General features: G+C 38.1%; 2 protein-coding genes and 1 non-coding gene across 5 annotated transcripts; 1 reads left to right on the top strand and 2 right to left on the bottom strand.

The window, feature by feature from the left end:
• Nucleotides 1-22,767: 22,767 nt before the first annotated feature.
• LOC133789188 (G-type lectin S-receptor-like serine/threonine-protein kinase SD1-1) lies at nt 22,768-43,282 on the bottom strand. 3 transcript variants are annotated; one of them, XM_062226949.1, is made up of 7 exons: nt 42,325-43,280; nt 25,112-25,237; nt 24,339-24,508; nt 24,015-24,225; nt 23,690-23,927; nt 23,461-23,548; nt 22,768-23,386 (listed from the first exon to the last, which is right to left on the bottom strand). In XM_062226949.1, exons 1-7 carry the CDS (start codon nt 43,160-43,162, stop codon nt 23,192-23,194), a joined length of 1,866 nt encoding a protein of 621 aa, XP_062082933.1. In that variant the 5' UTR covers nt 43,163-43,280; the 3' UTR covers nt 22,768-23,191. The 3 variants fall into 3 exon arrangements, 2 of the variants coding, with proteins under 2 accessions (XP_062082933.1, XP_062082932.1); XM_062226948.1 differs by having other exon boundaries at nt 23,461-23,611; nt 42,325-43,278; XR_009873508.1 differs by having other exon boundaries at nt 23,329-23,386; nt 23,461-23,526; nt 42,325-43,282.
• Nucleotides 43,283-53,717: 10,435 nt separating this feature from the next.
• LOC133792630 (uncharacterized) lies at nt 53,718-55,620 on the top strand. Its single transcript, XM_062230537.1, has 4 exons — nt 53,718-54,985; nt 55,135-55,312; nt 55,388-55,517; nt 55,607-55,620. The coding sequence occupies exons 1-4, from the start codon at nt 53,718-53,720 to the stop codon at nt 55,618-55,620; spliced, it is 1,590 nt and encodes a 529-aa protein (XP_062086521.1).
• LOC133793359 (small nucleolar RNA R71) lies at nt 54,252-54,358 on the bottom strand. The gene has a single exon (XR_009874804.1). It is a non-coding gene; the product is annotated as a small nucleolar RNA R71 (small nucleolar RNA).
• Nucleotides 55,621-72,089: the final 16,469 nt, after the last annotated feature.

The raw sequence follows: 72,089 nt of genomic DNA, 5'->3' as shown, positions 1-72,089 counted from the left end.
GTTCTCAAGGGTCATTCTTTTACTCATTTTAGCTCGAATCTGAGGTAAGAAAACAGAGTAAGAAACTGCACCCCAAATGAGACATGCATGGTTATATTTTGATGCGTGTTGGATGGTTAAATGTGTACATGGATAGCATATTGAATGCTTTGCAAGCTTGCTCATTTGCATAAAGATATCTTTAGGGCATGCCATGAATATTGACTATGAAACTGTTCAGAGCTTGAGTCTCTGTGTTTGTGCATGATCATTATTATGCTAGCAACTGTTAAGTAAGCATGATGAATGCCCATGTTTATATATTTGACCCATGATATATGCTTGGTAGCATTGCTTACTTGTGAATGGCATTGACTCATTAATCAGGGCATTGACTCATAAGTCAAGGATGGTTTTTGCATGCTTAATGCAAGCCAACAAAGATTAGATCTAATCGACATCTGCATTGAATAACACACATGAGCATTAATGCCAGACCGACCTCAAGTTCGATGAATATTAATAAGCGCTTATCTAGCCCAAGGCTAGAGATCTAGAGCCAGAGCCGGAAAAGGCTAAGGTGGCCCACAGGTCACATGGCTAGGAGGGTATGGGACCTCCAGAGCGTGGCTCATTAGTCACAAATCCAGAGTGTGGCTCATTAGTCACCTATCTTGAGCGTGGCTCATTAGTCACCTAACCAAAGTGTGTGGCTCATCAGTCACCTGTCCAAAGTGTGTGGCTCATCAGTCACCTGTTCAAGGTGTGACTCATTAATCACCTGTTCATCTGATAACTAGAGACTTACCCAACAGTCACTCATCAGCTTAGAGCTGTAAGCTCTATGTGATCTAATTACATCATATGATATTATTTACTTACAATATGTGATTTCTTGCTGGGCTTTGGCTCATGGGTGCTATGTGGTGCAGGTAAAGGGAAAGAAAAGCTCACCCAGCCTTGAGTGGAGAGCTGAGGCGACGCTGTGTACATATGCGACCGCTTGACCACCACGGCCAAGAAGTTCTCAGAGGAACTAGGGGGTTTACCCTAATTTTGCCGTTAGGTCGGCGGGTTGTAAATTTTAAATAGTAATGGCCATTTTGAGATGTAAATAACTTGTAAATGTTCTGGTGGGCCCATGAATAGTTTTTAATAAAATATATCCTTTCTTCTTTATTGATTTTCTCCTTAACCTAATAATGACACTAGAAGCACATTTTTAACCAAAGGACTCAGGCAATGAGTCAAATTTTCGGTTCACCGATCACCGTTGAGTGTCCCGGGGCAGCCGGGGCGTGACAATGCAGCGGAATGCGTTCTTTCAAAAAAAATTATTAATATCAATCAGGATCATACATATATAGATATATTAAATCACATACAAATAGACAAAATATTACCTATTGAAGCCTATCAAGTGTCCTTGAATCTTTTTGTATAAATCAACGATCTTCCTATCCTTATTTTCAAAGCTCACACCTTGATCTTCCAGATCAATCCTCAAACATACAAGGATGTGTGTGGGCACGTAGGATTCAAATGTTGATTTAGACTCTCTAGATGTACTTAATACATGAGATCTAGAGATGAATGAGAAGAGAGAGGCTATAGAAATTTCTAGAATTTCAAGTTTAGAAATTTCTAGAATTTCAAATTTAGAAAATTCTATCGTTTCTTTTATTGAGAGAGTATGATAGTCAAAAACAATTTCTTAAAACTTATTATAAGAGTATCGCTTCTTTCATGTGTTATAAAGATAATTAACTAATTTAATTAATCTTTATTTGGTTTGAAATAAAACTGATTAGTTGCTACTTATTTATATATTTAATTTAAATCATATTTAAAAAGAATAATTAAATAAAAAATAAGTTTGAAATTCAAAATTCAAATCTCAAGGATACTTCTATCTTTGGATGGCGCCACACAAACTCATTGTACACTAAGTGTGTCGTGAGCCACATATAGGGATTTCCTTGATTTTCTCATTTGTTTATTTAATTAATATTTAAGATAATATATTTATCCCAAAATAAATATAAGTTAATTCAAAATTAACTTCATCTTAAAATATTAATTTAAATAAATAAATATCTTATAATAAGATAATTATTAATCTCTCTCTAAATTAATACAAACATGATTGATATATATTTTAACATGTAATTTTTCAAAATAAAAACTATACAATTAAATCATAAATTAATAGCCCATAGCTATCACATAAATATTTTCTTGCCCCAAAAAATTAATTCATTTGCAATTTAGTAATTCTCTCTACAAATCTTCCTTATGAGATCCTTACCCTTGACAGTGTAGGACAAAAGTGACCTGGGGACCATAGACCTATAATACGAAGCTCCAACAATCCAGATTATTAATTAAACTATTTAATCTAATAATCATATTTATTAATTCCATGATTGCTCCACTATAAATATAGAATTGCACTCTAAGTATTTATAGAATTATATTTACAGAGATTTCTTTATAGTCCATTGATATAATCAATAAATGTATTTTGTCCTCCAACTATTAGTTCGTTAATTAGAGCTGATCAAAATTATTGTTTTACCCTTCTAATTACCTCTTGTTTCTTAAGTACCATTAATTCACTAGTGAATAATTAATCTATAATCAAATTCTAGATTTGAGCTCAATAACTATTTAGTTCCAGAATTAACCCTTAAGGAAACCAATATTCGATCTATTAGGAAAGTGTGGATTCCATTATTGTAAATGTAACGCCCCCAACTCCTGGGACCGTTACGGCGTGCCTTGTAAACGGTGCTAAAGTCGCTAATCGAGTCATTTGGCCAAAATCGTGCAACTAAGTATGATTAGCGGTTTAGGGATTAAACATTTTGGTTAGGGTGTAACGTTTCACTAAAACGTTTAATATATACATTGGGATCCCGAAAATATAAATTTCAGGGTTTATTACAGAAAATATTTACAACAGGCCGTTCTAAGCGGCAAAACAGGGTTCAACCCTAGTTCCACTTTAAACCTCGGCCGTGGCGGTCGAGCAGCTGCATATGTACACATCATCACCTAAGCCCTCCAACTCAAGGATGGTCTAGCTTCCTCTTGCCTTTACCTGCACCACATAGCACCCGTGAGCCAAAGCCCAGCAAGAAAACATAACACTATACATAAGCATTATCAAATGATTATCATTATAATCACACGGAGCATAAAGCTTCCAAACCAATGAGTGAACATCACATGATTCAAGAGGGAGAGTGGCTACTAGGTAAGCCACTAGCCTCCAAGTGCTTATTTCATTCATCGACCCTCGAGGTCGGTCTTGCATTAATGCTCTTTGAGCCATTCAATGTTAATGGTCGATTAGATCTAATCTCCGTTGGCTTGCGTGAACCACGCTAAGACCGTTCTGACTAATAAATCAGCGCTATGTGACCAGTGTCCAGTATCACTGCTGAACTTTACTAGTAAGTCACAGCTTCACAGTTGATACTAACACCTTTGCCAATTCTGACTGACAAGTCAGTGCAACGTGATCAGTGCCCAGTACCACTGCCGAACCTGACTCATAAGTCACAGCTTCACAGCTGATACCAACACCTTTGCCAAATCTGACTAATTAGTCAGTACCAAGCACAAGTAAGCAATGCTATCAATAGGTATCATATGCCAATTATCCAAGAATAGGGCATTCAGCACGCTTACTAAATAGTCGCTAGCATAATCATGATCATGCACAAACTCAGAGACTTAGCTCTGGCCAATCTCATATTCATCACTCATGGCATGCCCTAATCACATTTTTCTCGTGCATCACATGCATCACACTTAATCATCCAGCATGCCTCAATAATAATCATATGCAAATGGGAAAACCCGCCAAGCATTCATTATGCTATCAATGTTTACATTTAAACATCCAACATGCACCAATCATAGCCATGCATGTCACACTCAATAGCCAACCAACATGCGTCATAATAACCATGCATGTCATGCTCAATAATCAACCAACATGCATCCATAATAGCCATGCATGTCACATATACACGGGGTGCAGTTTTCTTACCTTGGGTTCGAGCGAGAATTAATAAAAGAAACAACCTTTGAGAACGATCAACTATTAGTCCTTTAGCGGTCACCTAGTCATAACCAAATATAAGGTATCATCAATAAAAATGATCAACATAAGTTCCCAAATCAATATCTAGCCTCCGAGACATCAATCCCCACTTAACCGGGTACTAGGTTCAACCCCGAGGCCTATGACTTGAATCCCCAAGCTAAAAACATGTTTTTGGTCAAAATAGCCTTAAGGGCCGCGGTCCTCCCCTGCTGCGCCGCGGCGCGCCCTTCAGACAGAAGGGCTCCCTCCTGACAGACACCAAGGGCCGCGGCGCACCCCTGCTGCGCCGCGGCGCCCAGCCCAGACCAGCTAGAACGCCCTTAACAAACCAGTTTTTCCCCTGTGCGATTTCCTCTCAAACCAGTCCTTCAAACCTTCTCTAAACCTCCTCCAAACATATAATTAAACCCCCAAATAACACCCTTAGCTTACCCTCATCAAACCCCAATCAAAACAACACAAGAACCTCCTTTGATTCACACTTTCCACATCAAAGTTCTAAGGTTGAAACTAACAACCAAAACAGAGCATATATAAAAACCAGTGGCTAAAAGCTTACCTTAAGTTCAGGTTATGGTGCTCTTCAATAGTGGAACACTCTCCCAAAGTATCAAGGCTTAGCTCCCAAGCTCAAATCCTCAAGAAGCTCACAAAATCACACAAGGAAGATGAGGGAAAGAGAAGGTACGGGAAGAAGAAGGGGATTGCCTCTGTTTTACTCTGTTCAATCTACAGCCTTCCAAGCTTAACATATATCCCAGCCAAAAGACTAAAATACCCCTAGGTCTTCTAAAGCTTCTAAAGCCACCTCAAGGGTAATTTTGGCACATTCCACTAATCCCGTTAATCATAATTAACGCTTCCCAATTCCTGCTAATCTCAATATTCTCAAATACCAATAAATCACATCCCATTAACCTTTAATTCCCAGTAATGCTCTAATCACATATATCATCCCGAGACTCACCCCGAGCCCCGAACTTAATCAAGTTATGACTAGACCGAAAACTTGCTTCACATGATCATCTCATATCGAAAAGCTCGAACCAATCTACCCTATAATGTGGCTATATTAATTAATCTCAACCATGCACCCAAAATATACATTTACGCCCACTGTGGCCAAATTACCAAAATGCCCTTGCATTTAAAATATAAGCCCATATGCATGCATTCACCATCATATAATAATATAATTCACATAAACATGCATATACTCATTAAATATCATAGTAAATCAATTATGGCCCTCCCAGCCTCCTAATCAAGGTCCTAAACCTTATTAGGAAATTTGGGGCATTACAGTAAATTATGTTCCCAACCATTCATGATATTGAATATCCAAAACAAAAGTCACTAGTCTCATTATACTAAGAAACCTTAACGAGTGAATTAAAAGATCCAATAAGCACAAATATGATTTCATGACTATTCAAGATTTAGACTAATCTACAAATGATCATCTATTATGATAAGAATTAAATCTTTATGGAAAATAGTAAGTTTATAAAGATAATTAATTCATATCAGTCTTGTCATATATAATGTAACACCCCGGTTACCCCAAGACCGTTACGGTGAACGTTGAACCGTGAATTTAACTCGCTAATCGAGTTCTTTGGTTAAAAACGTGCTTCTAGGTGTTATTAAGAGGTTAAGATGGAAAACCAATCAAAATGGAATAATATATTTGATTTAAACAATAAAACTATTCATGGGCCCATAAAAATGTTTACAAGTTATTTACGATACAAAATGGTCATTACAGTTTGAAATTTACAACCCGCCGATCTAAGCGGCAAAAATAGGGTAAACCCCCTAGTTCCTCTGAGAACTCCTTGGCCGTGGTGGTCAAGCGGCCGCATATGTACACATCGCCCCCTAAGCTCTCCACTCAAGACTGGGTGAGCTTTTCTTTCCCTTTACCTGCACCACATAGCACCCATGAGCCAAAGCCCAGCAAAAAAACTCAATACTGCAAGAATATAGTATCAAACGATGATCATAATAACCATCGAGGACTTTTAGTCCAAAAGAGAGGAGTGACAGTTGTAAAGTCACTAAGGTGGGTTCCTATAACGACCTAAACTTCAGGGACCGTTACGGTGTGCATTATAAACAGTGCTAAACTCTCTAATCGAGTCATTTGGTCATAAACGTGTAACTAAGTATGATTAGCGGTTTAGGGATTAAAATTTTTGGTTAAGGTATAACGTTTCACTAGAACGTTTACTGTATACATTGGGATCCCAAAAATATAATTTAAAGGTCTATTACTGTAATGCCCCGAATTTCCTAATAAGGGTTAGGACCTTGAATAGGAGGACGGGAGGGCCATAATTGATTTATTATGCTACTCAATGATTATATGCATGTTTATGTGAATTATATTATGATATGATGTTATATACATGCATGTGGGTCCACAACTGTTTATTAAACTGTTTTGGCAATTTCGGTCGTTTAGAGCATAATTGTGAATTTGGGTGCATTTTGTGATTCGTGAATGAGATCCCATCATTATGGAGATACGTTCGAGCCTTTCGGCATCAGACGATCATGAAATGCAAGTGTTCGGTCTAGTCATAACAGATTTAAGTTCGGGGCTCGGGGTGAGTCTCGGGGTGGTTTTAATGATTAGAGCATTACTGGGAATTAAAGAGTAATGGGATATGGATTATTGGTGTTCAAGAATATTGAGAATAGCGGGAATTGGAGAGTGTTAATTGTGATTAATGAAATAGGTGCGAAATGACGGTTTTGCCCTTGGTGGCTGTTAAGGGTATATTTTAGACTTAAGGGCATTTAGTTCTTTTCCCCCTAAAGGATTTATATAAGACATTAAGGCTGTAGAAGAGAAGCAAAAACAGAGTATCCTTTCTCTTTCTCTCCCGATAGGTTTTCTCCTTCATCTCTCTCTGGATTTTCAAGCTTTGTTTGAGGAATCAAGCCAAGGAACCAAGCCGGGATAAGCTAGGGTTATGCTCCACCATTGAAGAGGGTGTGTTGCTATGATTGAGGTGAGTTTTTAGCCATTAGAACTATAGCTTTTGCTTTGTTTTCTGAGTTAAGTTCCAGCTGGTTTTTGAGTTGGAAAGTAGGGTTTCAATGGGTGTTTTGGCTAAGGTTCTTGGGGTTGTGATGCTTGGGGGCATGTGAGGATGGTTTTTAGGTTCATTTGGGACTGAGTTTGATGTTTGGAAGCTTTTGATTTGGGTTGGAAATGGTAGAATCGAAGGAGGAAATTTCTGGGCTGAAGCTGGCTGAAGGTAGCGCTACAGCGCCCAGTGTAGGGCGCTACAGCGCTACCTACAGGGAGTGAAGGGCGGTTTATGGTTCTGAGTAGAGCGCTGGGGCGCTAGGAGGGCAGCGCTACCATGTTTCTTCAGAACCCTGTTTTAAGTGTTTTTAAGGGTTTTTGGCTCGGGGTTTCAATCCTTAAGGCCCGGGATCGAATCTACTCACCGTGTGGGCATGTTTCGAAGTCCCGAGAGTGGGGTTTAGACCAAGACCCTATCATTGTTGATTTTCATTAATTGGAGATTGTATTTGGTTATGACTAGGTGACCGCTAAGGGATTAAAGGATGGATCGTTCTCAAGGGTCATTGTTGTTCTAATTCTCGCTCGAACCAAAGGTAAGAAAACTGCACCCCATGTGTGTGACATGCATGGTCACTCTTGATGCATGTTGGATGTTTAAATGTAAACATTGATAGCATATTGAATGCTTAGCAATCTTGCTCATTCGCATATGGTTATTGTTGAGGCATGCTGGATGATTAAGTGCGATGCATGTGATGCACGAGAAACATGTGATTAGGGCATGCCATGAATATTGACTGTGAGATTGATCAGAGCTTGAGTCTCTGTGTTTGTGCGTGATCATAATTATGCTAGCAACTGTTAGGTAAGTATGCTGAATGTCCTACACTTGGATAAGTGACCTATGATACATATTGATAGCATTGTTTACTTGTGCATGGTACTGACTCATTAGTCAGAATTGGCAAAGGTGTTAATATCAACTGTGAAGCTTTGACTCATTAGTCAGGTTCGACAGTGGTACTGGGCACTGGTCACATGGTGCTGACTCATAAGTCAGGACAGCCTTAGCGTGTTTAACGCAAGCCAACAAAGATTAGATCTAATTGACAATCTACATTGAATGACTCAAAGAGCATTAATGCCGGACCGACCTCAAGTTCGATGAATATTATAAGCGCTTGTGTGACTTACCCATCAGTCACTCATCTATTAAGTTAGAGACTTACCCACCAGTCTCTCATCTGTTTAAGGCTAGTGGCTTACCCAGCAGCCACTCTTCTGTTTAAGCTAGTGACTACCCATCAGCCACTCATCTGGTTAGAGCCATTGCAGGAAAGCCCAGGTAACGGTTCCGTTACACGGCTATGGGCACTGAGCCCCATAGTGACTGGTTTGACAGTCACTCATTATGGTTTAACAGAACCTCAAAGTGATATTCACTCATCTGATCAGAGCTATAAGCTCTGTATGATCATTTTGATCATCATATGCATGGCTTTGGGTGTTGTGCCCCGTAGTGACGTGCTTGTTGGTCACTCAGTATGGTTTACCAGAACCTCAAGTGTTGAAACACTCACCTGATTAGGATTGACTTGATAGTCATCCATTCAAAAGGGCAGGATTTCTTATCCTGGATACCCCAGCATTGCTTGAACTCATTTGCATGCCTGAATATAATTATGTTTGTTAGGCATGCCAGATATGATTTGATATCATGATATGACTGTTTATGAGCATAGGAGTTTTTTTGCTGGGCTTCGGCTCACGGGTGCTTTGTGGTGCAAGTAAAGGCAAAAGGAAGCTGAACCATCCTTGAGTTGAAGGGCTTAGGTGATGACGTGTACATATGCGGCTACTCGACCAATACTTGGACGAGGTTTGAAAGAGGAACTAGGGTTAAACCCTGTTTTGCCGCTTAGAATGGCCTGTTGTAAATATTTTCTTGTAATAGACCTTTAAATTATATTTTGGGATCCCAATGTATATAGTAAACGTTCTAATGAAACGTTATATCTTAACTGAAATTTTTAATCCCTAAATCGCTAATCATACTTAGTTACACATTTATGGCCAAATGACTCGATTAGCGAGTTTAGCACTGTTTGCAATGTGCACTGTAACGGTTCCTGGAGTTGGGGCGTTACAATTACAAGAAAATATTTACAATCAGCCGAACTAAGCGGCAAAACAGGGTTTAACCCTAATTCCTCTTTCAACCCTCAGCCGTGGCGGTCGAGCAGCTGCATATGTACACATTGTCACCTAAGCTCTCCAACTCAAGGATGGTCCAACTTTCTTTTTCCTTTACCTGCACCACATAGCACCCGTGAGCTGAAGCCAGCAAGAAAACTCAATATGCTCGTGAACAGTCATATCATGACATCAAATCATATCTGGCATGCCTAGCAAATGTAGCTCTATTCAGGGATGCAAATAAATTCAAATAATGCTGGGGAATCGAGGATAAGAAATCTTGCCCTACTAATTGGATGACTATCAAGTTAATCCTAATCAGATGAGTGATTTAACACTAGAGGTTCTGGTAAACCATACTTTGTGACTAACAAGCAAGTCACCACAAGGCTCACCACCCAAAGCCATGCAAATGATGATCAGAACGATCATACAGAGCTTATAGCCCTGAACAGATGAGTGAATATCACTTTGAGGTTCTGTTACACCATAATGAGTGACTGATAAGTAAGTCACTACGGGGCTCGGCACCCATAGCTGTGTGACGAAACCGTCACCTGGGCTTTCCTGAAATGGCTCTAATAAGATGAGTGACTGATGGGTAAGTCACTTCTTAAATAGATGAGTGACTGATGGATAAGTCACTACGGGGCTCGGCACCCATAGCCATGTGACTAAACAATCACCGGGCTCGCTGGCCCTAGCTCTAAATGACTAGCCTTTGGCTAAACAAGCACTTTTAGTTTTCATCGAACTTGAGGTCGGTCTGGCATTAATGCTCATTTGAGTCATTCAATGCAGATGTCAATTAGATCTAATCTTTTATCGGCTTGCATTAAACACGCTAAGACCGTCCTTGACTTTTTAGTCAATACCAGGTGACCAGTGCTCAGTACTACTGTGAACTTGACAAGTAGGTCACAGCTTCACAGCTATTACTGACACCATTGCCAATTCTGACTAGTTAGTCAGAGTCACACACAAGTAAGCAATGCTACCAGGCATATATCATATGTCAAATATCCAAAAGTAGGGCATTCAACATGCTTATTTAACAGTTGCTAGCACAATTATGGTCATGCATAAACACAGAGACTCAAGCTCTGATCAGTCTCATATTCAATATTCATGGCATGCCCTAAACACATGTTTCTCGTGCATCACATGCATCATATTTAAACACCCGACATACCTCAATAATAACCATACAAAAATGAGCAAGATTGCTAAGCATTCAAAATGCTATCTATGTCCACATTTAAACATCCAACATGCATCAAGAATAACCATGCATGTCACATATGGGGTGCAGTTTTCTTACCTCGGGTTCGAGCAAGAATTAGTAAAAGAATGACCTTTGAGAACGATCGATCCTTTAATCCTTTAGCAATCACCTAGTCATAACCAAATATGGAATCCCATCAATAAAATAAATCATAAAAAGGTTTATAATCTAAAACTTCACTCCCGGGATCCATCCCGCACTATCGGGACTCCCAAACACCCAAACGGGGTAGTGGAACCATCCCCCGAACCCCAAAAATCATCCAAACCCCCAAAAATAGGTTTGCTGGAAAGTGGACTAGCGCTGGGGTGCTGCTTGGTAGCGTTGGGGCGCTGCCCCAAGTCAGAGAGGCCCAGCTCCCTGCCCTGCCTAGCGCTGGGGCGCCACCTACAGACCAGAAACTTTTCTGGTCTTCTCCCCTGCGATTTCTCTTGAAAACCAAATCGCCAAACCAATCCCAAACATCACCCAAACATCAAATTCAACCCCTAAACTTCATTCATATCACATCCTCTTCAAAACCCAATCAAACTCACTCAAAAACCTCATTGAATCCCCAACTATCCACTTCAAAATTCTCAGCTGAAACTAATAGAAAAACAGGGTATAAACCAAAGATTTTCATGGCTGAATTTCTTACCTCAAGCTTGATTTAGATCCTCTTCAATGGTTGAACCAAGGTCCTAAGCCCTCAAGCCTTGCTCTCCTAGCTTGGATCCTCAAAGGAAGTTTTAAAAATAAAAAGGAAGAAGAGGAAGGATGATGATCGAGAAGAGAGAGAGAGAGGATGATAATGATGCTCTGTTTTTTTTAAGGTTACCTTCAGCTGAGGCGAAAGGTGACTAAGTCACTGATTTTGGTCCAAAATGACCACTATGCCCCTAGGGTCAAAACACTCTCCCAAAACCCACTAAGGGCAAAATAGTCCTTTCACCACTTATCCCACTAATCATAATTAATGTCCTCCAATTTTCATTATTCTCAATATTCTCAAATACCAATAATTCATATCCCGTTACCCTTTAATTCCCGGCAACGTTCTAATCACCAAATTACCCCGAGACTCACCCCGAGTCCCGAAACTAACCCCGTTATGACTAGACCGGTAACTTACATTCAAAGATCGTCTCATGCCGAATGGCTTGAAAAAATCCACATATAATGTGGTATTATTTATAACTCACCCACATGCGTGAAAATACAAAATCATGCCCTCAACGGGCCAAATTACCAAAATGCCCTTATAATTAAATGTGGACCCATAGACATGCATTTATCATCATATAATAATATAATTCACATAAACATGCATATAATCATTTGATTACATAATAAACCAATTATGGCGCTCCCGGCCTCCTAATCAAGGTCCTAAACCTCATTAGGGAATTTGAGGCATTACACTTCCGTTCCCTTTTCATATAAGTGATCATTTCACTAGCTTAAACAAGATAGGTATCTGATGAAATAGTCACCAACATAACCCTATCAAGTGACCATAGAGTCACAACGGTGGGATTCTGTTCCGTTAGCCATGTGACTAACAGTCACCTAGGCCTTTGGCCCTGGCTCTGAGTAACTAGTCATAGACTAGTCAAGCGCTTATAATTTTCATCGACCCTAGGGTCGGTCTAGCATTAATGCTCATTGAGTCATTCAACGCTGATATCGATTAGATCTAATCTTTTGCCGGCTCTGCGTTCATGACGCTTATGACGTTCCTGACTCTTAGGTCAGTAATACGCGACCAGTGCCGATTCTGAATAGTCAGTGCCATACACAAGTAAGCAAGATTTGCTAAACATTTAATGTGCAGTCAATGTCTACATTTAACAATCAACATGCCTCAATAATATCCATGCATGTCATAAATGGGGTGCAGTTTTCTTACCTCTGGTTCGAGCGAGAATTAGTATAAGAACGACCCTTGAGAACGATCAACATTTTGGTTCCTTGACGGTCACCTGGTCATAACCAATTATAGGATTCCATCAATAAATTAAATCAATAAGAGATTCACAATCTAAAACCTCACTTCCGGGATCAATCCCGCACTCTCAGGACTCCCAATCCACCCAAACGGGGTAAAAGAACCCATCCCCGAGCCTTAAAAGTCATTCCGAGCCCTAAAATAGGCTTGCTGGAAAATGGACCAGCACAGGGGCACGGCTAAGTGGCACTGGGGCGCTGTCCTAAGTCAGAGAGGCCCTGCTCTCTGCCCTGCCTAGCGCTGGGGCAGCAGGAATGGCGCTGGGGTGCCATCTGCAGACCAGAATTTCTTCTGGTTTCCTTCCTTGCGACTTCCCCTAAAAACAACCCTTCAAAACAGCCCCAAACATCACCCAAACATCAAATTCAACCCCTAAACTTCATTCATGCCACATCCTCATCAAAACCCAATCAACCTCACTCAAAAACTTCCATTGATTCCCAACTACACACCTCAAAGTCTTCAACTGAAAAACCATAAGAAAAATAGGGTAAAGCTTAAGTTCATGGATGAATTCTTACCTCAAGTGGGATTTGAGTCCTCTTCAATGGATGAACCAAGTTCCTAAGCTCCCACCTTTGATTTCCTAACTTGTTTCTTCAAATTGGGATCAAAACTCCAAAGGAGGAGAAAGGAAGGTGATGAACGTGAGAAGGGGAGACTTACACTATTTTGCTTCAGTTCTTTCTACAACATACTAGAATCCCATATATCCCTTGCCAAATGACCATATTACCTCTGGGTTAAATGAAACTCTATAAAGGCTAGTAAGGGAAAAAATGTCATTTATCCTCTAAACTTGCTAATCATAACTAACGTTCTCCAATTCTCGTTATTCTTGATATTCTCAAATACCAATAATTCATATCCCGTTATGTAACGCCCTAATTTCTCATAGATTACCGAGAACACAACATTGGGTCATAATCGTAAATATTGCTCTTTTATTTAATAAAAACTTCAAAATAAATACATGGATCCATGGTTTTATAAAAATAAAATACTTGTCTTTAACATAAAAATGAGCAACATTTAAATAAAAGAAACTTTAAAATAAGCTTTTAAAAAAAATAAATAAATAATATGGTCCTCAACGAATACATCACGAAGCTCTTAGGTCCCACTCGCCACCGGCCTTTCTATCCTTAATTTCCTGAAATAACAACATCATAAGGAGTGAGCTTCTAAGCCCAGTAAGGAAAATACAAACAAGGATTAGTCATATAATCAAACATAACATATATTCACCAAAGTCGTACAAACACAACATCTAGATCATATCATATCTTAAGTCATAATTCTAAACCATAATCTAAGCCATAAATCATAAATCATACTCTAAGTCATAAGTCATAGGACATAAATCATAACTATAGGTCATATATCATAATCATAACTAAAAATAACAAATCAAATATAATAAAAAGATAAGTGTTTATACAGGGGTGGCAATTAAGCCCCGGACAAAAGTACGTCATACACCGGACATAGGTCCGTCATAAAGTTTTGGCAACCGAGCCTACCGGACATAGTCCGTCATACATCGTTGGACACCTTAGGTCCAGACCCACTTACCCATTTATTGTACCTGAAATGTTAGGTCATACAAACATAAACTATATCATACATTACATAAACTAGATCATAATACTAAACTATCTAATTTTCCTTACCAACACCAGGATAATTGAGAACAAATGCGGAACTTGGAACACTCCTAAAACCAGTAATAAAAATAGTGAGTATTTCTAAAGGACAGAGATGAAAGGAATAGAACTAAACCACCAAGAGGAAACTTACCGAAAAGACACCTTAAGTTCAAAGAACTTAAAATCCTAACCACAAAACTATAACAAAAGTTAGAACCTGAATGAAAACTAAAGAAACTAAGGAATCAAACAGAATGAAACTTAAGAATAAGGGTACATCAGTTGACCTTATAAATTAGTCTAACTCCAATACCGAAACACTTTAACCTCACTTCCCAAAGTGTTTTCTAAAGCTTAAGAATAGAAAAGCTTTTTCCCAACCCAAGTGTTTATCACTCTTATGGTCTCACTAGCACCTTGGAGTCTGATCACGGCTGAAGAGTAAGTGAAAGGACTGGGTCCTAAGTCCTATTTATAGAGTTCTAGGAATAAAAATCTTCTTTTTGGCTTGAATAAAAATAATGAATTTTATTGAAGATATTTGAATATTCATCAATCAGAGGAAGAAGACTCGGTCAAAACTATCAGAGGTTGGTCTAAGGAGTCAAAGTTGGTTTTTAAAAATAAAAAAATAATAGAATCCTAACTTCTAACTTCCTAAATCTCGTAACTCTAAAATCACCTACAGTAAAATCAACATAACTAGAGATATAGGACTCCAATTTAGAATATCTTTATACCATTAGAAAGCTAATTCAATTATATACAACTTTCTAGAAATACTATTTTTCAAAATTTATAACATAACTAGGTCAAAAATAGGTCGGAAGTTACAGTACCTTAAAGTTACGAAAAATCTATTTAATTATCTAAATAACAACCTAATCTACAAATAAATAAAATCGTGACAAATGTCATGCTCCTAACAGATTCTGGTGAATAATAAGTCTTATATTTCTCTTATTTTATCATTAAAATAATAATTCATTAATAATCATGCATATGACAAGTGTCATAATCCTATTGGCTTTATCTAAACCTTATGAATAACCATGCTCATGACAAGTGTCATATTCTTATTGGCTCTATCTAAACCTTAGGATATAATAATTATCATATTAATAACCTGCAATATTAATCAAACCTTATGTTATAATTAATATTCTTAAACTATAGGTTAAACTTATAAAATCCATAACTATTGCTAGGAGTTTCCAACTAAGTCCCGGTTTGAACCAAAATCCACGGAATCTAAAATACTACAACTACTACTATCTAGCTAACTAAGTAAAATTCTGGGACGCTACAAGTTACCCTTTAATTCCCGGCAACGCCCTTGTTGACTGCGTTTTTAGCCAACGACGTGAGAACGTCAAATACGACAAACCTTCAAGAGAAATAAAACGACACAGACGGTATATACAAGAAAAGTAAATAACACAGGAGATTTTTATAGTGGTTCAGCCCCGATTGTCGGTAATAGCCTAATCCACTTAGAGTTGTGATTTATAGATCCGTACTCAAGATCAGATGGACTGAGCCAACTGAGTTTCTTCAGTACAGATTGCAAAAATACAAGAATTCTCTCTTATTTCAGCACTTTCTCTCTCTAGAATACTCAGACCCAAATTTCTCTCTCTAGAAAGAAGAAGCAGAAAAAAGCCCCTTTACGATCCCACCAACCCACTATTTATAGGCCTGGGATCCTCAACTGATATCCCCTTTAGATTGAGATATTTTATTATTCATCTCATATTTATATTACAAGAAATATTTAAAATACAACTGATTCCTCAATTTGAGTGAGGAGTGAGAGATTCACGGGTGCCTAGACCAATTCTTGCTGAAGTCGTTCCAGGGATTTTGACGTAGTCTCCTGGTCCAACACATGCATGTTGACTACATGCAAGTATTGGTCAGATATACTCCTCCAAGCTTTCCTCGGCTCAAGGTGATGCATGCTTGGCTCTCCTCGGACCAAGGTGGTCCGAGCCAAGTACCTCTTGCCTTCTCCTCGGACCAAAGTGGTCCGAGGCATTTTCCTCTTGCTTCTCACCTCGGACAAGTCCGAGCATACCTCCTCCAATCAAGGTCTGATCGGACCTTGTGGCCTTCTCCTCGGACCAAGGTGGTCCGAGGCATCCTCCTCTTGCCTTCTCCTCGGACCAAGGTGGTCCGAGCCATCCTCATTGGCATCTCACCTCGGATAACTTTGAGGCAACCTCCTCCATGACATGTCCGATCGGACATGATGGCCTTCTCCTCGGATCAAGGTGGTCTGAGGCATCCTCCTCTTGCCTTCTCCTCGGACCAAGGTGGTCCGAGCCATCCTCATTGGCATCTCACCTCGGACAACTTTGAGGCAACCTCCTCCATGACATGTCCGATCGGACATGATGGCTTTCTCCTCGGACCAAGGTGGTCCGAGGCATCCTTCACATGCTCTCTCCTCGGACAAGTCCGAGGCACCTCTCCCCTTGGCCTCCTCAACCATGTCCGATCGGACATTGTGTAGGCTTTCCTTGTAGAAATCTAAGTCCCAATCCTTGGCTTGCATGGGACTTCTTTTCCTTAGCCTCCTAGGATGCATTTTCCTTAGCCTCCTAGAATGCACTCTCCTTAGCTTTCCTAGGATGCATTCTCCTTAGCCTCCTAGGATGCACTCTCCTTAGCTCTCCTAGGACCAAGGTGCACTTGGCTTGGTTATGACATCTTTCAAGCAATCCAAATTCCTCGCCAGTCTACCGGGTCACTTTATCACAACTCTGAAGAGTCAATGTATTTATTGACTATTAATGTGTCTTTTATTGATCATGCACTGCCACTTGTCACCTTTATTGCCACGTTATTGATCTCCAATTTTTGGGTATAATAGCCCTAATCATTTAATCACCCCGAGCCTCGACCTTAATCCTGTTATGACTAAACTGCTAATTTGCACTCAAAGATCATCTCATGCCGAATAGCTCGAACAAATCCACATTATAATGTGGCCTCAACAATAAATCATCGACATGCATACGAATATACAATTACGCCCTCAACGGGCCAAATTACCAAAGTACCCTTGTTATGAAATGTAGACCCACATGCATCCATTTAACATCATATTATAATATAATTCACATAAACATGCATATAATAGTTTAATGGCATAATAAATCAATTATGTCCCTCCTGACCTACTAATACGACCATTAAACCACATTAGGGATTTTGGGGCATTACATATAATCTCTATTATATACAGTACATTTGCCAATATGACTATCCACATCAATAATCTGAATCTAGATTACTTACATTCCGTATGCTTAGTATGTACTAGTAACCATTCATTAAAGATTTCTTACTTTAATATGTTATTGATTATTTTATTTATTGTATAGGATCTTAATTCTCTCGTACTAATACAAGATCATATCCTCATAAATAAATATGAAATTTTCTTGATATTAATATAAATTATTCAAATAATATTTATAATATTCAAATATTATAAAGTTGCACTTTTAAATCAATTAAATGCCTTTACATGCTTTTAAGGAATAAATCATAACACACATCAAGTCTTTAACACACATCAAGTCTTTAAGCAATAAAGATGAAGAGTCGTTATGGTATTGTAATACACTACTCCCATATTGAACCATATTAAGAGGTTGATCGTTACCTATAAGAAGATATGTACGGCAGATTTTGATTGTATAAGACGCGATGATTGGGAACTCTGCCTATATACCATACACATAACTCTGTTTGTGCCACGCTTTTTTGTGGCGCAAAAACCCTCACTGGGCCTAAGTGAAGCAGTCTGTTCCGTAAGGCCCAAAAGATCATTATTAAGTCCAGATTTATTTTTTACATCATGGAATTGGTGGCGCAAAAAGAATTTTAGGAAATTACATTTTATATGGGATTCTTAATAGGGTGTGCAAAAATATGGTTTTTTAAAAAAAAAATTAATCTACTTTTTTTTAAGAATTTTTCACTTTTATGAGGTTATTTTTCCATATTTTTTGTATAAAAGTTGGTTTATGCCATAGTTTTACCCTTAGTCAAGTTTTATTATTTTGGAAGGATATTTTTGTAATTTGATTATTATTTTTTTAGCTTAATTGATTTTTTTTATATTACTAATTTTATATTAAGTTTTCTTAGGTTGTTTTGCAATTTTTTTTGTAATATGAATTGTGTTTAAAATTATTTTTTATTTATTATAAACATTTTTTCTTTTTTTTTTGGATTTTACGTTTTTTTTAAGTACTCGGTAAGGTAACCAATTACTTGAAAAAATCCTAGAGCTAAGTTAAATAATATGTACCAGGAGGGGTAACTAGTTATCCTGAGAAGAGTAACTTTCTACCATAAGAGGGGTAACCAGTAACCATAAGAGGGGTGACGAGTTACTCATATTAAATATGAAAAAAAACATCAAATTTGGAGGAAAAAGAGAAAGAATACTTCATTAAAAAAGGAAGAAGAAGTAATTATGATTTTAGTAACTTAGGTAACCAGTTACCATAAAGAACTCAGAAATATACACACACATCAAAACGTGAAGGTAACAAGTTATCTTTAGAAATATACACACAAAGAACTTGAAGGTAACTAGTTACCCCATAATTATACACACAAAGAACGTGAAGGTAACCAGTTACCACAGATCTGAAGATAAAAAAAAAATCATATCCACCCCCTTTCCCTTCTCTCCCATCTTCTTCATATAATTTTTTATAGATTTGAATGTTCCCATCAGGGTAACTGGTTACCCATTCACATTTTCATATTTTTATTAGTTTTCTTTCTAAATTTTGGTGTTCCTATAAGGGTTACAGTAAAAAGAAAATGTTGAAAAAATTGATTTGAATTTTTTACATATAGTGGAAAAAACTATAAAAAACATTACAATAATAAAAGATAATAAATAAAAAAATAGTAAAATAATTATGTAATGTTAAAATATGTGTGAAAAAAAAGAAAGAAAAATAAAATGGAATGAAGAAGTAACTTTCTGCCATAAGAGGGGTAACCAGTAACCATAAGAGGGGTGACGAGTTACTCATATTAAATATGAAAAAAAACATCAAATTTGGAGGAAAAATAGAAAGAATACTTCATTAAAAAAGGAAGAAGAAGTAATTATGATTTTAGTAACTTAGGTAACCAGTTACCATAAAGAACTCAGAAATATACACACACATCAAAACGTGAAGGTAACAAGTTATCTTTAGAAATATACACACAAAGAACTTGAAGGTAACTAGTTACCCCATAATTATACACACAAAGAACGTGAAGGTAACCAGTTACCACAGATCTGAAGATAAAAAAAAAATCATATCCACCCCCTTTCCCTTCTCTCCCATCTTCTTCATATAGTTTTTTATAGATTTGAATGTTCCCATCAGGGTAACTAGTTACCCATTCACATTTTCATATTTTTATTAGTTTTCTTTCTAAATTTTGGTGTTCCTATAAGGGTTACAGTAAAAAGAAAATGTTGAAAAAATTGATTTGAATTTTTTACATATAGTGGAAAAAACTATAAAAAACATTACAATAATAAAAGATAATAAATAAAAAAATAGTAAAATAATTATGTAATGTTAAACTATGTGTGAAAAAAAAGAAAGAAAAATAAAATGGAATGAGAAAATAATAAGTATAAAAAATGAAGAAAAAAGAAGGAAAAAAACTTAGGAAAGAAAACTAAAAAATATGAAAAAAAAAAAACAAAAGAAATAATGAAGGAAAAAAAATAGAGGAATGAATAAAAATGAAAAGAAGAAGAAAAAATAATGGAAAAATGGAAAGAAAAAAATATGAATGAAAAAATTGGTAGAAAAAAATGGAAGAAGAAAAAAATGGAAGGAGAAAATAATAAATACAAAAATGAAGTAAAAATAGAAGGAAAAAATGAAAAAAAAAAAAAAAGGAAAGAAAACTGAAAAAATATAAAGAAAAAAACAATACATATAAAGTAAAAAAAATAGATAAATGAATAAAAATGAGAAGAAGAAGAAGAAGATAATGGAAAAATGGAAAGAAAAAAAGATGAAGGAAAAAGTTGGTAGAAAAAAAAAAGAAAAAGGAAAAAATGGAAGAAAAAATAAGTAAGGAAAAAAAAAATAAAAAATAACTGACAAAATAATTAAAAAATGAAGGAAAAAATAAAAAATTGAAAAAAATAAAATAAAATTACTTTTAAAATAAAAGAAAACATAACTATGATAAAAATGTGGCATTTTTCATATTTTAATTAGCTACTAATTGTGTTTTTCATACTTTAATTTTTTCTTTAATGAATTTTCCCATACAAATTACGAAAAGTATACTTCCCATATTTTTGTACACTAATGGAACAAAAGCTATATTTAAAAAAAATTCCCAAAGAATTAAGAGGAAATTACACTTTATATGAGATTTTTAATAGAGTGTGTAAAAATATGGTTTTTTTTCAAAAAAATTTAATCTATGGTTTTTTTTTAAGAATGTTCACTTTTATGAGTTTATTTTCCCATATTTTGTATAAAAGTTAGTTTATGCCATAATTTTACTATTAATCAAGTTTTATATATTTGAAAGGGTATGTTTGTAATTTGATTATTATTTTTTTAGTTTATTTGTTTTTTTATATTATTTTTATATTACTAATTTTATATTAAAATTTTCTTTGGTTGTTTTGCAATTTTTTTTTCTTTCCTTTACAATATGAATCGTGTTTAAAATTATTTTTTATTTATTATAAACATATATTTTTTTTTTTAAATTGTACGTTTCTTTTTTCAAATTCTGGGTAAGGTAACGAGTTATTTGATTGATTTTTGATAGTTATGTAAAAAAAAATCCTAGAGTTAGGATAAATAACATGTACCAGGAGGGGTCACCAGTTATCCTGAAATGAGTAACTTATTGCCATAAGAGGGGTAACCAGTTACCATAAGAGGGGTGATGGGTTACTCATATTAAATATGAAAATAAACATCAAATTTGAAAGAAGAAGAGGAATAACACTTCATTAAAAAAGGAAGAAGAAGTAACTATAATTTTAGTAGCATAAGTAACCAGTTACCATAAAGAACCCAGAAATATACACACACATCAGAATGTGAAGGTAAATAGTTACCCCCAGAAATATATACACAAAGAACGTGAAGGTAATTGGTTACCCATTCACGTTTTCATATCCATTTTTTTTCTTTCCGAATTTGGATGTTTCTACCAGGGTTACTAGTTACCCATTCAAGTTTTCATATTTTTTTTTTCATATTTGGATGTTGCCACTAGGATAACTGGTTATCCATTCACATTTTCATATAAATTTTTTTCTAGATTTGAATGTTTCCATCATGGTAATTGGTTACCCATATATGTTTAAATATTTTTATTAGTTTTCTTTCCAAATTTGGATGTTCCTATACGATTTATAATAAAAAAATGCTGAAAAAATTGATTTGATTTTTTTTACATATAGTGGAAAAAACTATAAAAAATTACGATAGTAAAAGATAATAAATAAAAAAAATAGTAAAGTAATTATGTAATGTTAAAATATATGTGTGAAAAAAGTAAAAAAAAAATGGAATGAGAAAAGAATAAGTACAAAAAATGAAAAAAAAAATAAGGAAAAATTGAGGAAATAAAACTAAAAAAATATGAAAAAAACAAAAGAAATGATGCATGATGATGAGCCATTTATACTAGCTTCTCAAGCGGAACATATAATGTATGTGGAAGACCTCAAACACAATGGATAGCATGTTTTTTTAAAAATAAATCATAGAGATTATTATAATGTAACTGTGCAATCACACGATGAGAATATGGAGTCTTATTGCAAACTGAGGTTTGTAGCACAATTGATATTGGGGATGGAGATAATAATTTGGTTAGGGGAGATATGCAATACATAACCATTGACACATCAATGTCGTTTGATACAATTAAACATTATTATTAGTGAATACTTGTATAGTACCATAAAATTTTCTAACAAAGAAAGATGATGGATTAATAGAACAATATATAGATTATTAATATATATAATACATGCATGTCATGCTCATATGCTTCTGACAAAGTAATAAAAACAATATAACTAATGAAATACCAAGCCGGGTGTCAATAAATAAAGCTAGTATGTATGATACTGTGTTCAAGAATATAATATTGTTTTGATTACTAGATTTGTGTTATTAATTTATTTAGTAGTTTTGTAGGATTTTATTCAAGAATATAATATTATATTTTTAATACGTATGTCAATCAAATCTTCTCTTGCAAAAAACTATATCAAATTTTCTTACATTTTTATGAAGTTATACATCTCTTTCAAGATTTGTATCTAGATCCCAAACTTATCTGCAAAAAACATACATTTGTATTTCAAAAGAAAAACTAAGATAATAAACAAATAGCTGGTATTCTAGTATACAATCCATCATATATATATATATATATATATTATGAAATCAATGCTTATTTCTTTGTTATATCAAACAAATATGTTCCTGATAAAAGGGTGTTATTTCAACTTCAAAATGAGACAGATTGATATTAAACAAGATGTATAAGTTTCTTATGCTATGTTGCCTCACCACTAGGCAAATGGCTTATAATAAATTTCTCAATCCAAAAAATGTCCAAGAACATATTCTAGGAATTCAAGAACTACCTAAAAAATTCTGGCTTAGATTCATATACTACATAGACTAATAATACCAATGATCATTACAACTATGAACCAAATAATAAAAAATTGTAATAATTAAAAGGTCTCAAAAATTACATGGCAAACTCTAATTTGTTGTATGAATTCTCATCGTGCCTCGACAGTTGTTATGCTTGTATTACATGATGAGGGCTTAACAGAGAAGAACTGATCTCTTTCCCCCAAATCTGCGTTAATAAAATAGCCCGGTAGCTTGGGCTAAGGCAACACTCTCTCACCACTCAACATTAGAATAACATAAGACATATCAGGCCTATCAGTAGGCTTTTGTTGCACACATAAGAGACCAATGTGGATGCAGTGCAATGCTTCTTCCATGTTGTTGTGTGGATCTCTTAACAAGCACTTGTCAATAAGCTTAAATGCATTGCCTTCATTCATCAAAGTCCATGCCTAAGAAATAAGAAAAGACTTTAGTGTCGCTCTAAATGCAACATTTAAGAATTTTTTTTTGTACGTACACTTACCAATCCAATAAGATTAAGACCGCTATTTTCATCGTCGAAGCTTTTGCTTTTCTTTCCACTTACTATCTCTAGCATCAATACGCCAAAGCTAAATACATCAGATTTTATTGAGAATAAGCCATTGAAAGCATATTCTGGCGCCATATAACCACTACATTTGCATAATATTATTAATTAATACAAATAATTATATTAAAGTTACTAAAAGAGGTTTTTAAAGATGACTTACTAAGTTCCTACTACTTTGTTTGTGTTTCCTTCCATTTGATCTCCACCAAAACTTTTAGCTAAGCCAAAATCTGAAATTTTAGGATTCATCTCTTTATCAAGTAACACATTACTAGCTTTCAGATCTCGATGTATAATTCTCAACCTAGAATCGTGATGTAGATAGAGAATCCCTTTAGCAATTCCATTTACAATTTGGAAATGCTTATGCCATTCCAACAACATGCTTTGCCTTTCATCTGCAAATGTTGGTTTCTTCTTTAACAACAAAATTGGCAAATCATATAGAACATCACATGTATTAAAGAAGGTGAGAAAATTGTTACCAAATATGAAATAGTCAAGGCTTTTGTTGGGCATGTACTCATAAATCAATAGCTTCTCTTCACTATGAATGCAATAACCACTTACTTTTATCAAATTCCGATGTTGAAGCTTAGCAATTAGTTTAATTTCATTTTTGATTTCACTAATTCCTTGTCTAGACCACATTGATAGCCTCTTCACAGCAATTTCTTGTCCTCCTTCCAGCACACCCTAATATACCACAACGAAAAAATTCTTTACTTGTGTCAATCTTTAACTACCTCTCCATGTTTGGTATAAATAATAGAGAATGTTCTGAAGCAGGTAAATGAGGGAGAACTTACTTTGTATACAGGTCCAAAACCACCCTCTCCAAGCTTGTTGCTTTCAGAAAAATTATTAGTGGCAGTGTTAATAGTATGTAGATCGAACAATGGAAGCTCCAAGTCTTCATCTTCGCTTTCGTTTCTCTTGAAAAAATTATTAGTGGTAGTACTAATAATTACATTTCTGTCTGTTTTTTTTTTCCAATATATATATATATATATATAATAGAAAGCAACCAAGTAAAAAATATGTAAGCTTTACTTGTGAGTGATTGGGTAGGGATGAAAGCAAGCAAATAGTTGGTGCAATTAATAAACAAGATTTTTCCTTCCAAAAGATACCATACACATAATAAGCTCTACTCTATAAGATGTCGTTTGGTTGGTGGTAAAGAAAATAGAGGAAAATAGTAATGAGAATGAGAAAATAAATAGGAATGGAATGAAATAAAGATTAATATAAATAAAAAAATGATAAAAAAATTATTAATTTTTTTCAATATTAAATTGGAATGGTCTTTCCTTCTATTTTCAAATGGAATAGTCATTCTACCAAAATGGTGGAAAAACCATTCCATTGGAATGACATTCCAATACTCTAAAATGCAACCGGAATGAAAATTGATTCATTTCCATTTCATTTCATTCTATTACCCGAACCAGACATCAGCTAAGTGTCTTCAAACTCATTATCTTCAAGTTCTATTCAGTTTCTTATGCATTTGAATTTTGTACCATACACATAATAAGCCCTACTCTGTAACATATTGCATTAAAAAAAAAATATTTACCATTAATGTATCTCCTCCTGTGAATGTAAAAGCCAATTAAAATCAACACACCAGCTAATCCAACAACGAGTAGGATAGCTATCATTTTAATTGCTCTCTCCACCTTAGCCTTACGGTCAGTTCTTGCTTTTGGAACAGAGAAAAGAAATCATTACTCAAATAGTAAAAAATCCATACAAAACATACTAGTCATAATAAAAACATAATATATTTGAAGTTGAATCTATGGTCTATACCTATTTTTGAAGCTAACATTCGAATTTATAAATCTTGTTGGCTGTAATAAAATTGTCCAATATCAAGCAGATCTCCGAACCAGATGAGGCAGCTACTGCCATTTCCTCTGATATTTGAGTGCTAGAAATGTTATCTTAAGGTTATTTTAGTCTTTTATGTTATTTTATTATATTTTGCCTTTTATAAGGCTTTGCTGTTTTTTTTTGCATAAGAACATTTTGCTCTTCTTTTGCAATATACTATTTCTCTCTTCATCTCTTTGTCTTTTTTATTTCTATTTTGAGTTCTATAGATTGTGTAATATTTTGCATAATTATCATGGTATCAGAGAATGGTTTATAGAGTTGAATTTCCTAAGCGTAACCATAGCTTTCTGGCAGCTTGGGTCTTCTTCACTTTGCAGCAATTTGGGTCGGAGCACCATTACAATAGCCTGGTATGTGATTTTTTGTGTTCGTCTGCAATTTTAGGGTTTTGTCAGATTGTAAAATTTGGGAATTTTTTGATTGAGTTGGTTGTTGGAAGTTTGTTTTGTGTCTATAATGGCTAGTATTAGAGATGATTCCCTTCAGTCAAATAGCGTGAGGTAAGATGGAAGAATTACTCTTATTGGAACTATGTGATGAAAAAAAATTTGAAAGGGAAAAATATGTGGGGTTATGTTTCTGGAACTGTGATTAAACCTACAAATGACAAAGCAGATTATGCAACTTTACTAGAAAATGGGGAAGTGGATAATTAAAAAATTATCACTTGGATAAACAACTCTGTGGAACACTCGACAGGTACCTAATTAGCTAAGTATGAAACAGCAAAAGAAGTTTGGGATCATCTTGCAAGATTGTATACACAGTTTAACTTGCAAAACAATATCAGTTAGAATCATATATTAGAGCTATTGAACAAAAATATATGAGTATTCAAGAGTTCTATTCAGTTATGACAAATCTTTGGGATCATTCAGCTCTTACCGAATCTGAAGAACTACGAGCTTTTGCACCTTACATTGCTCGTAGGGAGGAGCAACGTCTGGTTCAACTTTTAATGGCACTTCGTGATGACTTTGAGGGGCTGCGTGGCTCTATTTTGCATCGTACTCCACTTCCTTCGGTTGATTTAGTAGTCAGTGAGTTGTTGGCTGATGAAATTCATCTCAAGTCTCAAGCAGGAAAAGGCATCCTCCCTGTACCTAGTCCTTTTGTTTTGGCAGTTCCTCTTAGACCTTTTTCTTACCATGAGAATAAACCTCACACAAAGGTTGGGGTTGATAAATGTAGTTTTTATAAACAAAATGGTCACTGAAAGGCTCAGTGTCCTAAACTAGTGAATCGTGCACCACATCAGCAGAGAAATCAGTCCAAACCACCTCATCATGCTAACCAACCACAATTCAGTAATCAACTGTCTCATTATAGTAGCCAACCACACTTGGCAACCACCCACAATCTCGACTGTAACGCCCCACGTCACTATGGCTGCTTTCTGGAATGACGTCTAGCCCTAAAAACCTACACGAGTCTTTCCAACGTGCTTTGTCCTCACTCGCACGCTTCCTGGGAAAAAGACAGTCAGTATCTCGTGATCCGTAGGGGGAAAGACCAGGTAAAGCTGTGCAATCCCACATCGCCTAGGGAAGGTCAAATGTGATGATTCTAAGACTGTGTATGTATGGGACTACACAGTTGAAGAGGACTTAAAAGGATTGATGGGTACTACCTATATCAACAAGATGCCTCTTCTTTTCGGTAGCCCATCACTTGAGAACTCCAAAGTTAAGCGTGCTTGACCTGGAGTAATCTCAAGATGGGTGACCTCCTGAGAATTTTTCCTAGGAAGTGTGCGAGTGAGGACAAAGCATGCTGGAAAGACTCGTGTTGGCTTGTAGGGCTAGTCGTCATTCCAGGAAGCAACCATAGTGATGTGGGAGCGTTACATCGACCATACCGTCCTCTGCAATTTAATGTCGCTGCTACTGTACCTCCATCTGACTCATATGATTTTGGTGCCTCATCTTCCAATCCTGCTCTTGCTGCCCTCTCAGAACAATTTCAGAAGTTTCTTAGCATGCAGACACATGCCATGTCTGCCACTTCTTCGGTAGGTCAGCGCCCTACTAGCACTTCAGGTATGACCTCCTCTACATGCTTCCTTCTCTCCCCAGCAGGCCTACGCTTGCCGCCCTCCTGCTGCTCACCTGGGCCTTCCTTTCTTTTGAGGCCCATGGTCCAGCTGCAGCCCCTCAAGCCTCCACCTAGGTTCGACGCCTCCAGCTGCTCCCAAGCCCATCACACCACCTGCAACCTCTTCGGCCTAAGAGCTCTTCTGTCCAGCCGCTTTTCTCCAAAGTTGTCTCCCACTTGGGCCAGGCATGCAGTAGCAACAATACACATCAAGCTCAAGACCATTTTCAAATGTGCACAATATCCAAGCTCAACTTGTCACCTTGTTTCCATTGCACCAAATCCCCAACTCTAACATGCAAGTTACCAAGAAAAGGGACAAGTACATCAAAATTGCCATTTTTATTATTTTTAATTATTTCTTGTTTTATTACATTTTAATCCTTGTTTGTAGCCCCCAATGTAATTTTATTTTATATTTTAGTCCCCATCCGTCCTATAAATAGGAGCCTCATTTCACTATTTCAAGGACTTTCTCTTACACCACTTCTTCCATATCTCTATTTTCTCTCCATCTTTTTATCTCTTAGAGTAGCTTTTATGTATTTATTTTATATTTTGAACAAAAAGACTCTTGTTGATGAGAAATCCAGAAAGGGTAACTAATGTTTGGTCCATTTCCGCATGTTTGAGGTGCGCAGGCCTCAAATTGTTGGTCTAGGGAAAGAGTATGCGTCTCACAAAAGATGAAAATAATGATGAAGATGCATATGTGGAAATGGTTGTCGAGTTTGAGGATGTGCATTTGGAGGATAGGAAAAATAAAGGAAAACAGAGTACAAGAAAACACAAAATTGAAAGAAAGCACACAATAAATTTTTTTAGATGTTTCTTGATATTGCTAGCAATTTTGTTAACTATACTTGGTTTTTTGGCTTTGTTTTACTTGCATTTATGATTGAGTTTGAAAAGAAATATAAATACAACACATAAGGAATGGTTGAAGCAAAAGCAAAGATATTATCACTTTAGCTATCTCCAAATTTCAAAACTTCAAGTGGACCCCAAACTATGATTCCTTCTAATTCAAGCATAAATATGTCGTTCAACATTTTAAATGGTGTTGAATAGGTTGGGAACAAGACTTTAACCTAAGGGAAGCTATCTTCAAATAATGGAAGTTTTATATTTTTATATAAAAAATTTGCACCTACAATATGATATATTTATGAACAATGATTTGGGATTATAAGCTTTACCTCGAGACTAAAACTACCTTTTATTATTCTAGTATTTTTCTTGGATTAGATTGATTTATTAAAGGGTTTATAATGTCAAATGGACCGAATAATTTAAACCTAGAGCCAATTTTGATCTAAAAACGTTAACCAAAGTTAGAAGAACCTAAGCGAGGTTTTTCTAATCTTTCAAAGATCACTAATAAATGTTGTCCACTTCCCAAAACATCAATGATTTTGACAATATTCTATTCCTATATCTAACCAAAGTAAATTTTGTTCAAGAAAGTTTAAGCAAACAATGATATATATTGTCAGAAACTTAATATAACAACATATATGTGTTGGGTCCAAGGTATTTGGCTCAAAGGCCTTTCCTCATTTGCGATATGATCAAAACGGATCGTTTTGATCTATAAAGGCTCCGAAGACAGAAGCTACGGTTCAGAGGCAGTTTGCACCTCTGGCCTCTACGTATTTGATTTAAAGTCATCTCATCTTGGGGGGAAATTCAGTTATTTTCCCCTGCCAATCAAGGGTTCAGTTGAACCAACTAACCACTGCACATTTCTGTTCTATAAATATTAGATTCTTATTCAAACAGGGGATCGAAAAAATCTGACTTAGGCATCGGAGTGTCTTTCTTGCAGGTACTCCCGACGGATCAACGACTGTAAAAGCGATCGTCATCATCAGAACGGGATCAGAAAACCAATTATCGTCGGCAATACCTCCAAATATAGAAAGGCAAATTTGTTGCATCAACAAATTGGTGCCGTCTGTGGGAAACGAAGTTTCCTTTTTAGCCACATCGTCGAATCAAGAACTCTTTCCTTGCAACCAAAATCCACTCGAACCTTGGAGCCATGCCACCAAAGGGCAATGGAGTGTCAAGTTCCATCGCCCAGGTTGTCTCACCAGCGGATGTAAGCGACCAAATTGACAGGATGTGTCGCCTACTGGAGGCCAGCCAACAGAGATCCGATGAAGCCATTAAAACGTTGACCGAAGCCCAGGCAAGGCTCGAAGCTGAGATCGCCGAGTTACAAAAGTCCAACGAAGCTACGCGCAGAACCCAAGACAACAACAATCCCAACCTTAGCAATCCCAGGGTCCCCTACCATCCTCCCTGACCCGTCTTCACCAAGGAGGTGAGAAGAAGAGGACGAAACATCGTGAGACACTTACGCGAGTCGGTGCAGAGCCCACAAGAACTACCCAACCAGTCTCCGAAGATGGGCCCTAGTAGACCCCACAACGGGCCACACAAGCCTCACCTGTTGAGGATCATACCCCCTCCATCCGTTTCTTGGACTACTGGAAAGAAGAGATGATGCGAAAAATGTTACAGAAGTTTTCGGATGGAAGGTCCACTCACACCCTGAGCACATGGATTTCGTGTCAAGGGCCACGGAGAGGTCGCCCTTTGCAGAGTGGATTCAGAACGAGCCCAAACCACGAGACTTCGTAATCCCTCCTCTACCTGCGTTAAATGGAAAGGGAGACCCGCTCAACCACTTGTTCCAATTTCAACAGAAGATGGCCCTAGAAGCCAACAATGAAGCCATATAGTGCAAAGTCTTTTCCACGACTTTCTCTGGGCCAGCCCTGCTTTGGTTCAGGCAGTTGAAACCAGGTTCTGTCAACAGTTTTGGTGATCTCCACAGAGCTTTTCTCCAACAGTATAATGCTAACCGCAAGCACCAAGAACTATGGCAGATCTTTATCGAATCGAGCAAGGGGAAAATGAACATCCAAAATCATACCTGCAGCATTTCATTGACCTCATACATCCGATCCACGACGTCGACCTAGTTACTGCGGCTAACCTCTTCGTCAAAAGCTTACAGGTGGGATCTCTCTTACACGAAAACCTCACCATGACACCACCTTATGACATGGCTGAGATTCAGATTCGTGCCGAGAGTGTCTTCAGGGTCTTGGAATTTCGAGAGCGTGCACAGAAGAAATCCGTACTTATCTCCGCTCCACCAGCAAATAACCCTCCTCCCCCGCCTGCAAGGGACGACAAGAGGAAGAGACAGGAAATGGATCACGTGAAAGAAGGAAAAAGGCCAAGACAGAATCGAGAATCACCACGATAACCTTCCTTCGAATACACTGTCCCTCAGGAAGTCATTTATGAAGAGAATAAAGACAGGCCTATCTGGTGTGAGTCGTACAAGATTACCACTCCTCCGGACAGAAGAGATAAAAACAGGTACTGCCCCTTCCACAAGGATCATGGCCATACAGTCGCCGAATGCCACAACCTCCACAACCAGATCCAGGCCCTCATGAGAAGTGGATGGTTAACCCAGTATATTAAAGGGACGAGCAGACCCAGTACTTCACAACCCAACACTGCTTCTGCCCCAACACCACAAGCAGCAGACTCCCTGCATACGGCCACTACAAGCTCACAAGAACCTCTCAAGCAAATACCCATGATACACGGGATCGTGGAGCTCACTGAGGAACAAGAGCAGGCAACCAAAATTCATAGGAGGATGGAGGAACGGGTGAAATGATACAGATCACTAGGCCACACAGTCAACCTTGTCACTTCAGAGGACAGACGTTATCCAACCTCTACAATCACCATCACCGAAGACGACTTGCAGGGAGTGCACCTGCCCCATGATGACCCTCTAGTCATTTCACTACAGGTTGACCATTGCCAGCTGGGAAGAGTTTTAATCGATGGGGGCAGTGGGGTTGACATTCTTTTCTGGGAAGCCTTCCAGAAGATGGGACTCGAAGAAAATCGGATCCAGACCTTTACTGCACCAATTTTAGGATTTAACAGTCAGAGGGTATACTCGAAGGGCGTTGTTCGATTAACCGTGGTAGCCACAGAACACACCTTGCCTGTAGACTTCCTCATCGTGGACTCCATCGCAAGCTACAACGCCATCATGAGAAGAAGTTAGATCCACAGAATGCAGGGAGTGGTCTCAACTTTGCATCAAGTGATGCGGTGCCACTCACCCAATGGACGCTATACCATCGACATAAAAGGATGCCAGTAGCAAGCTAAGAAATGCTTCCTTACCCTGAAAGAGATAAATAATTCTGGCACATCCCCTCCTGATGACAATCCTAACAAATAGCAATCACAGCGTGACTTACCAGCATGTCTCAAGGGCATCGATCTAGAGGAAGATCGCGAAAAGCCCCATACCACCCTCGATGATCTAGAGGAAATCTGTATAGACGATGCTGAACCATCCAAAATAGTGCCGGTAAGTACTAAACTCCCTAAAAAAGAAAAGCAGACCCTAGTACAATTTCTCAAAACCAGAGTTGGAACCTTCGCCTGGTCTCCACATGACATACCAGGAATAGACCCCTCTGTCATGAGTCATAGCCTCAACATATCAAACAGCTTCCCACCCGTCAAGCAGAGGCAGAGGAGGTTTGCTTCTAAAATCAACCAGGTCATCCAAGAAGAGGTACAACGGCTTCTGAGCATAGGAGAGATCGAAGAATGCCTGTATCCTAGTTGGTTAGCCAACCCTGTAGTGGTCCCAAAGAAAAACGAAAAAAAGAGAGTATGCATAGACTACACCAACTTAAACAAAGCATGCCCTAAGGATAGCTACCCTCTACCGAAGATTGATCAGATGATAGACGCCACGGCAGGTTTCGAAAGAATGAGCTTCCTCGATGCCTACTCAGGATACAATCAAATCCCAATGAGATCCGAAGATCGAATCCATACATCTTTCATAACAGAAGGTGGCTTGTACTATTACAAAGTTATGCCCTTCGGGTTAAAGAATGCAGGAGCGACATACCAAAGGCTAATGCACAAACTGCTTTCCTCATTGCTTGGGAGGAACATGGAAGTATATATTGATGACATGGTCATCAAATCTCGACAAAGCACTTCACATGTGGACGATTTAACCGAATGCTTCGACATCCTCGACATTTACAAAATGAAACTAAATCCAACTAAGTGTGCCTTTGGGGTGTCCTCTGGACAGTTCCTAGGATATGTGGTCAGCTAGAGAGGCATCGAGGCCAATCCAACCCAGATTGCATCACTTTCTGAGGTCAAGGAACCCAGAACCGTCTGTGACATCCAGGCTCTGACAGGCAAAATTGTAGCATTAAGTCGGTTCATATCACGCATGTCCGATTGTTGTCAGCCCTTCCTACAATGCATCAAGAAGTCTACCAACACCACCTGGGGGACAAAACAAAATAAAGCGCTCGAAGAACTGAAAGCCTATCTAAGCTCTCCTCCTGTACTGAGTTCTCCCATCCCCAACGAAGACCTGTTCCTGTACCTGTCTGTCTTGCACTTTGCCGTGAGTTCTGTGCTCTTTCGAGAAGACGCGAGCTGACAGAAGCTAGTGTTCTACTGCAGTAAGATGCTACTAGACACTGAAACCCGCTACAGCATGATGGAAAAATTGGCGCTTGCACTCGTTACAGCGAAAAAGAAGCTACGACAGTATTTTGAAAGCCCACCATCAATGTATAGACGGATTATCCACTGAAGCAAGTGTTGAATAAACCCGATCTCTCTGGTAGATTATCCAAGTGGGCAATTGAACTCGGGACGTATGATATACGATTCTTGCCACGAAAAACAAAAAAAGGCCAAGTACTTGCTGACTTCCTAGTTGAAATACAGTCTTTTACCCCCAGATACCTTGCCTGAACTGCTGGAATCAGAAGCTGAATGGGTATGGACAATGCATACGGACAGAGCATCCAATTCCCAAGGAGTCGGTATTGGAGTCATATTAGAAGCACCTTCCGGGCTAAAAATTGAGGAAGCCATTCGGTTAGAACAATTTTCCACGAATAACGAGGCCGAGTATGAGGCTCTGATTTACGGCTTAGAACTAGCACGAGACGTGGGCATTAGACGATTAAAAGTCAGAGGGGATTCAAAGCTCATGATAGAACAAGTGGTCAAAAATTTCGACACCAAGGCACCCATCTGACTAGTCTATTACAAAAGGTAACTGACTTGCAGTCACAATTCCACCAGTTTGAACTCGTACAAGTACCAAGGGAACAAAATCAGAAGGCTGATGCCCTCGCCAAATTAGCCTCTGCAGGGGAATGTCCTCAACACTTTGACATATACACAAGCCAATCACCAAAAGTTCTGGAAGTTTTCTCAACCTCACCAGAACCTGAGTGCTGGATGGATCCAATCATTCGTTATTTGTCTACGTCTGAACTGCCAGCCCATCCAAAGGACGCTAAACTTCTGCGTCTTCAAGCCTAATGCTATTCCATCATCCGTGGAATGTTATACCGCAAATCCTTTGAGGGCCTCTATCTTTGGTGTTTGCGTCCATCAGAAGCTAAAAAATTATTATAGGAAATACACAAGGGAGCATGTGGAAACCACACTGGGGGCCGAAGTTTGGCACACAAAGCACTTACAGCAGGGTACTACTGGCCATACATGATGACAGTAGCACGTGACTATGCCAGAAAATGTGACAAATGCCAGCCATTTGCACCCACCATCCATCAACCCGCTCAAGCTTTACACTCCATCATTGCACCTTGGCCTTTTGTAAAATGAGTTATGGACGTGGTAGGGGAGCTGCCTAAAGCTGCTGGAGGAAAACAGTACGCTCTAGTGGCCACCGATTACTTCACTAAATGGGTTGTAGCAGAGGCATACGTCACGGTCAGCAAAACAGACACCACGAACTTCGTGTGGAAGCAAATCATCTGTCAATTTGGGATACCATGGGAGATAGTTGTTGACAACGGAACCCAGTTCCAAAACGCCAAAGTACAGGAGCTGTGTGACACATACAAGATAAAACTGAGTTTTGCCTCTGTCACTTACCCACAAGGCAATGGCCAAGCAGAAGCTTCTAACAAAATCATTTTTGCCAACATCAAGAAAAATTTGGAAGATAAAAAAGGAGCATGGGCAGAAGAGTTACCAAGGTGTTATGGGCATATAGGACAACAAAAAGGTCCTCTACGGGCGAATCTCCCTACGCCATGGTATATGGAACAGAAGTTATCATCCTGACAGAGGTGGGTCTCCCTACACTTTGAACAGAGATAGCTTCTTATCAGACCACAAACAACATACAGTTGACGCACAACCTCGACCTCCTGGAAGAATTGCGAACAATAGCACAATTAAGACAATAAAACTATCAAAAGGCTGCCATTCGCTACTACAACAAAAGAGTCCACTCACGTACGTTTCAGAAGGGCAACTGGGTTCTGCCCAAAGTCACTAGCAACACAAAGAAGTTAAAGCCAAACTAGGACGGGCCATTTGAAATCATGGAAGTATTAGGCAGAGGGTCTTATACTTTTAAAAATGTACGTAGTGGGAAAATTGTACTTTGTACTTGGAATTCAATGTCTTTGAAACAATATTATTGTTAATAGTTGTACTATGTAATTCAAAAGTAATACAACAATTTTCCTTTTCACATTATTTTAGTATATTTTACACACTCAGCTTTTGCTGACACAATTTTGCATAAGGATTCTTTACTATAACAACCTAACAAGGACACTCATGTGACAACTATCAGTTTACTTGCTCCACACTGAGAGATACTACCAAACACATATTTTAATATATCCTTACCTACCCATATGAAAAGCAACATTATTCACGTGCACTTAAAACCACCTACCACTCCTAATATAAATAAGTGACCATCGAAACACTTGTGGCTATGAGTTTTCCATCCGTTTAAACATCCTACCGCAATACAACATGAACCTTTAATCCCAATATAGCCATTCCCTACACTTAAGGGTCTCCTTAGAAAAAAGAGAATGTTTACCAACATACGAAAAACAGCGCATGATAAGACACAATATGAGCGACACAGGGCCGAACCTCGGTGGATCGTGGTAGTAAGGCCACTGCATGCCATCTGCGTACATAGACCTGTTGCCTTTGCCATTACGCTTGATATTCTGCCCAAACAACTTTGGGTTTCACCTAAAAGCATTCTAATCTGACTTGACTAAGCTACTGGGGAGCTAAGGCCAGCCATTTCGCAGTCTAATCTGGCCTGACTATGTGGATTTGGCTGTCCACCCAGAGTACACTACATCAACTACCCTGCCTTCTCACCTTGATAAGAGGGGCTCCCCCCTGCAATTTAATCTGCCATGACTACCGCAGTAGAACCATAAGTTGCCACACCTTGGGTTCAACCCCAGTATACACTAACTGGTTTAGCAATCCAAGGCCAGGAGGAACTTTTCCCGCATTCGCACCCACATCCTGTACGACGATTGCCTCTGTCGGAGTAAGAGCCTACCCAAGCAAGCCCTCACACATACTCCTCGGTATGGGTGCACTGGAAAGACGTCTGTTCCAGGGTTCTACCTTTCCCAGCTCTGCCTCGGCACCCAACCTCGCATGCTGTCTTCTGCGTCCGAGCTGAACCTCATCGCCCCCTCTGGCAAATGGTAAAGCATCAACCTTGTTTTTTCGTACACCCGAGGGGCCGATTTCGTTCCAATAAGATACCAACATGTCTCTCTAAACGCAAGCAAGTTCAACGCAAAACAAGGAAGGCTTTACAAAGTACGAAACTCTCATGACTGCGATCCGGTTCAATAGATGTTAAGCAAGGGACTACCTACGCACTCGACTCTCTTAACCATAAATGCACGAAAACAATGTAAACTTTGTAGATCATGTAGTTAGAAGCCCACAGATAATCAATAATAGCAATAATCAGAAGCTGTTATTTATAAACTATGTTACATTAATAACGATTCCAGTTATATATAAAATATTACTTTATCTACTATATACAAGTGTTCTCTTGGGAATATCTAATCCCATTCAATACGACGCGTATACTCTGCTATCGCACTCTCTAGCTTCGGATGGCCTAATCCATAGCGCTCACATGATATGTAATACGGAATACCACTTCTTATTAATTCATCCAACGCCCAAGTTGAATATAACCACTGTGGGTTATCAAAAATTGCCTAAAAAACAGCACCTTTACCCACTGACGATGTTCACCTGCAACAAAAATATCATCAGCACCAACCAATCACCTCAACACTAAGCCAAATCGCTCACACAATACTTAGTTGGGCATTCTCTCCCACCATTTGTACAGGCTTTTACTATATCTCACACGCAATGGCCTAAAGGGTCTATGAAGCCTCTTATCAGAATATGCCATCTGAATCTCACCTGCTGCAATACCTTAAATTAATATAGTACAGAGAAGAACACATCCACTAACAACCGGACAACTAACGAGAACAAAATACACGTTGTATTGATAATTTGCACAATTACATCTACAATCGTCCAAAAATTAACAGCCAAAGATGACAAAAGAATGCATATACAAGCATCAACAAAAAACAAACAAAAAAGTGTGTCGATCATTCTATGGTACCTCTTTCACTAGCTGGTCTAACCTCTGCAACTAGAGTAGGCTCTATCACCATCTGTTCAGAAGTCTCAGCCACTTCACCTTCTTCCACTGGTTCCCCACTGGAATTATAAACCGAGCCCAAAGCGTCGCCTTGCAGCTTTAGTTTTTCAAGATGATGTGCTGGGTAGATGATCTGAAGATCCCCGAGCTCATTCAGATACTTATCGACATTATAATCTCCCACTTTCACGTCAATGATTTTACAGTACATCTCTAGTTTAGCTCATTTCTCCTCTGGGGTCTACTTCTTATTACGCAGTGCCAGATCCAGGTATCTTGCAGTGTCCACCTCAGCAATCCTCACGAACTTCCGTTCGATGATCTCACGATCTCGGATGCGCTGCCTCGTGGCTTCCACTGCCGCCTCTTCTGCCTTCTGCAAAATAAATCCATCACTTCATCAACACATGCAACATATTACTCAACCATATTGCCATTATACCTATGAATACAGAAAAAATGCATACCTCAGCCATTTCTTTTAATTGTCTCTCGGTTTTCATGACAACCTCCTCTTTTTCCTTCAACTTCTTTTCTAACTAGAGTTCCACCTCCAGCTTCTGCTTTCGCACATCTGCCACGCCCATTTCCAGCACCTCCAACTTCTGATGTAGCTCTTTCTTCTCTTTCTCCAAAATCTCCTTATCTGTTTGCAAAGATACTACATCTTCCTGCAAATCATTTATCATGCCATCGAGCTTCTCCATCCGGGCTTCGTGTTGTACGCAGAATTGGCTCTTCTCCATCCATTTATTGGTCATGGCCAATAGATCCGCTTTCAGTTTGTCACGTTCCAACTCGAGTCCAACAGAACTTACTAGCTTCTCCTTTGTGGCTACCACTTTCTCCTTTGCCTCTGCCAGTTGCGTTTCTAACTTCTTGATGGCCTCCACAAGCACATTTCAGTTTGCTTCCGCCATCCTCCTCCCTGCCCGCTCTTCTTCAAGCATGACCACCTGCTCTGCCAGCTTCGAGCTGTTCTGCACAACCACCGCATACTCCCTTCTCGCAGTAGAAGCACATACGTAGCTCTGCAAAACATTAATTACACTTATCACCAATCACACGAGGCATGTACCACACGATATTCACTATATTACATATTTGAAAACCATGATAGTTTTCAACCAACTTACCATCCATATATGGTTCGAAACTTGTTGCAGCAAGTCACCTTGCCCACTCAGCGACTCGATTGCTTCCGCAGGATGATGAGGTCTACTTATGCATAGCATTTCCTCCATCACCTCTGTTGACACAGAGGGTACATATTCGGGCACATCTCTCGCTCTGTCACTTTCTTCTCTTCCTGCTATCGCAGCAACAGAAGCAACGGGGGCAACCGGCTCCCCACCTCCCGCTAGCGTTGACACCATAACACTATCAGATGTCAATGCGATTGTTCCCACTCCAGAAAGATACGGCAGGGAAGGGCGTACAAGTAACCCATCTCCAACGCCTTTGCCCAAGTCACTCGGTAGATACACTGGCGCTGCACTGCAGAAGACGTTAGTTGCTCCAGAAAAGCACTAGGGGACTCAAAATTACTTGTACCCTTCGGGGATACGATGATGAACTCTCCTGAATGAGAATTAGAAGTCGCAACTGATGTTGCATGAACGTCAACACATAAAGTACGATCACCTGCGACCTCGGTAGTCTCCGATTTTTGACATACGGAAAGAGTCTCAGGAGTAACAACCTGGCCTGCGCCAACTGGCTGAGAAGGACTGTTTATAGATTCAAAACCACCCCCGAAAGCATCCTACAAAAGACGGTTCTTACGGGAGGCAGAAGAGGCATCTCCCCTCTGATCCTTGCCTGTGACCAACATCAGAGCCCCCAGCCAGGGCAGAAGCAGAGGGCAATTCCTCTGATGACCTTGCACAGGCGCTAGGGGATCTCGCTTTAACTGGCAGATCACCTTGCACACCAGTAATAATCGCTGCCTCAGACGGCTTGGACGATGTAGGAGACAAAGCCACAACATGCGCAGCAGGTTGGTTGCCTCCAAAGAGGATCCAAGCGCAGGTGAAGAAGAGGATGATGTAGGTAAATAGCCAACGGGGGCAGACCCCCGAGGCTTCTTGCACAACGACAGAGCTTGCCCAGTTGGTAGCTTCCCTGGAGTAAGCTTAGGGATTGTTAGAGAAGAGCCTCCAGCGGCAGAAGCAAACCCTCTTGGGATCTGAAGCTTGGAGGAAATGCATTTCCCATCGTCCAAGTCTCCATCAGAAGATTCCTTTCGCGACTTCCTCTTCCCCAGGGCGTCCTTTGGTAGAGGCACCTGTTGGAGAGGTTGGATCTGCAGAACGTCAGAAGGCGTAGAGGATTGTCCGTGTATACGAGAAGACCTGCGTGTCAAAGCAGATTTATCAGGTGACGATTCTGCAGCAGGGGTTAAACCAGAGCCATCTCTCTTCTTATTTTCAGGGATCCCTTGACGCTTGGCACATGCGGCAAAAGTCTCAGAGCACGCCCTCTCTTACTCGGTCTTTGATAATGTCAAGGTTGAAGGAGCCAGGGGGGGGGGGGGGGTGTTTCAAAAACACTCGCAACTGATTCACGCAAGTGGCTGTGATTCTGGCAAGAGACATGTCGCCCCTCTGCGTCCTGACTCGCATAGCACCAAGGTCAGCTCGGTCCACGAAACAGAGCCGAGTCATGATCTGCATACAGTAAGGGTTCATTACGCCTTTGATACTGATAGCGCTTTCTTTGGACTCATGAAGAAGCCCTTTCTTCGTCAACAGGCTCTGTCGTTCAGAACTCATACTAACCTGAGGCCATGCAAAATTTGGTGCATGAAATAAAATAACAATGTATAGGACTAGGTTAATGGACGATCATTTAAATGCAATATGCTTGCACGAAAAGAGAAAGAGGGCAAAACAATGGTAGAACTTACCTTTGATGAAAACCCTGGCCAAGAGGAAAATTTCTTGTGGCAGAAATTCAGAATACCACGCACCTCTGATTGCGAAGAAGTACTTGTCCCAATTCCTATGAGAGTTGTCGAAGTCAGTAAAGATTGTTTGGTCTTTTTGGGGGGAAAGATATAAGGTCTTTCAAGGTTTGCCTTCTATTGCTTTATTAATCGATTTGGTGAAGCTTGCATAAATGTCATCTGATTGGATTTCGACATTCCTAAGGGATCTAATCATCTGAGCCCCGACTATGGATTGGATATCGTTCGGGAGGAATTGAGAAATGTGAGCTCCAGAGTTTGAAATTATTTGCACTAGCATAGCAGGGAGAGGAAAATGAAGCCATTCAATGTGCCTCAAACTCATGACGATTTCGCTGGGTTTAACCACATCTCTGAATCGCCATTCCTTTAGTTCAGAATCCGTGAGCATTCGAACCGTGACATTGTCTGGAAAATCAAACGACTTACGTATGCGTTCGTATGCGGCTTTGTATCCTTCACGATCCACAGGCTCAGGGGATGAACGAGAAGACATGGTCTGGAAAATTGGGAGATTTGCTGTGAAAATGGGAGAACAATCAGTCTTAGGGTTTTTTTCTCTCTTAGTTCTTCTCTGGAAAGCTAAAATGGAATTTCAAAAGGTTTGAAATGAGAGTATTTGAACCAAACCAATTAAGTGGGAAACAAAATGTCTAAATCAAGACTAGTTTTCGATAGTTGAGCTTGCATTCAATTTCGAATGACGAATGATAGGAGTCTATGTGATCGTGCGCTTGCAAGTAGTCTCGGTTAACAGGGAATGACGGCTTTGGGCAAAAACTTTGGCATTGAAGAGTCGGCCCGAGGTTCGAGTGAATAAGCGTGCCTCATCCGTTCGAAGCTTGGGCCGGGGGGGGGGGGGGGGCATCTGTTGGGCCCAAGGTATTCGGCCCAAAGGTCTTTCCTCATTTGCGATATGATCAAAACGGATCGTTTTGATATATAGGGGCTCTGAAGACAGAAGCTACGAGACCACCTCTGACCTCTGCGTATTTGATTTAAAGTCATCTCATCTTGGGGGGGAATTCAGTTATTTTCCCCCGCCAATCAACCACTGCACATTTCTGTTCTATAAATATTAGATTCTTATTCAAACAAGGGGATCGAAAAAATCTGACTTAGGCATCGGAGTGTCTTTCTTGCAGGTACCCCCAACGGATCAACGACTGTAAAAGCAATCGTCATCATCGGAACGGGATCGGAAAACCCGAATTGTCAGCAATACCTCCAAATATAGAAAAGAAAATTTGTTGCATCAACAATATGTAAGTTCGAAAAAGCTTTGTCAATGCAGAGAATCAATAAATATGAGAATGTGGTGAGATACTAATTTAAAAAATATATATATAATTTACATTTCCTAATGGTGATGCAATCATATATGTGGCATTGCATAAGAACAACATAGTCGATTGGTATTAAGTTGATTAGGATTATCACAGATAAAGGTTTTGATGAAACTAAGCACGCAAATTAACTAAATTAGCCGATAGATTTATTTTCCCCATGGGGACGGGCCTCGTGGGGACCCGCTCCTAATGGAGCGGGGAATCCCCATCTAAATGAAGAACGAGGCGAAGATGATTTTTAATCCCCGAATGTTAAATGGAGCGGGGGCGGAGACATCACTCCCCGCCCCGACAGGGCCCGTTTAAAATTTTATATATTTTTGTAATATTTTATATGTATTTTATATCTTTCTTTATTTGTTAGTGTAGAATAGTAATAACTTTTTTTAAATATTTTAAATTTTATTTAGGCTAGTGTTTATATTTTAAATAATAAATATTGTGCAATATTTTAATTTATATATAATTTAATATTTTTATTATAAAATTTTAATTTTAATTTTTTTTAAAAATAAATGGATTCCCGTGGGGATTTCCTGCCCCAATAGGGGATTTCACACCCCGCCCCCGACGGGGAATAAACAAGAATAGAGCGGGGACGGTGATTAAAAATATAAATAAGACGGAGACGGGGGAGCACTCCCCACCAATTCTCCGCCTCGTGTGCATCACTAAACAATTAGCAGCTATGAACTCTAACGAATCAAGATCCAATATCATATTATTGGGTCTGATAATGTATCCTGCCAATATTCATAACTTAATATATACATACTAATCTTATAAGGGATCTTGATTCGACCTATTGTCGAGCACATAACTTAATATATTATTTAAAAAAGAAAAGAAAGAGTATGATTTACCAGGACTTTCACAATACGATGCTTGTTGTTTATAGCCCCTTGGACAAAAGCACCTAAAATTCTGACTATCATTTTTGTCGAAGCCACATCTGCCGTCAGAATCCATGCATCCTTTACATAAGGTGGGTTCAGGAAAAACTACTTCAAAGCCTTTCTTCCAAGCATCACCAAATCTCTGCCCTGCATCTCCGGCAAGGCTTGCCGGGCTTTCATTAAGAGCGTCCTTGTACACGAGAACTCCAGAGATTTTACACGACTCCCACTCCGACGCCCCGGGTTCGGGCTTCACAGTTTCCAGCAAAGAATCGTTCGCATAATAAACAGTTTTACTCCCGCTAATTTGATCGGGGCACGAAAACTTGTTCTCCCCGAACCATTCCAAATTATCTGAATTTTGGCAACCATAGAACAAAGTGACATTTTCTATCTCTGGAGGGAAATAAATGGGAACATCGTATAATTGGAAAGTCCAACTGCCGTTCGCAAAGTTAACTTTCCCAGAACAAGGACCCTCCAACAGATCCAATCTCGCCGCTGTTACTGCCATGTGACTGATATTGTATATGATGTACTCGATATCATTGAGTTTGAAAACAGAGCGGTTTTGGGGGTCACAGGAAACTTTGAAGTCCGGGTAGCCACAGTAGCTGGGTCGGTTGGCTCCCCAGAACGGGAAATAAAGCTCTTTTATGTGGCCGCTGCACTCGTACGGAACACTGCAGGCTGCGAATTTATCATCATCTTCTTCTTGTAATTGTTGGCCCTGATATGAATGGAAAGTATTGGACCAGACTACCAAGAAGATGATAAGGACAAGGGGTTTCAAGAGAAGGTCCATGGTGTGCTGCTAGAACCTTGTTGAGCTCTCATGAAGATGGGAATCGAGTTTTGATGATGATTCTGAAAATAAAGCAAATATGTTCTGCTACTACTTTTCTTCTTCTCAACGTAAATATGGGAAGTACTATTCATTGGTTTGATGGAAATTTCTAAGAAACAAGAGACTAATAAATTAGGTTGACTTGTATAATAAAGAGCTCGCAGTTTTCTTTAGTTGAATATTAATTATCTGGCTTTTTCTGTGACTTAGTCCTACTGTGGGTCTCACTAATTTTACATGTGTCAATGATAATTTAGTAAAATCTTTTAACATGTTAATATAAATTATCATCTCAAATATATAATAATTTTAATTTTTTAGATAAAAATACCCTTAATAGTCATATATTCATTTTTTCTCTCAATCCAAACTTTCTTTCTCTAATATATCTTATTCTCTCACTCTCTCTAACATTCTAATCTTATAGATTTTGAAAAAATACCAAAATTAAAAAAGAAATCATCTGAAACTGACAATTGAGTGAAAAAATATGAACCTCCAAAGCTTTCGTCAAATTTCAGTGCAGAGCATCGAAATTGCATCGAAAAAGTATCGTTTTGGACAAAATCAAGTTTTCATGATTGAATTGAAACATCATCGATGCACCATCGATTTTGCATCGAAAAGTCATCGTTTTGGCCAAAAAACAAGTTTTTATGATTGCATCATATGAGCATCGAAACACTATCGATTTTGCATCGAAATACCATCGATTTTGCATCGAAATTACATCATCGATACACCATTGATTTTGCATCGAAATACCATCGATTTGGCATCGAAACACCATCGATTTTGCATCGAAAATTCATCGTTTTGGCCAAAAAATAAGTTTTTACGATTGCATCACAAGAGCATCGAAACACCATCGATTTTGCATCGAAATACCATCAATTTTGCATCGAAATGGCATCATCGATACCATCGATTTTGCATCGAAAAGTCATCATTTTTCCCAAAAAAAAATAAGTTTTTATGATTGCATCACAATAGCATCGAAACACTATCGATTTTGCATCGAAATACCATTGATTTTGCATCGAAATTACATCGAAACACAATAGAAAAAGCATCTAAATTGCATTAAAACCATGCTTTTTCGATGCAAAATCGATACAATTTCGATGCTCTTGTGATGCAATAATAAAACTTATTTTTTGCAAAAACAATGGTGTTTCGATGCAAAATCGATGATGTTTCGATGTTCTTTGCGATACAAACATGAAAACTTGTTTTTTGCCAAAACGATGCTCTTTCGATACAAAATCGATGGTGTTTCGATGCAAAATCGATTGTGCATCGATGCTGTTACGATGCAATCATGAAAACTTGATTTTTGGCCAAAACGATGTTTTTTCGATGCAAAATCGATAGTGTTTCGATGCTCTTTTGTTGTAATCATAAAAACTTGTTTTTTTGGCCAAAACAATATTTTTTCGATGCAATATCGATTGTGTTTCGATGCAAAATCGATTATATTTCGATGTTGTTGCGATGTAATCATGAAAACTTGATTTTGGCTAAAGCGATGCTTTTTCTATGCAATTTCGATGCGAAATCAATACTCTAATATAGAATTTGATGAAAACTTTGGAAGTTTATATTTTTTTCACTCAAATGTCTGTTTTGGATGATTTTTTTTTTTAATTTTAGTATTTTTTCGAGATCTACAAGATTAGCATGAGAGAGAATGAGAAAGTGATAGAATGAGATATGTTAGAGAGAGAGTTTGGATTGAGAAAGAAAATGAGTGTTTGAATGTTAAGGATATTTTTGTCTACAAAATTGAAATTGTCATATATTTGAATGATAACTTATATTGGTATATTAAAAAGATTCACTAACTTATCATGCATATAATATAAAATTTCCTAATTAAATTTGGTGATATGGTTCGAGATAGTCTTAGAAGCTAAAACAGGATTTGGACTTTTGAAGGACTTGATCAAAGAGAGACGTTTTACTAGAAAATAAAAAAAAAATGAGTAACGATTTCAGGTTCTTTGGGTTCGATCAGAACCAAAGCAATTACTTGCTCATTCTATTCAATAACGAAAACCAATTCAAAAGGTCTTTTATTTTTTCCTTTGAGGTACACATTTTTCAAAAGTTTTAATCTATGGTTAACTAATGATTATTTTGCTTATAGTTCAACAACCAAAAGAAGAATTCAGCTATTGAGTTTTTACTAGATGACGAGCGAATAATTAACACCTACCCTGATTAAATTAAAATACATATATATCATTGGTATAAACTTGTATGGAATCAAAATAAAACTTAAATAAGAATTATAAAAACACTTATTTATTATTATATTAATTTAAACAAAAAAATATATATATACAAATTTTTTTCTACTTTCCATTTTAATATGTTTAAGATTTGGAATTTGACAATAATACTTTTGTCATTTAGTATTTATTTCTAATTAAATTTTAACTTAGAGTTAGATATACTTATAAATAGAATCTGAAGGCATGATCTCATCCTGAACTATTTTTTTGTTGGGATTAAAGTTTATTACTAATTAGAATGTGACGGAAAAATAGTACAAATTAGAGGGGTTCCTCCAACCAGCAAAACTCATTGTCTAGCCTAAAGGCATGCTTTGCCAATTCATGGGCCAAATTATTAAATTTTCGGCTAACATGTAACAAAGATGCCCCCGGAAAAATAGACAATAAAATTTTAATATCTGAAAAAATAATCTCAAGTTCATTTTGATATGATATGTTATTATTTTATGCTATCATCACATCCTGAACTTTTGAAAGAATAAAAAACGACTTTTTCAATTTGGCAAAACTAGAAAATGGATACCGTTATTCTCCTATAAAAAATTATAAAATAAAAAGCTTTTTAGCACCATTGCCCTTGAGTTGGTTGAGAATTCTCAACTTGGTTCTTGAGATTTTATATTTTGGCAAAATGAGATTCTCAAATTCATGAAATAGTAGCAATTAGATCCAAATTATTAACTTCATTTTAAACTGTAACAGAAGTGGCCCATGTGAGAGGCACATGAAGAATTTGAGGACAAAACCTGTCTTTTTAATCTTCTCAACTTCAGGTTCTTCCTTCATAGATGAAAGCTCCATAAATTTTTTTTTATGAAAAAGCTGTCCAAAATCATCATAAAATTTGATAATAGAACTCAAATAATGTTTTGTTGCCTTTTGAAAAATTGATATTGTGGTGGAGATTCTTCTCTCTCTCTCTTTTTTTTTTTTTTGTATTTTTGAACTGCAGCCACTTATTTAAAGTTATATGGGCAGAAAAGACGAAATGGTGCTATTTCACATATTAGAAATGATTTAAACTCTTGGTCATCATAAAAGACGAAATGGTTATGTTCTTGAATGGGGTGGTGTTTCTCGAGTCAATGGTCGGTTGGCTATGTTCCTTCAAAAGGAGAGGTTCGAAGTTGTGGCTATTTCTCGGTGTTAGAATGTAAAAAGTGGTGTAGAAGTAGAATGATATGCATAGTAAGAAGTACGGGGTTTCATCTCAAAATCAATTAGTTATGAGTGGAGTAATTCACTTTTATAAATTGTTGAATATACCTACACACTTTTCATATGAGATATTTTTCTCTAACACTCGGGAAATTGGATATATGTAATTCAAGTTCAAATCACAAATCTTTTTGTGTGGGTTCGATTCTTAGAATTTACGATGATTTTGGACAGATTTTTCATGATATTTTTTTTATAAAGTTTTCATCTATGGAGGAAGAAGGTGAAGTTATTTAGAAGATTAAACGAGAGAAGTGGTAATTTAAAATATATATATATATATATATACAATTTTGTCCTCAAAATTCTTCATGTGCCTCTCACATGGGCCACTTTTGTTAAAGTTTAAACAGAAATTAATAATTTGGGTTCAATTGCTACTATTTCATGATTTGAGGATTTGATTGCGACCAGATTGAGAATTTTTAACTACCTCAGGAGTAATAGTGCTAATTCCCTAAAATAAAAACTAAACCAAAATGTTGTAATATTAAAATTATATTTTGCTTGAGAAGTCCAAAGAGCAATGTATGTATATGTAGTCCAATCAAGTAGTTGTTATCTTAAGGTTATTTTAGTCTTTTATGTTATTTTATTATATTTTGTTTTTTATAAGGCTTTGCTGATTATTTTTTGTATAAGAACATTTTTGCTTTTCTTTTACAATATACTCTTTCTCTCTTCATCTTTTTGTCTTTTTTATTTCTATTTTGAGTTCTATAGATTGTGTAATATTTTGCATAATTATCATGGTATCAGATAATGGTTTATAGAGTTGAATTTCCTAAGGGTAACCATAGCTCTCTAGCAGCTTGGGTCTTCTTCACATTGCAGTGATTTGGGTCGGAGCACCATTGCAACAACCTGGTATGTGATTTTTTGTGTTCGTCTACAATTTTAGGGTTTCGTCAGATTGTAAAATCTGGGAATTTTTCGATAGAGTTGGATGTTGGAAGTTTGTTTTGTGTCTATAATGGCTAGTAATAGAGATGATTCCCTTCAGTCAATTGGCGTGAGGTTAGATGGAAAGAATTACTCTTATTGAAACTATGTGATGAAAAAAAATTTGAAAGGGAAAAAGATGTGGGCATATGTTTTTGGAATTGTGATTAAACCTACAAATGACAAAGCAGATTATGCAACTTTGCTAGAAAATTGGGAAGTGAATAATTCAAAAATTATCACTTGGATAAACAACTCTCTGGAACACTCAATAGGTACCCAATTCGCTAAGTATGAAACAACAAAAGAAATTTGGAATCATCTTGCAAGATTGTATACACAGTCTAACTTTGCAAAACAATATCAGTTAGAACCAGATATTAGAGCTATTGAACAGAAAGATATGAGTATTCAAGAGTTCTATTCAGTTATGATAGATCTTTGGGATCAATTAGCTCTTACCAAATCTGAAGAACTACGAGCTTTTGCACCTTACATTGCTCGTAGAGAGGAGCAACGTCTGGTTCAATTTTTAATGGCACTTCGTGATGACTTTGAGGGGCTGCGTGGCTATATTTTGCATCGTACTCCACTTCCTTTGGTTGATTATGTAGTCAGTGAGTTGCTGGCTGATGAAATTCGTCTCAAGTCTCAAGCAGGAAAATACATCCTCCCTGTACCTAGTCCTTCTGTTTTGGCAGTTCCTCTTAGACCTTTTGCTCACCATGAGAATAAACCTCACACAAATGTTGGGGTTGATGAATGTAGTTTTTGTAAGCAAAAGGGTCACTGGAAGGCTCAGTGTCCTAAACTAGTGAATCGTGCACCACAGCAATAGAGAAATCAGTTCAGACCACCTCATCATGCTAACCAACCACAATTCAGTAATCAATCGTCTCATTATAGTAGCCAACCACACTTTGGCAACCACCCACAATCTCGACCATACAGTCCTCTACAATTTAATGTCGCTACTAATGTACCTCCATCTGACTTAGATGATTTTGGGGCCTCATCTTCCAATCCTGCTCTTGCTTCCCTCTCAGAACAATTTCAGAAGTTTCTTATCATGTAGCTACATGCCATGTCTGCAATTTCTTCGTTAGGTCAGCCCCTACTAGCACTTCAGGTATGACCTCCTCTGCATGGATTTTAGATTATGGAGCCTCGCACCATATGTCTCCACATTCAAAATCTTTTGTTTCTTTGTGTCCTGCATCATCTGTCCCTGTCATGACTGCTGATGGTACTCCTATGCCATTAGCAGGTGTTGATTCTGTTGTCAGTCCTCATTTATCACTTCATAACGTTTACCATATTCCTAAACTTTCACTAAACCTTGTATATGTTGGTCAATTGTGTGATTCTAGCTACTCAGTGTCATTTTCTTCTACTTCTTGTCATGTGCAGGATCCGCAGTCTCAGAAGTTGATTGGGATCGGTCGTAGGCGGGGGGGGGGGGGGGGGTTTATATGTTTTGGATGAGCTGAGATTACCAGTATTTGCAGCTCCTAGTGTTGACTTGTCTTCTTTTCGTTTGTCCCCCTCATCGTCTAGTCTTTATTTATGGCACTCTCGCCTTGGTCATGTTTCAGCTTCCCGTTTAAGATTCTTAGCTTCTACGAGAACCTTAGGAAATTTGCAAGTTCATGATATTTCTGATTGTAGTGGTTGTAAACTTGCTAAATTTTTAGCTTTACCTTTCAGTAAAAGTACTTCATTCTCTGTTGCACCTTTTGACTTAGTTCATTCTGATGTGTGGGGACCCTCTCTCATTGCTACAAAAGGAGGGTCTAGATATTATGTCTCTTTTGTTGATAATTACACTCTATTTTGTTGGGTTTCTCTAAAGAAACGTCGTTTTGATTTCCATGATATTTATGATCGTTTTCGAGCTTATGTAAAAACTTAACATGTTGCTGTTATTAAATGTTTTAGATGTGATCAAGGTGGTGAATATACTTAGAATAAATTATGTGATTTGCTTGCTTTAGATGGAACTGTGTATCAAACTTCTTGTACAGATACCTCTGAACAAAATGGTGTTGCTGAAAGAAAACATATACACATTATTGAAACTGCTCGTTCTCTTTTGTTGTCCTCGTCTATGCCTAGTAAGTTTTGGGGAGAAGCAGTTATCACTGCAGTCAACCTTATTAATAAGATTCCATCTTCAATCACTTCAGATTTGTCTCCTTTTGAAAAATTATATGGACATATTCCTGATTATTCTTCTTTGAGAGTTTGGTTCTACTTGCTTTGTTCTTCCTCCTAGTGTAGAGTGTACAAAACTGTCATCACGCTCTGCACTTTGTGTGTTCCTTGGTTATGGTGATGGCCAAAAAGGATATTGTTGTTTTGATCCAACTTCTCAAAAATTATATGTATCTCGCCATGTTGTTTTTCTTGAGCATATACCCTTCTTTTCTATTCCTGGTACTACTCACAACTTGACCAAATCAGATCTTATTCATATTGATCCTTTTTGTGAGCATACAAGTACCTCTTCTCCTCAAGTTCCTCAAACTGTAGAGTATGAATCTTCTCTTGCTCCTATAGTCCCTTTTCCACTTCATTACTGTAATGCCCCAAATTTCCTAATAAGGTTTAGGACCTTGATTAGGAGGCCGGGAGGGCCATAATTGATTTATTATAATATTTAATGATTATATGCATGTTTACGTGAATTATATTATTATATGATGGTGGATGCATGCATATGGGAGAATTTATTATTGTGAGGGTATTCTGGTAATTTGGTCGCTGTGGGCGTAATTGCATAATTTGGGTGCATGATTGTGATTAATTAATATAGCCACATTATAAGGTGGATTGGTTCGAGCTAGTCGACATGAGACGATCGTGAGATGCGAGAGTTTGGTCTAGTCATAACAGGTATAAGTTCGGGGCTCGGGGTGAGTCTCGGGGTGAATTTAATGATTAGAGCATTACCGGGAATTAAAGGGTAATGGGATATGGATTATTGGTGTTTGAGGTTATTGAGAATAGCGGGAATTGGAGGGTGTTAAATGTGATTAATGAAATAGGTGCGAAAGGACGGTTTTGCCCTTGGTGGCTATTAAGGTTTTATTTTAGACCTAAGGGTATTTAGGTCTTTTTACCTTAAGAGATATATATCAGCCATTGAGGCTGTAGAAGAGTAACAAAAACAGAGCCTCTCCTCCTTCACTCCCGATAGATTTTCTTCCTCTTTTCTCTTTGGATTTTCGAGCTCAGTTTGAGGAATCGAGCCAAGGAACCAAGCTTAGTCAAGCTAGGGTTGTGCTCCACCATTGAAGAGGGTGTGTTGCCAAGATTAAGGTGAGTTTCTAGCCACTAGAACTCTTGGTTTTACTCTGTTTTATAAGTTAAGTTTCAGCTGGTTTTTGGGTTGGAAACTTGGGAATTGGTTGGAGTTTTGGCTAGGGTTCTTGGGGTTGTGGTCCTTAGGACATGTGGAGATGGTATTTGGGTTCATTTGGGAGTTAATTTGATGTTTGGAAGCTTTTGGATTGGGTTAGAAATGGTAGAATCGAAGAAGGAAAAATCTGGGAATTGGCTGGCTGAAGGTAGCGCTACAGCGCCCAGTGTAGGGCGCTACAGCGCTACCTACAGGGTGGCTGGGCGGTTTGTGGTTCTGCCTTGAGCGATGGGGCGCTAGAAGGGCAGCGCTGTAGCGCTACCCTGTTTCTTCAGAACCCTGTTTTGGGTGTTTTTAAGGGTTTTTGACTTGGGGTTCCAATCTTTAAGGCCCGGGATCGAATCTACTCACTATGTGGGCATGTTTCGAGGTCCCGAGAGTGGGGTTTAGGTTAAGACCCTATCTTTGGTGATTTTCATTAATTGGAGGTTGTTTTGGTTATGACTAGGTGACCGTTAAAGGATTAAGGATCGATCGTTCTCAGGGGTCGTTCTTGTTCTAACTCTCACTCGAACCGGAGGTAAGAAAAACTGCACCCTGTGTATATGAGACATGCATGGTTATTATGATGCATGTTGGATGATTAATGAGTATGACACGGGTGGTTATTATTGCTGCTTGACGGTTGGTTATTATGTATGGCGCGCATGGCTATTCTTGATGCATGTTGGTTGGCTATTAAACGTGACATGCATGGCCGTTGTTGGTGCATGTTAGATTGTTGAATATGTTGCACATGATGCATAAGAAACATGTGATTAGGACATGCTTTATATACTGGGTATGACATTGTTCAGAGCTTGAGCCTCTGTGGTTGTGCATGGTCCTAATTGTACTGGTATCTATTAGTAAGCATGCTAAACACTTTGTTTATGGACATTGGACATGTGATATATGTTTGGTGGCATGGCTTGCTTGTGTATGGCGCTGACTTATTAGTCAGAATCGACAATGGTGTCAGGTCCGTCTGTGAAGCTGTGACTTATTAGTTAAGTTCACCACGGGCTGAGCACTGGTCGTGTTTTACCGACCCAAGGGTCAGAAATGGCAGTGCGTTGTGAGCGCTGGGCCGATTAAAGATTGGATCTAATCAAGGTTGGCATTGAATGACTCATATGGGGTATTAATGCTAGACCGACCGGAAGGTCAATGAGAACTATAAGCGCTTGCCTGGTTTACAACCAGATGACTATAGCCAAGGTATAGAACCCCGGTGACTGTTTGTCACATGGCTAAGGGACGTTGTCCATAGTTTCGACTCTAGAGTCGTGAGGAAGGTTATGTTGATGACTAGTGATAAGCGTATAAAATATACGCTTATTAATAACATTTTCAGATTGATTTGGTTGTTTTTCTCAAGAGAAAGTTTCTTTTTAATCTGTTTGGTGAACTTGTGCAGTTTGTCGTTATAATTCTGATTTGTTCGAGAATTTGGATAAATGTTGGTTTTAGTAGCCGAATATTGGCCAATATGTGGAAATGTTGTACAGGCGATATATCGCCTGTCTTGGGCGATATATCGGCATAAGAAGGAATTCCAAATTTTGTTTTTGTAGAAACGACATCAGAAACTCGCGTTTTCATCGAGAAAATTCGCCAGGCGATATATCGTCTGTCTTGGGCGATATATCGGCACAAGGGCATTTTTGGAAATTTTCATGGAAATTCGTAGGTTTTTGGATTTTTATAAAAAGAAGATCTGAAAGGAAAAGAACGAGGAGGCATTCTGACGGCAATGGGAAAGAAACAGAGAAGAATCCACGTTTATTTCGTTTGTGCTTATTTTTATGTTTTTGAATTTTAGATTGGATGATGAAGTTTAATATTATGAACTAAATTCGTATTTAGAGTATTTTAATGTAGTCACTGGATATTCTATTCGTCTTTAATGCAATTTCTATGAATCTTTGAATTTATGGTTATCTATTGTTCTTATGTTTAATGCTTGTAATTGATTGGTCATCTGTTGCATGATTATTGGTTTTAATTCAATATCTGAAAAGTGAGAATTGGAATAGCTTTAGACAATAGACATAGATTTCAATTTAGAACGAAAGTATCAAATTGGTTTGTGTAGCAATTAGGTTTTTGTTCTTAATGCGGTTTATGTGTAGAATTTATCACAGACATGTAGAAAATTCGCAGGTAAACTGAATATTTTATATCTTGAGAGAGAATAGAATTGTCATTAGTAAACTTGCTATAACCATAGATCACAGAAACATATTAGTTGTATTATTGATTGAATAGAATTGAAGGTTGATGAAATTAGAATACTCTAATCTTTCGCTCATATTAAATTTCGTTAATTAAATTGTGCCTTCTTAGTTTATTGTTCATTGTTAATTGTCACTAAAATTTCATTAGTCAAATAGAAATAAAAGTTTGCTATTGGTAATTAGTAGATCAATTCCCTGACGGAACGATAATCTATTTCCACTACTATTACTTGTTATTTCGATTGCGTATACTTGCGCAGTAGTAAAAATTCGCAACAAGTTTTTGGCGCCGTTGCCGGGGAATTGATATTCTATTAATATCAAAATAGTTAATTTTTATTCTAATTTGGCTGTTTTTATTATTTGAACTAATCCAAGTTGTCGCATTCTGTTTTAATAGGTAAATCTTTTGTATGCGACGTGAAGGATCTGCAAATCTTGTTCCTGTTAATCCTGAAATCGAAAGATCCTGCAGACAAAACAGAAGGAAAAAGAGGTTGGAAGTATCAATGGCTGCCAACCAAAGAGACGGGGTTAACAACAATGATGGTCAGAATCATATCGCTCAGGACCAAAATGTGCGAGCATTAAGAGACTATGTGCTCCCCGCTGTCACAGGAGTACACTCGTGCATTAGGCCGCCTACTATTACTGCCAATAACTTTGAGATTAAGCCGGCGATGATACAAATGGTCCAGACTTCTGTTCAGTTTGGTGGTCTCCCCAATGAGGATCCTAACTTGCACATAGTGAATTTCCTTGAGCTATGTGCAACGTTTAAGTTTAATGGGGTGAGCGATGATGCAATAAGGTTGAGATTGTTCCCTTTTTCACTAAGGGACAGGGCAAAAAGTTGGCTTATTTCTCTACAGGCCAACTCAATCAACACATGGGAGGAACTATCTCAGAAGTTTCTCTCAAAGTTCTTTCCTCCTGCAAAAGCTGCGAAGTTGAGGGGAGAAATCAATAACTTCTATCAGAATGAGGGAGAGTCATTGTACGATGCATGGGAAAGATTCAAAGACCTGCTCAGAAAATGCCCTCATCACGGTATAGAGAAGTGGATGTTAGTCCACAATTTTTATAATGGGCTTTGCGGTACTACTCGCACTATAATAGATGCAGCAGCAGGCGGTGCTTTCATGAGTAAAGGGGCTGATGAGGCATATGAATTGTTAGAGGAGATGGCTATGAACAATTATCAGTGGCCTGCCGAACGAGACACTTCACAGAGAAAAGTAGTCGGGGTACATGAATTAGATGCTATAACTGCTTTAACTGCTCAGGTTGCTTCATTGACAAAGCAGTTGCAACAAAACAAGATCTCAGCTCAAGCCCAGGCTATACAGATGCAATCAGGGTGTGAAATATGTGGAGGGCCTCATTTATATGAACAGTGTACAGCGGCCAACATGTGTGGTAATATGCCAGTTAATCAGGCTCAGGTACAGGCAGTTGGTAATTTTCAGAGGCCTTATCAGAATCCGTTCTCCAATACTTATAATCCTGGGTGGAGAAATCACCCAAATTTCTCATGGAGAAATAATCAGGGCCAACAGTCACAGTTTCAAGGGCCATACCAGCAGCACATGCCACAACAGCCTATGAATCAAGCCTCATCATCACACCAGCCTAGACCGCAAGATCAACCAGAAAAGACTAATGAGTTGCAAGCAGCCTTGTTGACCCTCACTAATACTCAGACTCAATTCATGACTGAGACCAGATCCTCTATTCGAAACCTTGAGACACAAGTGGGTCAGTTGGCCAACATGCTTAATAACAGACCGCAAGGGAATTTGCCTAGTAATACTGTGGTAAATCCTAAAGAGAACTGTCAAGCAATTCGTTGAGGAATGGTAAGCAAGTGGAGCAGCCCAGTGTACAAAATTCAGTGGTTCGGAATGAAGAGTTGGGTGAGAAATCAGATACTAAAGCAAATGGGGTTACTGAAGACCACCAGGGATCAAACAAGTGTCCTCCCGTTGTTGATAGTCAGCCAGTTCAAGTTCCATATCCTCAGAGGCTTAGAAAAACTACACTTGATAAACAGTTTTCTAAGTTTTTAGAGGTATTCAAAAAGCTGCACATCAATATTCCATTTGCTGAGGCATTAGAGCAGATGCCTAGTTATGTCAAATTTATGAAAGAGATTCTGTCAAAGAAAAGAAAGATGGAGGAGTATGAGACGGTGGCGCTCACTGAAGAGTGCAGTGCGATATTGCAGAGGAAGTTGCCCCAAAAGTTGAGAGATCCGGGGAGCTTTACTATACCGTGTACAATTGGGAAATTTGAATGTAAGCATGCTTTGTGTGATTTGGGAGCGAGTATAAATCTGATGCCTTTGTCTGTATTCAGAAGACTTGGTTTGGGGGAGGCTAGTCCTACAGCAATCACTCTACAATTAGCAGATCGATCAGTGAAACACCCCAGAGGAATCATAGAGGATGTTCTTGTGAAGGTGGAAAAGTTCATTTTTCCGGCAGATTTCATAGTTCTGGATATGGAGGAGGATATGGATGTACCAATCATTTTGGGCAGGCCATTTTTAGCTACGGGGCAGGCTTTGATTGATGTTCAGAAAGGTGAGTTGACACTGCGAGTTCAGGGCGAAGAAGTGGTATTCAACGTGTTTAAGGCCTTAAAGTTTGCAAATGTCAATGACAACTGTTTCAGAGTTGACCTGGTAGAGAAAGCGGTGGCTGAAATTAATCTTACAGAGGATTCACTTCAGAAGAGCTTGACAATTGGGGATATAGATGCTGAGTCAGACAGTGAGGTCCAAGAGTGTGTACAGTGGTTGAATTCTAAAGGGCCAATTTATAATCGAAAATATGAAGATTTGGGCCAAGGACCTGAGAGACCATTACCATCAGTTCAGAAACCTCCAGAGCTAGAATTGAAATCATTGCCTGCACATCTTCGCTATGTTTTCCTGGGTGAGAAGGAAACTTTACCAGTTATTGTGTCTTCTTCTCTTTCTAATGAGGAGATGGAAAAATTGTTAAGGGTGTTGAGAACTCATAAGTTGGCAATTGGATGGACGTTGGCAGATATTCAGGGGATAAGTCCATCCACAGTTATGCACAAGATCGTGATGGAAGATGACAGTAAGCCCTCTATTGAAGCACAACGTCGATTAAATCCAGCAATGAAAGAGGTGGTAAGGAAGGAGATCTTGAAGTGGTTAGATGTTGGGGTGATCTATCCTATTTCAGACAGTAGTTGGGTGAGTCCAGTTCAGGTAGTCCCTAAGAAAGGAGGGATTACAGTGGTGAAAAACGACAATAACGAACTTATCCCGACGCGTACTGTAACTGGTTGGAGGATTTGTATAGATTATCGTAAACTGAATAAAGCAACCAGAAAAGATCACTTTCCACTGCCGTTCCTTGATCAGATGTTAGATAGATTGGCTGGACACCAGTATTACTGTTTTCTGGATGGCTATTCAGGGTACCATCAAATAGCCATTGCTCCTGAGGATCAAGAAAAGACGACCTTCACCTGCCCATATGGTACTTTTGCATTCCGTCGTATGCCGTTTGGTCTGTGCAATGCCCCTGCCACTTTTCAACGGTGTATGATGGCTATCTTCTCTGATATGGTGGAACGGAGCATTGAGATCTTTATGGATGATTTCTCTGTGATGGGGTCTTCTTTTGATAATTGTTTGACGAATTTGGAGGCTGTGCTGAGAAGATGTGAAGAGGCGAATCTAGTCTTGAATTGGGAAAAATGTCATTTCATGGTAAATGAAGGCATAGTACTTGGGCACAAGGTGTCTAAGAACGGTATTGAGGTTGATAGGGCTAAGATTGCTACTATTGAGAATTTGCCGCCTCCAGTTTCAGTTAAGGGAGTGAGAAGTTTCCTTGGTCATGCGGGGTTTTACAGAAGATTTATAAAGGACTTCTCCAGGATTTCTAAGCCACTCTCGGCATTGTTGATGAATGGGGTGCCATTTGAGTTTGATGAGAAGTGTCTTGAAGCTTTCAGGATACTGAAACAGAAGTTGGTGTCGGCACCTATAGTAATTTCACCGGATTGGGACCAGCCCTTTGAGTTAATGTGCGACGCAAGTGATTTTGCAGTGGGTGCGGTTCTGGGGCAGCGTGTTGACAAAGTATTTCGGACTATTTATTATGCCAGCAGAACACTAAATGGCGCTCAGTTGAATTATGCCACAACTGAGAAGGAGCTTCTTGCCATTGTCTATGCATTCGACAAATTCAGGCCGTATTTGATGGGGAACAAAGTTATTGTGTATACTGATCATTCCGCAATCAGGCATCTTATTGCTAAGAAAGATGCTAAACCCAGACTTATTCGTTGGGTGCTTCTTTTACAAGAATTTGATATGGAGGTTCGGGATAAGAAGGGTACAGAGAATTTGGTGGCGGATCACTTATCAAGACTTGAGTTGGGGGATAAGTCAGAACTTGCTCCAGGAGAGATTAATGAGAGTTTCCCAGATGAGCAATTATTTGCAGTGGAGGATGAGTTTGTGCCATGGTTTGCGGATTATGTGAATTATTTGGCAGCCAACGTAGTGCCACTGGAATTTGTTGGGCAGAGACTGAAAAAGTTTTATCATGATGTGAAAAACTACTACTGGGATGATCCTTTTTTATTTAAACAAGGTCCAGATTTGATTATCAGAAGATGTGTGCCGGAAAGAGAAATGAAGGACATCTTGTTTCATTTCCATGCATCGCCGACTGGTGGACACTTTGGGGGAGCAAGGACTGCTGCAAAGGTCCTTGAATGTGGATTCTATTGGCCTACTCTGTATAAAGACAGTTATGACTATGTGAAACGGTGTGATCGTTGTCAAAGGGTAGGTAATATCTCAAGACGTCATGAAATGCCTCTCACTAATATATTGGAGGTTGAATTATTCGATGTTTGGGGTATTGACTTTATGGGACCCTATCCACCGTCGTTCGGTAATTTGTATATTTTATTGGCGGTGGATTATGTAAGTAAGTGGGTTGAAGCAGTTGCTACTTCAACTAATGATGCTCAGGTGGTAGTCAAGTTTTTGAAAAAGAATATTTTCTCTCGTTTTGGCACACCTCGAGCGATTATAAGTGATGAAGGGACTCATTTCGCCAATAAGATTTTTGATTCCTTAATGGAGAAGTATGGGATTAAACACAAGATGGCATTGGGATATCATCCGCAATCAAATGGGCAAGCGGAAGTGTCAAATCGGGAGATTAAGCTGATTTTAGAGAAGACGGTGCAAGTTAATAGAAAGGATTGGTCGAATAAGCTTGATGATGCGTTATGGGCTTATCGGACAGCTTTTAAAACACCAATTGGTACCTCTCCTTACCGTCTTGTATATGGTAAAGCTTGTCACTTGCCATTTGAATTGGAGCATAGGGCACAGTGGGCGTTAAAGAAGTTGAATTTCAATCCGGCCGCTTCGAAAGCATTAAGGCTAGCTCAACTGAATGAGTTAGATGAATTGCGTCATGATTCCTACGAGAATGCAAGAATCTACAAAGAGAAGACAAAGAAATGGCATGACAATAATATTGTCAATCGGACTTTTCAAGTGGGCGATAAGGTGCTGCTATTCAATTCCCGTCTCAAGTTATTTCCGGGAAAATTAAAGTCTCGATGGTCGGGGCCATTCAATGTTACAAAAGTTTTTCCATATGGGGCTTTGGAGATTCAACAAGGTGATTCTTCGCCGTTTAAAGTTAATGGACAGCGGGTGAAGCATTACTATGGAGGCGAAATTGAGACGAAGGTCAATATTACTCTAGTGGATTCGTGAAGGAAAGGAAAGCAGCGTCCGGCTAAATGACGTTAACGACAGCGCTTTTGAGAGGCACCTCATTATTTTGTAATTTATTTTCGTTTTCGTTTGACATTATTATTTTTAATTTTTTTTTTAGTGTAGTAGAACCGTGAAAAACGTGAAAAAAAAAAAAAAAAAAAAGTTGAAAAAAGTTGATAATTTGAACAGTGTTTAGGCGATATATCGCCTACACCAGGAGATATATCGCCTGAACAACTGATTTGGAGGGGATTTTTGGTTTAAAAAGTTGGAATTTTTTTCGGTCCCAAGAGATATATCGCCTATCAATGGCGATATATCGGCTACAGCAAAATGGGAGGCGACATATCGGCGGTGCAGGTGGCGAAATATCGCCATACAAGTCAGAGACGACGTTTGAGTATATTGCAAGAGGCGATATATCGCCTAATTTAGGCGATATATCGGCTTAACTGGGATACATCGGGGGTAGTGGAGGCGAAGTATCGGCATGCAAGTCAGAGGCGTGGTTCACATACAGCTTGTGGCGATTTATCGCCACTTATAGGCGATATATCGCCTGGTTGCGTTTTTTGAAAATAAAAAGAGTCACGTGGGGAGCACATGACCCATTTAGTTCAGTTTATATCAGCATAAACCCCAATTCGCCTCCTGCATTCCAGAACCGAAACTCCCTTTCCAATATTCCTATTTCTCCCAAATTTTCCTCTCTACAAACCCTCTCTCTCAAGCATCACCTTCATCAAGCACTCAAGGGGCCGAATATTTCTGTGATTTCCCACATTATCATCATCATTCTCCAAGATTTCCAAGGTACATTGTTCAGTTTGGTGTGTTTGATGTTTTATTGAGAAATTTGGAGAACTTAAATTTGTTTTGGGCATTGGACGAATTGTTGAGAATCTATTGGGAAATTGGCTTTTGTTTACTGTTTTTATCATTGAGGGAGCATATTTTATACAGTTGGGACAGATTGGGGGTTCATTGAGTTTTGTTGGCCACATTTTCTTGATCTCACACTAGGTTTTCGACAAAATTACTCAGTGAACGGTTTTGGACTATTTTGGATATTCTAGTGTGTTTTTGAGTTGATTTTGGGTTCTCAGTGTATTCAGAGACTATACCTTGTATTTTTGTGCTTCAATTCCTCTATGGCTCCCAAGAAAGCAAAGACCATGTCAACCGTCCAAAGAGCCAATGTCAATATTGCCCATACCTTTGTTAATCCCACTGCGCAAAATAAATTCGAGGAATGGATAGTAAAGAATAAAACAGTGATAGTAGAGTCTCACTTTAGGCCCAGTGAGTTGGATGGAATACTCCCACAAATGATTATCAATCGGAATTGGAAGCAATTATGTGAGCCAAAGCTTTTGGCTAATATTAGTTTGGTAAGGGAGTTTTATGCCAATGCTTTTGTTGAGCGGGATGACCATACAGTATTAGTTCGGGGTAAGAAGGTCTGCTACTCTCCACAAGTCATAAACCAGTTCTACGGCCTAAATGATCCTTGGGATGATGATTATCGTGCAGGGGCCGCAGACAAGGACTACGATTTGCTTCTAAGGGAAATGACGAAGCCTGGTTCCACTTACAAGATGGGGAGTGACATGATTACTCCAAGATCAATTAGGGCTACATGTTTGAGTCCATATGGGCGGTTGTGGAACAGGTTTGTCATCAGTACTCTCATGCCCTCCACTCAACAAATGGAGGTGACCACTGAACGTCTTTACTTGCTCTATTGTATCTGTTCGGGCAAGTCGATTAATGTTGGGCGGCTTATTGCTGAGAGTATCAGTTACATAGCGCGAGGGGCCACATCTGGTGGTCATGGGCATGTTTCATTAATTACCAGTCTCTGTAAGGATCAAGGCGTCCCAATGAACATTAATGAAGTATGTGAACAATCTCCAATCATTAGTCATCAATCGGTGTTACATCAAGATGAGAATTATGGGGGTGTTCCTCGACCCACTGGTTTGGGATACGAGCCTGTTGATCCGACTCTGCTGTCCTTGCCACCGACCGATGAGCAACCTGAGACCACAAGGCCGAAGAGGAAGGGGCGGAAACCATCTACTTCTAGAGCTACCGAAGGCTCTAGTTCGAGGCAGTATAGTACCATGCAACAAGATATTGAGGAGTTGAAGAGACAACAACAGCTGTTGTTGCATGGTCAGGTGGACATTCGAGATCGTCAATTCCACATAACGAATTACATGGCCGATTTTTGTGGGGCCTTTGCGCGCTATACGGGCTTCAATGATTTTCCCCAATGCCCTCCAGAATTGCGCCAGCCATATCAGCCGCCTCCAGATTCAGATGATGAAGAGTAACTGTTCGGTTGTCAGGTTTTTTTTCTAGTTATTTTATTTTATTTATTTTATATTTTTTTCTTTTAGTTCAGGTCCTTTGGATTTTATGAAACAGTGAGGGCACTGTTTATTTTCAGTTTGGGGGACTATTTACTTTTCTTTTGATTTTTTTTTTATTTCTATTTTTAATGTTGGATGACTGTACGAAACTATGATTGACTGAGACAGGTGGGCTTCAATGATGATATATGCTAATTCCTTGATGTTGTTAGACTGATGCTTTGGATATGTAGACTGTGTGCTTAACCTGTTGGTAATTGATCTGAGTATTGTCATTTGTATATTATATGTGTTTTATTTAATTTATGCTCTGCATTATATAATTTTATAAGTATTGTGGGAATTGGTATGTATGGTGGATGTTGAAATAAGCTAGAACTTGCTCAGTTGATTTGTTGAGACGAAATGCTAAATGAAGTATTGAGTAGAGATGATTTAGGCAATTCTCTTTGTAAACGTTTGAGAATTTCTAGCTAACCCATAAAAATTTATCCTTAGTTACCATTTTTGAGCCTAAAGCTTTGGTTTTTGTTCTTGATTATACTATTGAGCCTAAATTTTTCCTAACCTCATTATTTTACCTCTTCCTTTGTTATCATAAGCATATAAATTGTGGGAAAGTAGAATGGAAAATAGTGAGGTATTGATATGATTTGAATGTAGTATGGTTGTACAAAAAAGAAGAGAGAGAGAGAAGTTTTTGAGATTATGAAAAAAATAAACAAATCACTTTGTCACACTCCTTGATTGTATATATATAGAAAATATTAAGTTTGGGGGAGTGTGATTTGAAAAAAAGAAAAAGTGATTAGCATAGAAAAAATGATACAAAAAGAAAATAAGAAAATGATGAAAGTGTTGTAATCTCTCTCTCTCTCTAATTGTATAAAAGGGTGATTTTTGGTGTGGTGAAGAGAAAGTTGGCTAGTTTTGAGGTTTATATGCTTATGGTAATTCCGAGCCTAAATGACTATTTATCTACCTTTACCTAAGCCTAATGTTATGAGCCTATAAAAGTCCTTTTGATCTACTTGATACAAATTTTATATTAGTGGAGACAAGTTAATTGAGCAAGCTTATGGTGAATTTTGATGGGTTTGTGGTATGAAGGAATGTTGATACTTGTAAAATTATGTTTTGTATGGTATTCGTTAAATGAAATATGTATGTGCATGAATGACAGTATTTGGAGAAATTATTGATATGTTGAAATTCTAGTCACATGATCTGAAGCATTGGTTGAGCGATTGAAGAGGAATTGGAATTTTTGAGAAAAATTATCCCCCTTGTCTAAGTTTTAATTTTTCTGTGAAGTTAAGTCATCCAATAGTTTTTTTTTTAGTTTTGGATTGTTTCTTTGTTCTTTCTTTTGTTTGCTTGAGGACAAGCAATCAGTCAAGTTTGGGGGTGTGATAAGCGTATAAAATATACGCTTATTAATAACATTTTCAGATTGATTTGGTTGTTTTTCTCAAGAGAAAGTTTCTTTTTAATCTGTTTGGTGAACTTGTGCAGTTTGTCGTTATAATTCTGATTTGTTCGAGAATTTGGATAAATGTTGGTTTTAGTAGCCGAATATTGGCCAATATGTGGAAATGTTGTACAGGCGATATATCGCCTGTCTTGGGCGATATATCGGCATAAGAAGGAATTCCAAATTTTGTTTTTGTAGAAACGACATCAGAAGCTCGCGTTTTCATCGAGAAAATTCGCCAGGCGATATATCGCCTGTCTTGGGCGATATATCGGCACGAGGGCATTTTTGGAAATTTTCATGGAAATTCGTAGGTTTTTGGATTTTTATAAAAAGAAGATCTGAAAGGAAAAGAACGAGGAGGCATTCTGACGGCAAAGGGAAAGAAACAGAGAAGAATCCACGTTTATTTCGTTTGTGTTTATTTTTATGTTTTTGAATTTTAGATTGGATGATGAAGTTTAATATTAGGAACTAAATTCGTATTTAGAGTATTTTAATGTAGTCACTGGATATTCTATTCGTCTTTAATGCAATTTCTATGAATCTTTGAATTTATGGTTATCTATTGTTCTTATGTTTAATGCTTGTAATTGATTGGCCATCTGTTGCATGATTATTGGTTTTAATTCAATATCTGAAAAGTGAGAATTGGAATAGCTTTAGACAATAGACATAGATTTCAATTTAGAACGAAAGTATCAAATTGGTTTGTGTAGCAATTAGGTTTTTGTTCTTAATGCGGTTTATGTGTAGAATTTATCACAGACATGTAGAAAATTCGCAGGTAAACTGAATATTTTATATCTTGAGAGATAATAGAATTGTCATTAGTAAACTTGCTATAACCATAGATCACAGAAACATATTAGTTGTATTATTGATTGAATAGAATTGAAGGTTGATGAAATTAGAATACTCTAATCTTTCGCTCATATTAAATTTCGTTAATTAAATTGTGCCTTCTTAGTTTATTGTTCATTGTTAATTGTCACTAAAATTTCATTACTCAAATAGAAATAAAAGTTTGCTATTGGTAATTAGTAGATCAATTCCCTGACGGAACGATAATCTATTTCCACTACTATTACTTGTTATTTCGATTGCGTATACTTGCGCAGTAGTAAAAATTCGTAACAACTAGTCACCATGCACCTATCCTAACCAATCTTATGAAAGGAACACTTATCAGTTGAGCCATGGTGACCCTATCGTCACGTGGCTAGAGGGAGCGATGCTCATTATTGTGACTTGTGGCTACTGTCACCTATCTGGATGGATCATTGGTTCCAAATGGTTACTATGGTTATAGTTGATATTATATCATGTTATATTGTGTTTTATTGCTGGACTTCGGCTCACGGGTGCTACGTGGTGCAGGTAAAGGCAAGAGGAAGCTGGACCATCCTTGAGTTGGAGAGCTTAGGTGATGACGTGTACATATGCAGCTGCTCGTCCGCCACGGCCGAGGTTTAAAGTGGAACTAGGGTTGAACCCTGTTTTGCCGCTTAGAACGACCTGTTGTAAAAATTTTCTGTAATAAACTCTGAAACTTTATTTTCGGGATCCCAATGTATATGCTAAACGTTCTAGTGAAACGTTACCTCTTAACCAAAATGTTTAATTCCTAAACCGCTAATCATACTTAGTTCACGATTTTGGCCAAATGACTCGGTTAGCGAGTTTAGCACTGTTTACAAGGCACACCGTAACGGTCCCTGGAGTTTGGGGCGTTACAATTACTCTCGCAGGTCTCGAGCTATTGATACTGGTATTTCGCAGGCTGACATTTCTGAAACACCTCCGCCTATAGTTGTTCTAGATCCTTATGATATTGTGGATCCTCCTCATTATCCTCATCGCACTCGTAAGTCTACTAAAATACCACATTTTTTTTATTCGTCTTATTCTACCCCTTTCACTTCTTTTTTAGCGTCTATTCATTGTCTCTCTGAGCCTTTATCCTATAGAGAAGCAGTTACTGACCTTATTTGGCAGCATGCTATGAATGAGGAACTTTCAGCTTTGCACAAGACATATACTTGGGATTTGGTATCTTTACCTCCTGGTAAACATACAATTGGTTCTCGTTGGGTCTATAAAATCAAGACCAAGTCTGATGGGTCTGTTGAACGCTACAAAGCTAGATTGGTGGCTAAGGGATTTTCTCAACAGTATGGTATGGATTTTGAGGAAACTTTTACCCCTGTTGCAAAAATGACTACTGTTTGTGCTCTTATAGCAGTTGCATCTGCTCGTCAGTGGAATATATGTCAGTTGGATGTTAAGAATGCTTTCTTGAATGGTGATTTACATGAAGAGGTCTACATGGTTCCTCTTCCTGGGGTCCCTCACAATCATGGAGAAGTTTTTAAGCTTAAGAAGGCTTTGTATGGTCTCAAACAGGCTCCTCGAGCATGGTTTGATAGGTTCTCCAATGTTATTGCTTCTCTTGGGTTTCTCCCTAGTAATCATGACTCAGCTCAATTTGTTAAGTGTACTGATGCAGGTCGTATTCTCCTTTCCTTATATGTTGATGATATGATCATTACTGGTGATGATTTAGATGGAGTTGGAGTGTTAAAGTCTCAATTAGCTTCCCAATTTGAGATAAAGGATTTGGGTCCTCTTCGGTATTTTCTAGGTATTGAAGTTGCCTTCTCCCCAAAAGGATATCTTCTTTCTCAGTCAAAATACACTTCTGACATCATTGAGTGTGCTCGTCTTACAGATACAAAAGTAGTTGCCACTCCTTCTGAGCTCAATGTTCAGTATTCTCCTTCTAATGGCACTCCCTTGCATGATCCTGCTTTGTATCGCACTATTGTTGGCAGTTTGGTTTATCTCACTATCACTCGCCCTGACCATTGCATATGTTGTTCACAATGTTAGTCAATTTGTTGCCTCTCCTACTACTATTCATTGGGCAGTTGTTCCTCGCATTTTGAGGTATCTTCGGGGTACTTTATTTCACAGCCTTTTGTTTCCATCCACTTCTTCCTTGGAGCTTCGTGCATACTCCGATGCCAATCACGGTCGTGATCCCACAGATCGGAAGTCTGTTACTGGTTTCTGTATCTTTTTGGGTGATTCTCTTATTTCTTGGAAAAGTAAGAAACAAACTGTTGTCTCACAATCTTCCACTGAAGCAGAGTACCGCGCTATATCATCTACTACTAAAGAAATTGTTTGGTTAAGATGGTTGCTTGAAGATATGGGTGTTTGTCATTCTCAATCCACTCCTATGTATTGTGACAATCAAAGCGCCATCCAGATCGCTCACAATTCAGTTTTTCATGAACGCACCAAGCACATTAAGATTGATTGACATTTTACTCATCACCATCTGAAGCTTGGCACTATCACTTTGCCCTTTGTTCCTTCTTCTTTACAGATAGCTGATGTAACGCCCTAGATAACCAAGACTGTTACACTGTGTATTTAAAATAGTGTGAGACTTGCTAACCAATTCATTTAAGTAAAATGTGAATCTAAAGACAAAAACAGGTTATGTTTTAAAGATTATGGTTATAAACGAATAATTTCCATTAAAATAAATGTTTGGTACATGGGATTCCAAAACAGGGTTTAAATGATATATTTACAAGATTTTCAAATATTATAAATAATCAAAGCCACTCTAATGGAAAAATACACATTTTAGGTTTCCGTCCCTGTACAAACCATCGACCGTGGTGCCCGAGCAGCTGACAATGTACACCTCGCCCCCAGAGCTCTCCAACCCATGGTTGATTCATCATACCCTTGCCTTTACCTGCACCACATAGCACCCGTGAGCTGAGGCCCAACAAGAAAACATAATATCATAGCATGATCAATATCAATAACCAATTATTCCACAAAGCATAACCAAGTATTTAGAAATTCATAACACTCACCTATTCAGTAATAACAATCGACAAATTAACAATTTGCCATGTAGATAATCAACATATCATGTTCATCAGATTAACAACAATAATCACATTCATAATCAACAGTTTATCGCAACCATTAAACAATATTCAGAGTCGGTGCCCTTAGGCCGCACCCTCTATTTAACACACTGTCTTCGGCTCACTTAGGCCGCCCCCAGTGTTATATCCACTGACTCCGGCCAACTTAACCGAGCTCAGTGATTAATAAGCTGTCCTCAGCTACCAATGGCTGAGTCGCGCCCTGTGCGCAAGTATTGATTCCGGCACTCTTAGGTCGTTTATCACATGTCCCCATGGCATAATACCATCTCATGACATTCATACAATTATAGGGAGCTCTTAGTCCCAACATATTCACATGGTTTATCACAATTATATAACAGTGCATACAAATATAGGGAACACTTAGTCACATTCTATCCACATAAACGGGTGTAGTTTTCTTACATTCGATCCAAATATAAGTTACTAGCGACACCCTTGAGTACGATCCCTGATTCGAGCCCTTAGCATGGACCTAGTCACAACCATAATAAGGAATTCCATCAACAACAGGAGAATAAAAGCTTCCAGACCAAATCCTAGCCTCCGGGACGTCGAATTCCACTCAACAAGGAAGTGGAATCGATCCCGAACCCAAAAGGTTAAGTTCTCGACCTAAAAACCTCATTAGGGCCAAAATTCCCCTTAAGGGCTGCGACCCCATAATCCCATGCTGTAACGACCCTAAGGTAGGGTACGTCCGCCACATACTCGTAATTCTAGGGTTTACGAGTATGTTAGGCACTTGACCAAATGAATTAAATAAAAAGATACTAACAAATACAGCAAAATTTAAAACTTTTATATAAACTTATTTATAGAAATTATTACACGTATGAATACTATAAACTTAATGTATCCATATGAAAAACTCTAAACCACTATTGCATTGCTACTGAGTCCGTGCTCCACAAGTTGCTCAACATCTAAAGCCACACCTGGAAAAATGTTGGAAAATAACATAATGAGCTAACGCTCAGTAAGCAAATCTCATGCATACATATACACATGAATGTCGTGAGTTTGTAGTGCACATATACTAATATGCTGACTTATATACTTATACATTTCATTTATTGCTCATGCACTTTCCAACTTTACTTTTATGCTCTTTCTTTTAGTTTCACATTTTTATGGGCCCAATATCACTTGTGCACACTGTTTGATTCAGTCAATGCCTGCAGGGCTTGTTACACATATCATATAGAATCCCATGGGTTCTCCTCCGGCTAGCCATCATCTCAGCTAGGCTCATCATAACACTCATTTCATCGTTGCCATAGCTGCCATACTTATTACACATATGGAGGAGAAAGACGGAAACATGGCAAACATATCTGAATGGTCAACTCTGACCTAGCCCACACTAGTGGGCAGCCACTATAAGTCTTATAGACCTCCGTCTTCATCATTGCACTTACTTAATTGCTTCATCGAAACAGTGGCACCCTTTTTAACATCTTATTATCACTTTGCTTAAGTCTTGTGTCATTAAAATGTTCACTTCACATAAGACATTTCAAGGCATTTCACAATTTTCCTCATATTTATATGCATGGTCTTATATCGCATAATAATGTATCACATAACTGTACATGCCATGCATACATGCTGATGCTGAAATGTCAATGTTCATGATTCATGTTTGATGGTATTCAATCAAGGCATTGTATCACATCTCATATAACTCAAAACATCGTTAGTCATAATACATGAAGCTTTGGGTTGGTGGCGTTGTTATACCTTAACGTAGAGCTATGGCACAGGTCTAAGGTTTCCAGCCTAAAAACTTAAACGCTTCATATATCATAACATATAACAAATCATGAACATAAAGTAATCCACATATCCATCAACATAAGAACACATACTTGCACATAATTCATATCATTCTTAACCAAGTAAGACATCTTTCACATATCACGGAATTCATCAATTACATATCACACAACACCCTTATGGTGTTCATATAACCATTCTTCACATACTTATCATATGCATCATCATCATACCATACTTAACTCATTAGATGTACACATTCAATGTAGTCATGCATCTTACACTTAAGCACAAAATGTGAGATTTACTTACCTTAGGTCCTTAGCTTATTTTAAAATTGCTCAGCAAGAGTCAATCAATCAAATCCATACAAATCATATTCAAGGCACATAATTTATTAAATTCTATCAAAATCGTTAATATACACTATTGATAGTGTATATTAACAATACCATAAACTATATGAATAATAATAATAATTATTATCAACGTAATACAAATAACTCTTCATATAAAACCATGCTTTAAACCTTGCTCATAAGATAATGTACTCTTATGATAATAATAATAATAATAATAATAATAATAATAATAATAATAATCACAACAACAATAATAATTATCGTCTATAAATAAACTTATTTCAATATTAATAACAAAATACTTCAATAGCAATACGTACATGAATGTATATATTCAAATAGTCATTTTATAAAAGAAATTATATATTTAACATAAAATTGTAATAATTGATATTGTGATAATAATATAATTATAAATATTTATATTATTACTAATTAGTCATAACATCAATTCAGTGATATAATAAATATACTTTTTCCAAAATTTACTGGTCTTACAAATATCAATAACTGTAAGAAACTAATATTTGATATTATTTTAAATATTCAAATATTAACAAAATATTAATATATAAGAATAATTGTTAAATAATAGGTTTACTATAAATCACACTTTTCATATATATATATATATATATGAAACTATATTCTTGATTTACTTAACAAAATAATAACAATAATAATTAAAATTACTTAATCATAAAAATTTCCATATTAATATAAAATCAATTAAATATGTATTTTTATACTTTATTTAATATCTAATATTTTTTAGAAAATTGGACAGCACAACGGCTATAAAGTGGACAATCCCAAAATCAAAACCTGTTTAAAAATACATATAATCCCAGACAGCCAGTAAATTACAGAAAATATTCCATATATCAATAATATATAATTATATACTATAAATACACATAGTAACAATTACTCTAATCAATCACAATTAAATCACAATATAGGTCAAAGAAATTATACCACAATGATCGGGTTCCACAACAAGTCAAACGGTGATTTTCTGAAACTCAAAACGTACTTCGGAACCTCGAACACTAAGTTTCGACCGTCGGTCTACGGTGGATCGCGGTGGCTCGTGGTGGGCCCACCACCCAACTATGGTAGATGTAGGAACAAGTTATTGGGTTTTGAAGCCCACAACACGAGGAGCACGATGGTGGTGACGGATTGGCAAACGGATGCCCGAGGTGGCCGAATCGCAACTTTGAAGTCGCAGGGTGGCCGAACTTAAATCGAGTGGTTGAGGCGTTTAATCGGCGAGTGAGCTCTAGATTCCCGCGTGGGACGATAGTTCGGAGGCCTCTGAATCCAACGGTCCGGCGCGTGGCTGAAAGTGGTGGCCGGAAAGTACTCCTGCGTCGTCGGCAACAGTAGCACGCAGAGAGAGAGAAAAAGAGAGAGTTTCTGAGGAGAGAGAGAGAGGGGCTCGGGTAAAAAGAAAGGCTGAAGCCTTTTCTTTTCTTTTCTTTTCTTTTTCTTTTTTAAATTACACTTGGTCCCAAAATACTAAAATTCTTTTCAAATAAGCCATTTAGCAAAACTTTCTTAATTTTATAAAAATCCCCAATTAAAATTATATGACATTTGGGTCCAATACTTGACTACTCAAGTTTCTCTCTCTTTAATCTCATTAAAACATAAAATGATATTTTAAACACTATTTTTCCATTACTATTTCTTAAATTTGTAAACTTGTATATTTTATGTATTAAAACTCTGATTTATAATAAAAAAATGTATAATGAAAATGTTGGATATTACACATGCCACGGCCCACCTCTAATCAGAGGCTCGGCCTCCCTGGTCTCCAGACACGCGTCGCGGCGCTCCCTTGCCACTGAGCCCACTTGGCTCCCATTTTTCCCCATAGGGTCGCGGCATACCAAGAACAAAGCGGCCCGACCCTTCGAACCCAGAAAACCCACCATTTTTAACACTCAAATCCACCCAAAGCCATCCTAATGACACAATTCAATTATCACAATCATTCTAACATGCTTCCAACAGCATAACCCAACAAAAACCTAGCCTAGAAACCCATCTAAATAATATTTTAATCTTTGAAACTCCCAAGCTCAAGAACATTAAAACCAGCCAGAAAACACTGAATTCAAACACTAAACCATGAATTAGAGCTTACATTCACTGAAGAACCAATCCTCTAAGAAATTGCTGAGCTAACCCCCAAGTATTTAGCCTCAATTCAGTCTTAAATTAAAAACCCAAGAACTCTTAGAACCCAGCCCAAAGCTACATAATCAAATGACCCAAAAAAAATGCAAATTCAAGTCTTACCTCAATTCTTGATTGGATTCCTTAGCTACTACTAGGTTAATCTCCAAAGCTTCAACCAAATTCTTTGAGTTTCCAGCCAAGCTTCTCTTAGTTTCTATGGTTTCCCTTGAGAGAGAAAGAGAGAGAAGAAAAGTGATAAGCTGAGAGAAGGAGAGGGTTGGTTTGGCAGCCTTCTAAACACTTCCTATCGTTTGTTTTTTCTAACTTAAGCCTCTTAAGTTAATCCCAAAGCTCAGTGTACCAAAAACATCCCCGAGGGCAAAATGATAAATTTCCTCAATATTCCTTCCTAAACTCTCTAACTTCAAATATATCTCCAATTATTTATTTTCATAACTCAATAACCCAAATAAATATCTAATACCAAAAATACCCCTTGACTCGCCCCGAGTCAAGTATCGGGTCCTGTTGTGACGTTCCCGCTAACTTGCTCCCTAGGATCACCTCGTGCCGTATGCTGCAAATATATATTTATCCACATAATAATGTGGTCTCAACAGTTTATTACAAATAATCACATTTATGCCCTAACGGGCCATAATTACAACTATGCCCTTACAAGCTAAACAGGGACCGCATGCTTATCTAATACTCATAAACATGCATTCCACATATCCATATAATCATAGGATCATGCATATCACATAATCATGCATTTTACCAATAATTCACATAACTTCCAATTATGCCCTCCTGACACACTAA

This window comes from Humulus lupulus, chromosome 7 (assembly GCF_963169125.1).
Source record: "Humulus lupulus chromosome 7, drHumLupu1.1, whole genome shotgun sequence".
Classification (NCBI taxonomy): Eukaryota; Viridiplantae; Streptophyta; class Magnoliopsida; order Rosales; family Cannabaceae; genus Humulus; species Humulus lupulus.
Note: the sequence above shows the minus strand (reverse complement) of the source record. Positions and strands in the feature narration are given on the sequence as shown.

Excerpts from the sequence above, each read along its gene's own strand:
- LOC133789188 (XM_062226948.1), bottom strand. The coding sequence starts at position 43,162 with ATGGACCTTCTCTTGAAACCCCTTGTCCTTATCATCTTCTTGGTAGTC. Across the intron at positions 24,509-25,111 it reads CAGGAGGAGATACATTAATG|ACAGAAATGTAATTATTAGT; the intron begins GTAAATATTTTT and ends AAAAAAAAACAG. Across the intron at positions 23,387-23,460 it reads GTCTTAATCTTATTGGATTG|GCATGGACTTTGATGAATGA; the intron begins GTAAGTGTACGT and ends CTTATTTCTTAG.
- LOC133792630 (XM_062230537.1), top strand. The coding sequence starts at position 53,718 with ATGCGACGTGAAGGATCTGCAAATCTTGTTCCTGTTAATCCTGAAATC. Across the intron at positions 54,986-55,134 it reads AATGAGTTGCAAGCAGCCTT|AGAACTGTCAAGCAATTCGT; the intron begins GTTGACCCTCAC and ends TAAATCCTAAAG. Across the intron at positions 55,313-55,387 it reads TTGATAGTCAGCCAGTTCAA|CTGCACATCAATATTCCATT; the intron begins GTTCCATATCCT and ends GTATTCAAAAAG.